Source organism: Phocoena sinus, chromosome X (assembly GCF_008692025.1).
Source record: "Phocoena sinus isolate mPhoSin1 chromosome X, mPhoSin1.pri, whole genome shotgun sequence".
Lineage (NCBI taxonomy): Eukaryota > Metazoa > Chordata > Mammalia > Artiodactyla > Phocoenidae > Phocoena > Phocoena sinus.
In genome coordinates this window covers 103548973-103621061 of record NC_045784.1, presented here as the reverse complement: position 1 = coordinate 103621061, position 72089 = coordinate 103548973, and positions in this window count along the sequence as shown.

Below are 72089 nucleotides of genomic sequence, written 5' to 3'. Positions count from 1 at the left end.
GCTTCCAAAATTTCAGCAACCAGGCTTATACATACTAAGCGGTTATTAGATAATGTATACACAGAAAAATGGAAGGACTTTAGAGAAAAGACATTTGTGTGTTCTCCTAATGAAGGAGCTGGATTACTGTACAGTCACTGTAATTTAAAGTTTGCTATTTGAAAGCCCTGTTCACACATACAGAGCTTCTAAGCAGTTCTTTTATGTTTCCTTCCTAAATGTAAACCAACAGTGAAAGATAATGAGATGTTCAGGAAACTCTCCAACATGAAATAGCCCCCTAAATAAACAAGAGAAAAGGAAGCAAGATGAAAACAGAAAATACAAGAAACAGATAAAACTTCAAAAATGGCAATAATTAATATCTTTGGAGAACATACTTTGTCTTTGAAATAAGAACACAGTGTTACAAAAAGGGGAAGAATCAGGAAAAAATAGAGTCCTTGGAATTTAAAAATAAGCTCACAATTTCTAAAAGAAGAAACACTGGAAGTTAAAACCAAGGAAATTTCCTAGAAATTTAAATAATATTGACAGCAACAAGAAAATCAGACAATGGAAGAGAGGAGATTTTTTAACTGAAGGATTACTTCAGGAATTGATAAAATAACCTGAATTTAAAAATAAGGAAATAGAAAAGAGAAAATTATCAAAGGAATAAAATGGAAAAGTTTCACAGAATTTAAGGATATGAGTCTCCTAATAGAAAGAAGCAACGAAGTATCAACAAAATGATTGGGAAAAAGCCTACACCAAAGCACATTATTGTGAAATTTCAGAACACTGGAAATAAAAGAGATGATCCTACAAGGGCTGGGAAATAGAATAGCATCAAAGTTCTCAAGCATAACATCAGAAGCTAGAAGAAAATGAAGCAATGCCTTTAAAATTCTGAGAGAATATCATTCCTCTAAACCAAGTTTCTGAACAGTATAAGGAGATTTTCAAACATGAAATGGCTCAAAAATTTATAATACATTCTGCATATGTCCTTTCACAGAAGACTATCGGTAAATTTGCTCCAACAAAATGGGTGAGTAAACCAGACACTCATGAGATTTAGAAAACACGGAGTACAACATAGGAGATGAATGAAAATACTCTTGGGATGACAAATCTTCAGTATACCCAGAAAGCAATCATTGTGGAATGGAGGGATTAAGGAAAAAAAAGGTCTCCAGGGAAAAAATAGAAATGCTAGATTAAACAATGCATTTGACTGTTTAGAAAATAATACTGATGGACATTTCACATTTGTATTGCAATTAATTAATAAGAATTTGCTAATGAGAAAACAAGATAATTATTAAATGTATGAAAATTCAGAAGTATAAAAAAGAAACATTCATAGATGGCTTATCAGTTAATGATATAAACACAGTCATAATAATATAAACACTGAAATTTTATTAAAATTATAACTATATTTAAAAGATGGAAGAAGAAAAAGTTTGAATCATAGAGTTTAAATGTTCCTATGCTGTTACTGGAAATAAAAGCATAATTTCTAAAAATCACTAAATAAATAATGGCATGAGCATATTCCTTTGAAACATAGAGGTAACACTAGAAAAACACCTTAAATAGTTTAAAGTTGTTCTGAGGAACAGTGCTAAGGGATGGGGACGTTTCCATCAGGATACTGTTGTTGTCCACTAAATGCCCTCAGTAAATGTGACTTAAAAAACTTATGCACATATATATTATCCTGATAAAAAATTTTATTTAATAAAATTAGAAGAGAAGAATAAAAATTCTCTACTCTGGGGCTTCCCTGGTGGCGCAGTGGTTGAGAGTCCGCCTGCTGATGCAGGGGACGCGGGTTCGTGCCCCAGTCCGGGAAAATCCCACATGCTGCAGAGCGGCTGGGCCCGTGAGCCATGGCCGCTGAGCCTGCGCGTCCAGAGCCTGTGCTCTGCAACAGGAGAGGCCACAATGGTGAGAGGCCCGCATACAGCACAAAAAAAAAAAAAAATTCTCTACTCTGTTCTAATAAAAAAAATTAAAACTGATATAATGGAAAATTCCACCAGGAAGTATCAATATATATGACCAAGTTAACTAAGGAAAAAGTGTAAAAGTATAGCAAAAACCATGAAAGAAGTCTGTAAAGGTTTTAAAACAATTACCCCCAAGAGTGACACTATAATCCAATTGTGTTATGCAGGTTCTTTCAAATCTCAAAGTAAGAGACACTCTTATTTTCTTCAAAATATTTCAGAGTATAGGGCAAAAAGGTTGAAACCCTGGAATTATTTTTATCAAGCTGTTATATCTGATATACAGTGTCACAAAAAGAATGAAAATACTGATAAATTTCACTAATAAGTATAACATGAAACCTCAAATATCTAACAAAACAAGTCCAGTCATACGTTAACTAAAAATCATATATTATGACCAAACTGATTTTATCACAGGAAATGACAGATGAGTTATAATTAGAAATTCTTTAACCTACTCTGTATATTGTTTTACTTTAATAAAGAACCAAATGATTTTTGACAGTTGCTAAAGGGCATTTATTTGATAAACTTCACCAATTTCTGATAAATAAAAAACACTCTAAGTAAAGTCAAAACTTGGAGGAAACTTCTTTAACTTGTTAATACTGTATAAGTGATATTAGTAGTTATTTGTGATGCTTAATGGTGAAATAGAAGAGCAGGTATATAAAATTAGGACATGTATTGCCATTTCCTAGTCCATATTCATGAAATTAATGAATTCAACTATAAAAGTCCTCTTTACAGCTGAATTGAAACAGACCTAAAAACTTTTCTAAATCCAATACTCTAGGTAGACATAAACAGTATATAACATTTGCCACATGAGATTTCATCTATCAGGGCATTAAAAGCATGCCTATCAAATCTGGCACCAAAAATACTGCCTGTGTAACACAACTGTTATTTAACATAAGATGAATTAACCTATACAAAATAACAATAAAATATAAAACTATAAGGATTAATCACAGTAAATACACAAGCTCAATGTAAATATTAGAAGAGTTTATTGGGAGAAATGAAAACAAACTGGATAAACTGACACATGTTATTTTCTAGGAAAGAAAAACCCAATATTGCAAAGATTACATATTATATATTATTCAAATTTCCAAAGGAATTGTGAGGAGTTGGAAGCCTTGATAAAATAATTCTAATTTCCATCTATAGCAGACAAGACATATATTTTAAAAAAACATTGAAAAAACAGTAATGAAATGACACATATTGATCAACATTACCTATAAAAGTGAAATAATTAAGAGTATAGTACTCTTATTAGAAAAGAGCTTTTGAGCACACACAAAAATAGATAGCTTAGGAACATGAATCTATATTTGACTGATTAAACTGGCATTTTAATTCATTGGGAAAACATAACAATATTTTAGGTTTTGAGGCCACATAGTCTGTGTTGCAACCACGCAACTCTGCCATTGTAGAGCAAAAGTAGCCATAGATAATATATCAACAAACAAGTGGTACAGTGTTTCAATAAAATTTTATGTACAAAAAGAGTCATCAGGAATCAAGGGGAGTGAAAATTTCAGACTAGTGAATTCCAAGAACCCATCACTCCTAAGAAACACTGAAAAAATCTGCCAAAACTGTCAGAATCAACTTTGTTTAAACTCTGAAAAATAGTAAAAGATTTATAGCAACAGAGTGAATGCCTAATTAAGAAAAAGGCAATCAAATATTCAACCATGAAAAGCTGAAAGCCTTCCTGCTTTCAGAACAAGACAAGGATACCCACTCTCACCACTTCTATTCAATGTAGTATTGGAAGTTGTAGCCACAGTAATCAGACAAGAAAAAGAGGTAAAAGGCAAAAGAGTCACACAATCTGAAGAGAGACATGAGTATGTCATACTGAGTGAAGTAAGTCAGAGAAAGATAAATATCATATGATATCGCTTATATGTGGAATCTAAAAAATTGGTACAAATGAACTTATTTACAAAACAGAAATAGAGTCACAGATTTAGAAAACAAGCTTATGGTTACCAGGGGGGAAAGTGGGAGAGGGATAAATTGGGAGATTGGGATTGACATATACACACTACGATATATAAAATAGATAACTAATAAGAACCTACTGTATAGCACAGGGAACTAGTCTCAATACTCTCTAATGACCTATATGGAAAAAGAATCTAAAAAAGAGTGAAAAAAAATAAACATTGTTCTCTATCAATGTATGAAGAAAGATCTTTTAAAAAATCATTTAAAAATTGTTTTAAATTTTTTTTAAAACATCTTTATTGGGGTATAATTGCTTTACAATGGTGTGTTAGTTTCTGCTTTATAACAAAGTGAATCAGTTATACATATACATATGTTCCCATATGACTTCCCTCTTGTGTCTCCCTCCCTCCCACCCTCCCTATCCCACCCCTCCAGGCTGTCACAAAGCACCGAGCTAATATCCTGTGCCTTGCGGCTGCTTCCCCCTTGTTTTAAATTTTTAAAAAAAGGAAAGAAAAAGAAGAGGTATGCAGATTTGAAGGGAAGAGGTAAAACTGTCACTATTTGCAAATGACATGATACTCTATATAGAGAACCCTAAAGTCTCCACACAAAAACTATTAGAACTAATGAATTCAGCAAGGTAGCAGGATACAAGATTAATACATAGAAATCTGTTTCATTTCTTTATACTAATAATGAAATATCAGAAAGAGAAAGTTAAAAAAAAAATCCCCTTTAAAATTGCATCAAAAAAGTGCCTAGGAATAAACTTAACCAAGGAGGTGAAAGACATATATGCCAAAAACTATAAAACATTTATAAAGGAAACTGAAGATGATTCAAAGAAATGGAAAGATACCTTGGGCTCCTGAATTGGAAGAATTAATATTGTTAAAATGGCCATACAACCCAAAGAAATTTACAGATTTAATGCAATTCCTATCAAACTATCCATGACATTTTTTCACAGAACTAGAACAAACAATCCTAATATTTATATGGAACCATAGAAAAACCCCAGAATTGCCAAAGAAATCCTGAGGAAAAAGAACAGCAATGGAGGTATTACCCTTCCAGGCTTCAGACTATACTAAAAAGCTACATTAATCAAAACAGCATGGTATTGGCACAAAAGTAAACATATAGATCAGTGGAAGAGAATAGAGACCCTAGAGATAAACTCACATACCTACTGTCAATCTATGACAAAGGAGTCAAGCATATAAAATGGGCAAAAGACAGTCACTTCAACAAGTGGTGTTGGGAAAGCTGGACAGCTACATGTAAATCAATGAAATTAGAACACTCCCTCACATCACATAAAAAAATAAACTCAAAATGGCTTAAAGACCTAAATATAATACAGGACACCATAAAATTCCTAGAAGAGAATATAGGCAAAACATTCTCTGACATAAACTGTAGCAATATTTTCTTAGATCAATCTCCCAAAACAAAAGCAATAAAAGCATAAATAAACAAATGGGACCTAATGAAACTTAAAAGCTTTTGCACAGCAAAGGAAACCATCAACAAAATGAAAAGACAAACTACAGAATGGGAGAAAATATTTGCAAATGATGCAACTGACAAGGGGTTAATATCCAAAATATACAAACAGCCCATACAACTCAATATTGAAAAAAACAAACAACCCAGACAAAAAATGGGCAGAAGATCTATACAGACATTTATCCAAAGAAGAGACACAAATGGCCAACGTGTACATGAAAAGATGCTCAACATCACTAATCATCAGAGAAAGGCAAATCAAACCCACAATGAGGTATCACCTCACACTGGTCAGACTGGCCATCATCAAAATGTCTACAAATAATAAATGCTGGGGAGGGTGTGGAGAAAAGGGAACCCTCCTACACTGTTGGTGGGAATGTAAATTGGTACAGTCACTATGGAAAACAGTATGGAGGTTCCTTAAAAAAATAAAAATAGAGCTATCGTATGATCCAGCAATCCCACTCCTAGGTATATATCTGGAAAAAATGAAAACTAATTGGGAAAGATACATGCACCCTAATGTTCACAGCAGCACTATTTACAATAGCCAAGACATGGAAACAAGCCAAATGCCCATCAACAAACAATGGGCTTAAGATGTGGTACATATATACAATGGAATATTACTCAGCCATAAAACAGAATGAAACGTTGCCATTTGCAGCAACATGGATGGACCTAGAGAACAGTATGTTTAGTAAAGTAAGTCAGACAAAGACAAATACTACATGATATCACTTATACGTAGAATCTAAAAACTGATATAACTGAATCTACATACAAAACAGAAACAGACTCACAGATATAGAAAACAAGCTTATGGTTACCAAAGGGGAGAGGAAAGGGAGAGGGACAAATTAAGAGTATTTAATTAACAGATACAAACTACTATACACAAAGTAGATAAGCAACAAATATTTACTATATAGGACAGGGAATTATATCAAATATTTAATAACCTATAATGAAATACAATCAGGAAAATATAACTGAATCACTATGCTATACACAGGAAACTAATATAGTATTATAAATCAACTATACTTCAATTAACGAAAGTAAAAATAAAAAGGCAATTGTAACACAGTAGGGAGAGTTTTATAATGCTTTAACTTTTCTTGCCTTATCCCCCTCCCCATATTGCAACTGTCTTAAAGAAACAGCTGATGTTCCCAGTGTGAGTTCTTGGTTCTGGAATAGAGCAGACCTTGTTCTCAAAACTGAGTTTATTTTGATCTATTTCAGGCTATGTGAGGGGTTCAATTAAACACAAAAGGAGGCTGTAATAAAAGAATTGAAAAAAAGGTATAAGAAACACAGAAAAAAGACTAGCAAACTAGCAGATGTAAGTCCTTTCTTATCAATAGTTACTGATACAATTACCCCAATCAAAAGGCAGAGATTGGCAGAATGAATAAAAAGTGTGATCCATCTACATGCTGTTGACAAGAGACTCGTTTTAGATCCAAAGAAACAAACAGTTTGAAAGCAAAAGGATAGAAAAGGATATCACGTAATTGTAACCAACAGAAAGCTGGGGTGGCTATACTAAACTATTACAGTAGACAAAGGAGGATATTATACATTGATAAAAGGGTCAATCCTTCAAAAATATACAACAATTATTAACTTATACACACCTAACATAGAGCCTCAAAATACAGGAAGCAAACACTGTCAGAAATGAAGAGAGAAATAGACAGTTTAAGAAGTACAGCTGGACACTTCAATAACCCACTTTCAATTCAGGATAGAACAACTAAAAGAACATAATGAGTATATAGAAGACTTGGCATAATAAAAACCAACTAGACATATCAGACATATACAGAACACTTCACCCAACAGAAGACACATTCTTCTTAAGTGCACATGAAGCAATCTTCAGGATAAACCATTCTAGGTCACAAAACAATCATCAATATTTTTTAAAAGATTAAAATCACACAAAGTATCTTTTCTGGCAATGATGGAACGAAACTAGAAATCAAGAAGAAAAAGGAAAACTAAGAATTTTAAAAATGTGGGGAAATAAACACGACAGAATTAATGGATCAAAGAAAAAATAACGAAGGAAATTAGAAAATACATTTTGCTGAATGAAAATGATAACAGAACATAACAAAACTCATGGGATGAAGAAAAAGCAGTGCTCAAAGGGAAATTTATAGCTTCAACTGGATACATTAAACCAAGACCTCAAATCAATAACCTACATTTATATTTTAAAAACTAGAAAAAGAAAAGCAAACTAAAGGCAAAGCTATCAGAAAAAAGGAAATAACAGACTAGAGTGGAGAAAAATGAAAGTGAGAATACAACTTATAAAAATATAGAATCACTATGTTTTACCTCTGAAACTAAAACATTATAAATCAACTATAATTCATTGAAAAAGAAATAGAGATTATAAAATCAACAGAGAAACAAAAAGTTGGTTCTGGGCTTCGCTGGTGGCGCAGTGGTTGAGAGTCTGCCTGCCGATGCAGGGGACACGGGTTCGTGCCCCAGTCCAGGAGGATCCCACATGCTGCCGAGCGGCTGGACCTATGAGCCATGGCTGCAGAGCCTGCGTGTCCGGAGCCTGTGCTCCGCAACAGGAAAGGCCACAGCAGTGAGAGGCCCACGTACCGCAAAAAAAAAAAAAAAAAAAAAAAAGTTGGCTCTTTGAGAAGACCAACAAAATTGACCTATCTTTAGGTAGACTGACCAAGCAAATAACATAAAACATTTAAACTACTAAAATAATTAATGAGTTTGGCCACTGCTACCAACCCTTCAGAAATAAAAATGATTTTGAGAAAATGTTATGAAAAATTGCATGCTAGCACATCTAGTTAAAAGAGACAAATTGGTAGAAACACACAAACTACCAAAACTTAATTAAGAAATAGAAATCTGAATACACCTATAAGAAGTTAAAAAGACTGAATCAGTAAAGTCTCTAAACAAATAAAAGCCCAGGACCATATGTCCTCAACTGATGAATCTACCAAAAATTTAAAGAATACCAATCCTCCTCAAAAATCTCTAAAAAAATAGAATAAAAAGAAGCACTTCCTAAATGATTCTACATGAGGCCAGGATAATCCAGACACCAGAGCTACACAAAGACATCATAAGAAAAGATTACGACAGGCCCATATCCCTTAGGAATACAGATGTAAAAATCCTCAACAAAATGGCATCAAACCAAATCCAGCAGCACAGTAAAAGGATTATGATCAACTGGGATTTATCTCAGAAATGCAAGGATGTTTCAATAGACAAAAATCAATTAATGTAAGATATCACGCTAACAGAATAAGGGGAAAAACATATCTCAATTGATACAGAAAAATCATTTGCCAAAATTCAACACTCCTTCATGATAAAACACTCAACAAACTAGGAATATGAGAGAACTTCTTAAATACTGTAATAAACCTATCTAAGGAGACAAAAGAACTGTATGCAGAAAACTATAAGACACCGATGAAAGAAATTAAAGATGATACAAAGATATGGAGAGATATACCATGTTCTTGGATTGGAAGAATAAACATTGTGAAAATGACTATACTATCCAAAGCAATCTACAGATTCAATGCAATCCCTATCAAACAACCAATGGCATTTTTCACAGAACTAGAACAAAAAATTTCACAATTTGTATGGAAACACAAAAGACCCCGAAATAGCCAAAGCAATCTTGAGAAAGAAAAATGGAGCTGGAGGAAATAGGGTCCCAGACTTCAGACTATACTACAAAGCTCCAGTCATCAAAACAGTATGCTACTGGCATAAAAACAGAAATATAGATCAATGGAACAGGATAGAAAGCCTAGAGATAAACCCATGCACATATGGTCACCTTATTTTTGATAATGGAGGCAAGAATATACAATGGAGAAAAGACAGCCTCTTCAACAATTGGTGCTGGGAACAGTGGACAGCTACATGTAAAAGAATGAAATTAGAACACTCTCTAACAGCATACACAAAAATAAACTCAAAATGGATTAAACATTTAAATGTAAGGCCAGACACTATAAAAGTCTTAGAGGAAATCATAGGCAGAACAGTCCATGGCATAAATCACAGCAAGATCCTTTTTGACCCACCTCCTAGAGAAATGGAAATAAAACCAAACATAGACAAATGGGGCCTAATGAGACTTAAAAGCTTTTGCACAGCAAAGGAAACCATAAACAAGACGGAAAGACAATCCTCAGAATGGGAGAAAATATTTGCAAACGAAGCAACTGACAAAGGATTAATCTCCAAAATATATAAACAGCTCATGCAGATCAATATTAAAAAAACAAACAACCCAATCCAAAAACGGGCAGAAGACCTAAATAGACATTTCTCCAAAGAAGATATACAGACTGCCAACAAACACATGAAAGGATGCTCAACATCACTAATCATTAGAGAAATGCAAATCAAAACTACAATGAGGTATCACCTCACACCTGTCAGAAGGGCCATCATCAAAAAATCTACAAACAATAAATGCTGGAGAGGGTGTGGAGAAAAAGGAACCCTCCTGCACTGTTGGTGGGAATGTAAATTGATACAGACAGTATGGAGAACAGTATGGAGGTTCCTTAAAAAATTAAAAATAGAACTATCATATGACCCAGCAATCCGACTACTGGGTATATACCCTGAGAAAACCATAATTCAAAAAGAGTCACGTACCACAATGTTCATTGCAGCTGTATTCACAATAGCCAGGACATGGAAGCAACCTAAGTGTCCATCGACAGATGAATGGATAAAGAAGATGTGGTACATATATACAATGGAATATTACTCAGCCATAAAAAGAAACAATATTGAGTTATTTGTAGTGAGACGGATGGACCTAGAGTCTGTAATACTGAGTGAAGGAAGTCAGAAAGAGAAAAACAAATACCGTATGCTAATATATATATATGGAATCTTAAAAAGAAAAAAGGTTCTGAAAAACCTAGGGGCAGAACAGGAATAAAGATGCAGATGTAGAGAATGGACTTGAGGACACAGGGAGGGGGAAGGGTAAGCTGGGATGAAGTGAGAGACTGGCATGGACATATATACACTACCAAATGTAAAATAGATAGCTAGTGGGAAGCAGCCACATAGCACAGGGAGATCAGCTCAGTGCTTTGTGACCACCTAGAGGGGTGGGATAGGGAGGGTGGGAGGGAGACGCAAGAGGGAGGAGATATGGGGATATATGTATATGTATAGCTGGCTCACTTTGTTATAGAGCAGAAACTAACACACCATTGTAAAGCAATTATACTCCAATAAAGATGTTAAAAAATTTTTAATAAAAAATAAATATTATAAAGGGCACCTGTTGAAAAACCCACAGTTAACATAACACTCAAAGGTGAAAGGCTGAAATCTTTACCCTTAAGATCAGGAAAATGACAAGGATGAACACTTTTGTCATTTGTATTTAATACTGTATTGGAAGTTCTAGGCAGAAAAATTCGGCGAGAAAAGGAAATAAAATTCATCCAAAGTGGAAATGAAAGAAGCAAATCTATGTTTCCTGGTGACCTGATCTTATATATATAAAATACACACGCACAGACACACAACTATTAGGGCTAATAAATGAATGCAGCAAAGTTGCAGGGTTCAAGATTAACATACAAAATCAGTTGTAGATGTATACACTAGTAATGAACAATCTGTAAAGGAAAGTCCGAAAAATAATTCCATTTTCAATGGCATCATAAATACAGTTTTAATGAAGAAAGATTGCTTAATAGGTGTTCAGTTCCTTTTTGGGGTTATGAAAAAGTTCTGAGACTAGAGACAGATGATGGTTGCACATTATTGTGACCATACTTAATGCCAGTGAATTGCATATTTTAAAATGGTTAAAATTGTAAACTTTGTTATGTGTATTTTACCACAATAAAAAGATGTCAGGGGCTTCCCTGGTGGCGCAGTGGTTGAGTCCGCCTGCCGATGCAGGGGACACGGCTTCGTGCCCCAGTCCGGGAAGATCCCACATGCCGCGGAGTGGCTGCGCCCGTGAGCCATGGCCGCTGAGCCTGCGCGTCCGGAGCCTGTTGCTCCACAACGGGAGAGGCCACAACAGTGAGAGGCCCGTGTACCGCAAAACAACAAAAAAAAAAACCCAAAAAACCACCAGAACAACAAAAAGATGTGAATACATGTCATGTGTAAATATCAGCCATCACTGTCCACAGGATGAGCACTTTTTCAAAGGAAATAAAATGGAAAAAGTAAGTTTTTGAAATTTGGGGTGTTTTTCTGCTTTTCAGGCATTTAAGAAAATGGGATATTTAAGACTTTGATTTTAGTCAAATGTTTAGAGCTATGTTAATGTTTCAAACTATTAATGCTTTTGCACATTTAATTTGCTAAATACACAATCAAAATTAGGCAGCAGATCAGATGCAGCCTATTAGCCTTACTAAGTTGAACCCTGATTAATGACATATGCCTGATCTATCTTCAGAAAACAATAAAACTTTATTGAAAAACATGGAATATGTAGACTGTTAATATATTCAAGCACAGGGAGCTTTATTAATTTGAAAATTTCTATTTCTTCCCTAAAGGTGACAACTTAGTGAAGGTCACATAGCTAAAACAGTGTGGATCTAGGATCAAACTGACAATGCATAAATGTAATTCAATTTTTTAAAAACCCTAAAGGATGGTAATTAAAGCCTGGGCAAATATCAGATATTAAAATATAAATATATAATGATAAAAGCTATTATAATTTAAGAACTTCAGTTTCAAACAATATGGAAAACTAAAAAGTCTCACATTATTTAAAAGCAAATAAAATTCTGGATAAGACACTGAAATGATTTATATTAACATAGTTGAGATTACAAGGAGGTATGCTTTCCAATGTATAAAAGGAGAGAGTAATATGAAAAGTTGATTTAAAAAATCGTCTGAGTAAATCCAAGGCATTAAGTGCTGTGGGAATTATAAAATTGGAAAATCAACATTTTGCAACCCCTAATAAAAATCACAATTGGACAATTATCATCATTAGGAATTTTACAATAAAAGGATCAGAATGTCATCACCTGAACTTATGAATAAATCTTAGTACACTAGTAAAAGTGAGACACTCAGATATGTGCCTCTTGATGTGATACAGTATGTAAGATAAGGCATTGAACCAAATGTAGAACATGGACCATTCTACAGGATAAATACATGTAGAATATGGACCATTCTACAGGATAAATAAATATCTACAGGATAAATAATCTAGTTTCATCAACAAATACATAGCAACAAATGGGAAGAGGATCTGATTTGGTTCGATTTAAAGGAGATCTAAAGAGACATAAGACAATAAAAATCATTTTCAATGAAATGATCTTGCATAGATCCTGATGAAAACAAGTTAACTGTAAAACAACAAAAAGGTAAACAATTAGGAAAGTTTGGATATGAACATGGGTTTAGATAGTATTAAGGAATTAGTGTTAACTATGTTGTCACTTTGTCTATGTCATTTTGTCCTTTCTTGTTTTTTGTTTGAAGATACATACTGAAGTACTTGGGTGGTGGGGATAAATGACATCTGAGATTTGCTTAAAAATAGTCTAGCAAAAAATGTCAGAGGGGAGATAGACAAAATAAGTACAGCAAAATGTTATTTGTTGTTAAAGGTGTGTGATGTTACCTAGGGATTTGTCAGACTCTGCTTTTGTGTATATGTGAAAATTTTTCTCATAAAAAGTACTTATGTAAAAATAAATAAATAAAAAGAGGAAATGAAAGCAAAAATAACAAACTCTTTATTTTTAAGGTACTCAGCAAGTTTGCAATAAAAAATAATGTTCCTTGAAAGGAAAAATACAGTTAGATATCAGATAATACACTACTAAAGACAAAAGTCATGAACTAGAGAATAATTGAACAAAATGAAACAAAAGGCAACACAGAGACAAGGGGGCATGGGAATGTGAGAGTGATGTGGAAGACTGAGACAATCCAAAAGGCAATGCAAAAGAACAAAAGAGAAAAAATGAGGGAAAGGAAATAATAAAAGCGATATTGTTTGAGAATCTTTGAAAATTAAAGCCTCAAATATGTTTATCAAAATGATTCTAACTGCAATTTAAGAAAAATCTAAATCTATCCCTCACACATCATAGAACTTCAGAACATCAAACACAAAGAAAATATTTTTAAATGCAAACAAAAATCAAAGATATAGTTCCACCAAGGAATAACAATAAAACTGAGAGTATACACACACACACACACACACACACACATACACACATACACACATACACACACACATTAGCACTAGGCAAAGATATGTTATTGTCAATGTGCTGAAAAAAAAGTAATTCTCAGCCTAGAATTTTGTAACTTGTTAAATTACTGATCAAGAACAAAAACAACATAGAAATCTTTTCTAACGGAACCAAAAATTGAAGGAAGAATACTGAATTGAGAACATAATAATGGAATATAAGACTTGTAAAAAAAATAAACAGGTGAGTAAATTAAGAGCTCTGGTTAATTTTGAGAGTATACTACTAAAACACAGGGATTTCTAATGATTGAAGGTAAACAATAAAATATCAGGATAGTACTTAGCAAAAGAAAGCAGATGTAGCTATGTTAATATCAACAAAATAGATTTTCAGGGAAAAGGCAATATTAAAGGTAAAGATGATCAATGTAGAATAAAAGAGAAAAAATTCGAAAGGTGATGTAAACATTATAAACTTGTATTCCACTAATAACAGGGACTCAGAACATGTAATGTGAAAATTAAATAAACTTTAAAAAGAAATTAGTAAATATACAATCATTGTGGGAGAGTCTAACACTCTCCTCTCAGGTTTGATAGATTAAAAAATTTAAAAAAAGAATAAAATATAAAACTGACATGCCAAATTTAGTGAAGGCTATTATTCTTAAGCAGATAAGGAACATTTTAGTAATTGTTTACATTCTAGCCAAGCTCTGTTCAATAGAACTTGCTGCCATAAGGGAAATAGTGTTCTGTCCAATTCAGTAGCTACTAGCCAAATGTGGCTCTACAGCACTTATAAAATGGCCAGTGCAACTGATTAACTGAATTTTAAATTTTATTTAATTTTATTTAATGCAAATTTAAATAGCAGCATTTAACTTTACTTTTCATTTAAATTTAAATTTAAATAGCATAATGTGGACAGCAGAGTTCATCACCACAACTAAAAATATAGCAAATAGCAAAGAATGGATATGAAACAGATGATATTTTCTAACTAGGGTAAAACTATGCTAGGAATCAATAACAAAAAGATAATTTATAAAGCCCATGTATTTAGAAATATAAAGTGATATTTACAAACGAAATCAGTTGAAGGAGGAAGCATGAAGGGAATTACAATCCAGTTTGAAATTAATAAAAGAAAATACATATCACATTTTGAATTCTGAGCTTTATCAGCACTGGATGAAAAGTTTATGACATAAGGGATTATATTAACCAAATATGAGGATTAAATATTAATGTGTTAAGCCTAAAGGTCAATAAGTTAGAAGTGGAACAACAGAGAACAATGAAAAGAAGTAGAAAGAAGGAAATAATATTGGTGAAATGAGCAATAAATATAATAAGTAAAAGGATAAAACAATACAAAAAACAATCTCATTCTTTGTAAAGAGTAACAGATAAAAATATGTTAATAACTATCAACAAAAAAGAGAGAAACGTGTACTTAAATAATAGTAGAAATAAAAATGAGACATATATAAACACAGCAGAAATCTTTAAAAATATGGTAATATTTTAAGCATTTTTATTTCATTTGAAAACTTAGACAAAAAGTTTTTAATTCCTAGAAAAAGTTGGCATATCAAAATATAGTCAAGAGAGAACAGAAAATCTGAACTTAATTATAACTAATAAAATTTTGACCCCACTTGCCATCTTGCCTACAGACCTAGATAGCCAGTTGGCCCAACCGTGAACCCTACCGTCATCTGGGCCACTTGTGGACTCTGCCAATTGACCCTCCCACAAACTCTCACAGCCAGGCCATGTACACCACCATAACTGATTATATATATAAAATCCTAAAGACTCAACCATCTGTTGGAATTAATCAACAAATTCAATAAATTTGTAGGATATAAAATCAGCACACAGAAATCAATTATATTTCTCTAATAATGAAATAAGTGTAAAACAAACAAAAGAAAACTAACCCATACATAGTAGCATCAAAAAAACAAAATAAAGACTTAGGAATAAATTTAACCAAGGAAGTAAAAGACCCATATACTGAAAATTAGAAAGAAAGTGAAAAAGCAGCAAACAACTGGAAAAACATTCTGTGTTCACGGGTCAAAAGAATTAATATTGTTAAATGTCCTATTACCCAAAGCCATCTATAGATTTAATGCAAACCCTATAAAAATTCCAATGACATTTTTCACAGAAATAGAAAAAAGAATACTAAAATTTGTATGGAACCACAAAAGATCCTGAATAGCCAAAGCAATCCTATGAAAGACGAACAAAGCTGAAATCATATCCTAATTTCAAACTATACTATAAAGCTATAGCAATCAAATAGCACCGTACTGGCATAAAAATAGACACACAGACCAATGCAACAGACTTGAGAGCACAGAAATAAACCTACCCATATATAGCCAACATATTTTACAAGGGAGCCAAGAATAATCAATGGAAAAATTAGTCTCTTCAATAAATTATGCAACGAAAATTGGATAACTACATGCAGAAAAATGAAATTAGACCACTATCTTATACCACTTATAAAAATTAACATAAAATAAAGACTTAAACATAAAACCTGAAACCATAAAACTCCTGGGGAAAAAGCTCCTTGATACTGGCCTTGACAACAATTTTTTGGATATTACACAAAAGCACAATCAAGAAAAACATAAATCAGCAAGTGCTAATATATCAAAATAAAAGGCTTCTGCACATCAAAGGAAACTATCAACAAAATGATAAGGCAACCAACAGAATGGGAGAAAATATTTGCAAACCATATGTCTGATAAGAGGTTAATATCCAAAATATATAAAGAACTCTTCCAACTCAATAACAAAAAAACCCACAAACAATGCAATTAAAAAATGGGCAGAGAAAAAAATAATGGGCAGAGGAACTAAATAGATATTTTTCCAAAGAAGACATAGAAATGGCCAACAGGTACATGAAAACATGTTCAACAATGTGAATCATTATGGAAATGCAAGTCAAAACCACAATGAGATTATTTCCTCACATCTGTTTGAATGACAGTCAGCTAAAAGAAAAGAGATAAAAAGTGTTGGAAAGAATGTAGAGAAAAGGGAACTCTTGTGCACTGTTAGTGGGAATGTAAACAGGTGTAGCTGCTATTGAAAACAGTATGGAGATTCTTCAAAAAAACTAAAAATAGAACTACCATATGATCCAGTAATACCACTTCTGGGTATTTATCCAAAGGAAATAACAGGATATCAAAAAGATATCTGCACTCCCATGTGTATTGCAGCATTATTTTCAACAACCAAGATATGGAAACAATCTAAGTGTCCATTAATGAATGAATGGATAAAGAAGATGTGGCATATATATACAATGGAATATTAGTCAGCCATGAGAAAGAAGGAAATTCCAACATTCATGACAACATGTGTGGCTCTTTAGGGCGATATGATAAGTGAGGTAAGTCAGAAAGAGAAAGACAAATACTGTATGATACAACTTCGATGTGAAATCTAAATTAGCCAAACTTGTAAAATGGAAAAAAGAATAGTGGTTACCAGGAATTGTGGGGTGGAGAGATGTTATCAAAGGATAGAAACTTGCAGTTAGAAAATGAATACCTTCTGGGGACCTATTGCACAGCATTTTTATTATAGTTTAAAATACTGTATTATATACTTGAAAGTTGCTGATTGAGTAGATCTTAAATGTTCTAAACACAGTAAAGAAATATGTGACATGACAGAGATGTTAACTAATACTATAGTGGTAATCATACAGAACTATATAAGTGTAAAACACTAATTCAAAAAGATATGTACATCCCGATGTTCAGAGCAGCACTATTTACAATAGCCAAGACATGGAAACAACCTAAATAAATGTCCACCGACAGATGAATGAATAAAGAAAAAGTGGTATATATACACAATGGAATATTACTCACCATACAAAAGAATGAAATAATGCCATTTGCAGCAACATGGATGGACCTAGAGATTATTATACTAAGTGAAGTAAGCCAGACAAAGACAAATATGATATGGCTTATATGTGGAATCTAAAAAAAGGATGCAGATAAACGTATTTACAAAACAGAAATAGACTCATAGATACAGTAAACAAACTTAGAATTACCAAAGGGGAAAGGGGGGTGGAGGGATAAGTTAGGAGTTTGGGATTAACATATACATACTACTAAATAAAAAACAGATAACCAACAAGGACCTACTATATAGCACAGGTAACCTTACTCAGTATCTTGTAATAATCTATAAGGGAAAAGAATCTGAAAAAGAAAGAAGAATATATATATATATATATATATATATATATATATATATATATATATTCAGGTATACAGCAAAATGATTCAGTTTTATAAATATATAAAATATATATAAAACTGAATCACTTTGCTGTATACCTGAAACTAACACAACATTGTAAATGAACTATACTTCAATAAAATACAGAATAAAATAAAATAAAATAACTGTATAATTTAATAAGAGGCTGGATAAAAGATCCACCTACCAAAGCCAAATGCGTATCTGTACACTACCGACAATTAGCAAAGCACAGTTTAAGATAAGATATAATGTATATTAGTCACAAAACTATGAAGTACTAAAGTAAATCTAACAAATTGTGCAAGATGTGTGAATAAGAAATTATAAAGTTTTATTGAATGACATTAAAGAAGATCCAAATAAAAGGAGACAGAAAACTTACCATAATAAAGATATCAATTATCCTAAATTAACTTACATATTTACTTAAATTACAATTATAATACCAAGTGGGTTGTTCGAAGAGCTTGATAGGCTGGTTAGAAAAATTTACATGGTAAAGTATAGATCTAAGACTAATCAACTTCTTCTGGAGAAAAATATTGTAGAGAAATGTGTTTTGCTGGATATCAGGATACATTGTGAAGATATAATAATAAAGCAGAGTGAGGGTGGCATAGGTATAGACAAACTAATCAGTAGAATATAAGAGATATCTCAGAAACAAACTCGCATTAAAAATATTTTTATTATATTAAGAAGATGACATAGCAGGTCAGTAGGAAAAAATTACAGTTCGCTTAATGGAAGTGTGAAAAAATAGTTATCCCTAAACACGAAATAAATTCCAGTTAGACTTAAATGTCAGAGGAAAAACTATAGAAATCTTAGTAGAAAATACAGGTGAAAATATTTCTGTACTCAGGATGTTGAAGGATAGTTTATACAAATTATAAAAAGTGCTCACTTTCAGAGAAATGATTTATAAAATTTATTATACTAAAATTAAGAATTTTGGGTCAGCAAAGAACAACTTAAAGAAAGAAAAAAATACAAGCCTGAAACTGGGAAAAAATATTTACAATATACATAGCCAAAAGGGACCATCAGGAAAATATATGATTACTACAAAAGACAATGAGACTATTTTTCAAATGCAAAAGATATAAAGAGGAATTCCACAGAGGAAGAAACGTATACATTGATAAATATATGAGGAGATGAATGACCTTATTAACACTGATGAAAATACAAACCAAAATCACAATAAGAAGCCATTTTATATGCATTCAATTTACAAAAACTAAGGTTTCTTACAATATCCAGTATGGATCAACAGGATCTCTTATATGTTGCCAGTGGAAATGTAAAGCTGCAATCCCTTTAGAAAAGAGTATGGGATGAAAAGGCAATTCCAAGTAGATTACATACAGCATGCTATCTTTTTCATAATATTCAAAAATGACTAAAACTAAACATTTTATTTAGACATAGAAATATGTAATTTTAACAAACAAGAGATTAATGACCACAATATTCAAGATAGTACTTACTTTGGGTAGGGTGGCAGAAAGTGAGAAAAGTGGAGGAGCATGAGGACAGATGTAAGTATTGTCAATTTTCTATTTCTCCGTTTGGGTGGGTTTAAAAGATTTGATTTAATTTTAAATGACTGGATGACTAACTGAATGAATAGAACCATGCATTCACACTGAAGATGGTCTGTCCTGAGGTCTATTTTTCAAATGTATTATGGGTATTGATAATGTAGTGTCACAAAGGGTTGGATTGACAAAAGTAGACTCACATGAATCATGCACACTACTCAACAGCAAACTTTACTGACTGGCAAAGAACACAAACACAAAGCAAGCACAAAGCAGGAATATCTGTCTCTGAAACGGCTCCATAGTATCAGGCATAATTTCTACAATATTCCCGTTTTCAACAGTGAGATACATTTTGTTTCAAAGTAACAAATGTATGTTAACTATGTTTATGGTACATGTTAACTTCCCAGGTTGTACACTCCATTTGTTACATAAACAAGGAACCTCTGTGACTATCTTCCATTCTTCAGCTATCAGCAACCTAGAAATCTATAAATTTCATTTTTTTTTTTACAATAAGCAATCTTAAAAGACCAGGTATTGGACTTCCCTGGTGGCGCAGTGGGTAAGAATCCGCCTGCCAATGCAGGGGAGACGGGTTCGAGCCCTGGTCTGGGAAGATCCCACATGCTGCAGAGCAACTAAGCCCGTGCACCACAACTACTGAGCCTGGACTCTAGAGCCTGCGAGTCACAACTACTGAGCCCGCGTGCCACAGCTACTGAAGCCCACACGCCTAGAGCTCGTGTTCCACAACAAGAGAAGCTACCGTAATAAGAAGCCCGCACAGTGCAATGAAGAGTAGCCCCCGCTCGCCACAACTAGAGAAAGCCCGCGTGCAGCAACGAGGACCCAACACAGCCAAAAAAAAAAAAGACTAGGTATGTCCTATTGAAGAGTTCTTAGATAAGAATTTTTAAAGTTATCTTTCTGTTAGTAAATTCCATAAGCATGTTTATAAGTAGGTTTGGTGGAGGTGAACATTATCTTCTTGAGAAGGGAAGACAGAGTTACGGACATCCTGTTAATTTTTTCCTTCCCTGATAGAAATACTTCTGTAGGATAGACTGGAATAATAATTAGGGTAGGGATCGGGGTGAGAGACAGTGGGGAGAGGAATCAGAAAGGCTTTATAGAGAAGGTGACAAAATGGGGAGAAGTCACAGAGGTGTGGAGTTTTATGACATGTTACAGAAATTATTAATTCCTCATTAGAAAATGGTAGGACATGAGGGTGAATTAGGTTTGCTATGATTATGAATGATCCCAAACTCTTGGTGGCTTACACTACTCATTATGTATCCATATTATCAGTCAGCATGAAAACATGCCACTCTCATAGCAAAAGAGAAAAAAGCAAGAGAACTGGAAGGAATAGGTGTTTAAAGTTCTGCTTGGAAGTATCACAACGCTGTTTCCATTTATATCTCATTGGCCAACTAAGTCACATAGTCAAAGCTCACAATGGGGTATCATATTTGTCTCATAGGGTGGCATTATACCACATAGCAAGGGGGAGGGATGCATAATGTTTTACAAAAGATAGGGGAGCAAGTGATGCAGTTGTAAAATCTTTAGTGCTATGCCATTTATGTGACATTACAGTGTTTGAATATTATCTTATAAGCAATTTAGTTAAGAAGGCTAGATTGGACTTTAGAAATATTCCTCTTGCAACTGTGTAGAGGATGACTTGAAGGGGAGGTATACGCTACAAGCAGAGATACTGATTTAAAAACTATTAACCTAGGCAGTTGTAGTAGAGATAGATAGGTGAAAAGAGATATAAGAGATATTAGGGAGGGGTAGCTATAATCTATGAGGTATAATGACCAATTGGTTTGACGAGCAAAAGACAATGATTTGAAGACAAAAACTCCAAGATTTCTGAGGTATATGTCATGTTGGATGGTGAAGCCATTTGATAAAGCAGGACATAGGTTTAGGTGGAAAAATACAAGGTCACTTTTTGCTATGTCTATAGGATATCTGGGAAAAGTTGTCAACTAAACAGATATGATCCTGACCTTAGGAAAAATGTTTGGTTTGCAGATATTTATTTTGGATATAGCCATATAGGTAGTTATTCAATTTATGTGACTGAACTAGACTGGCCTCTGCTTTTCTCCCCTTATATACAGAGGAGAGAATATATAGTAACATCAATATGGAGAGGGCAAACAAAAAAGAAAATCTCATAAAAGCAACTGAGGAATGAAACTATTAAAGAGTAGAAAAACTGGGTACAGTAATGTCATAGAAACCAAAGAAGGAAAATTTTCAAGGATGCAGTGAGAAGTAACATAAAATGCTGCAAAGAGGTTTACACAAGACAAGAACTTTTAAGTGTCCACTGGATTGGTGACCTTTTCCAGTTTCAGTGAAGTGGAAGAACAGAAACCAGGATGTGGTATGTTGAGGAATATGGGTTGGTAGTAAGTGAAAAGAAGGAGCATCTCAGAAAAAGAAAAGCACACAGAGCAAGAGCTAGGAAGGGTGGGGTTTTTTTGCTGTTGTTTGTTTTTTTAAGTTAGGAGAGACTACAGTATATATTATAGGCTCTGGGAAACTCAATAGAGAGGAGAAGGTTGAAAACACAGGAGAAAGAGAGGATGACACACTGGATAAAGTCCAAAGAGAGATGGGAGGGAATCAGATAAAGAACACAGATGGAGGAATTACCAACCATTAAAAAAAAAAAAAAAGATTGACTTGGTTGCTCCATGCTGTTTTAAAAGTATATTATACCACAGGCATTCAAACTTTTTCTGTAAAGGGACAGATAGTAAATACTTTAGACTTTGGGGCCATACAGTCTCTGTTGCAACTCCTCAGCTCTGCCATTGTAGAGCAAAAGCTGTCATAGACAATATATACATAAATGGGTGTGCTTTTTTATTTACAAAAACAAATGACTGTCCATAGTTTGCTGGCCCCTATACTGTACTACCAAATCTCTCCAAGAAATGAGAAGCAAACGTCTCTAGGGCCACAGATTTGTAATACGGGAAACAGAGCCCAGAGATCCTGATCTCAAAGACAAACTGCATATACATTTTTAATCATAGTCATGTGTATATTATGTTAAAACAACTGGTTAATTAAGGTAACTTAAGTCAATAAGTTAAATCATGCAGTATAAAGGAGAATGTATGCATTTATTTCTCACAGAGGAAGCTTTCTTCCTGCTGACATAAACTTGTTTCCCTTAGAATGAGTAATCGAGAAGTTAAAATCCTTCCCAACAATTATTAAGCACTCTATCTTTCATAAATAAATAAGTTTAGTTTTGAATCTTAATGGAAAGTGTCAGAACTTTGACTGAAAAGCCCTGACTTCTAATTAAATCAGCATGCTTGCCAATTCTGAGTAGTGCATCAACTCTCACCTCGCTTACAAAGCTTTGGTAATGGCCATTTCCAAAAAAGTCACAGGAAGTACAAAGGCTATGTCTGCCCCCAGTAGACCTTACATACATATTTGTTGCTTTGATATGGAGCGGTCCTCTTATGGGGTATAAGAGACCAATTTTCTTACCATGTCACAGGTGTGACAAGGTTCATTTGAACACTGCTTTCTGACACCTTAAAGAGTTTGGATTTGCTTGTGAAAGCTGCAGGACCTCTCAGCAACAAACAGATCACACTTTTAAATCTACTAGAGTGAAGCACCTATTTTGGACTTAGTCCAAAGGGAAAAATAATGTACCATTACAAAGTATTCTCCCAAATATTCAAAAATCCAAAAAGAATTTTACTTTCCAGCTTCCAAATCAATTTGCCAATGATTTCGTTAAAACTGGGTTTGGTACTGGCACAAAAACAGAAAGATAGATCAGTGGAACAGGATAGAAAGCCCAGAGATAAACCCACGCACATATGGACACCTTATCTTTGATAAAGGAGGCAGGAATGTACAGTGGAGAAAGGACAGCCTCTTCAATAAATGGTGCTGGGAAAACTGGACAGGTACATGTAAAAGTATGAGATTAGATCACTCCCTAACACCATACACAAAAATAAGCTCAAAATGGATTAAAGACCTAAATGTAAGGCCAGAAACTATCAAACTCTTAGAGGAAAACATAGGAAGAACACTCTATGACATAAATCACAGCAAGATCCTTTCTGACCCACCTCTTAGAGTAATGGAAATAAAAACAAAAGTAAACAAATGGGACCTAATGAAACTTCAAAGCTTTTGCACAGCAAAGGAAACCATAATCAAGACCAAAAGACAACCCTCAGAATGGGAGAAAACATTTGCAAATGAAGCAACTGACAAAGGATTAATCTCCAAAATTTACAAGCAGCTCATGCAGCTCAATAACAAAAAAACAAACAACCCCATCCAAAAATGGGCAGAAGACCTAAACAGATATTTCTCCAAAGAAGATATAAAGAATGCCAACAAACACATGAAAGAATGCTCAACATCATTAATCATTAGAGAAATGCAAATCAAAACTACAATGAGATATCATCTCACACCAGTCAGAATGGCCATCATCAAAAAATCTAGAAACAATAAATGCTGGAGAGAGTGTGGAGAAAAGGGGACACTCTTGCACTGCTGGTGGGAATGTGAATTGGCTCAGCCACTATGGAGAACAGTATGGAGGTTCCTTAAAAAACTACAAATAGAATTACCATATGACCCAGCAATCCCACTACTGGGTATATACCCTGAGAAAACCAAAATTCAAAAAGAGTCATGTACCAAAATGTTCATTGCGGCTCTATTTACAATAGCCCAGAGATGGAAAGAACCTAAGCACCCATCATCGGACGAATGGATAAAGAAGATGTGGCACATATACACAACGGAATATTACTCAGCCTTGAAGAGAAATGAAATTGAGTTATTTGTGGTGAGATGGATGGACCTAGAGTCTGTCGTACGGAGTGAAGTAAGTCAGAAAGAAAAAGACAAATACCGTATGCTAACACATATATATGGAATTTAAGGGAAAAAAATGTCATGAGGAGCCTGGGGATAAGACAGGAATAGAGGCGCAGACCTACTGGAAAGCGGACTTGAGGATATGGGGAGGGGGAAGGGTGAGTTTTGACAGGGCGAGAGAGAGTCATGGACATATACACACTAACAAACGTAGTAAGGTAGATAGCTAGGGGGAAGCAGCCGCAGGGCACAGGGATATTAGCTCAGGGCTTTGGGACGGCCTGGAGGGGTGGGAGGGGGAGAGTGGGAGGGAGGGAGATGCAAGAGGGAAGACACATGGGAGCATATGTGTATGTATAGCTGATTCACTTTGTTATAAAGCAGAAACTAACACACCATTGTAAAGCAATTATACCCCAATAAAGATGTTAAAAAAAAAAAAAGTAACCCAGATGGGATCAATAGCAGAATAACTGAGGCAGAAGAACGGATAAGTGAGCTGGAAGATAAAATAGTGGAAATAACTACTGCAGAGCATAATAAAGAAAAAAGAATGAAAAGAACTGAGGACAGTCTCAGAGACCTCTGGGACAACATTAAATGTACCAACATTCGAATTATAGGGGTTCCAGAAGAAGAAGAGAAAAAGAAAGGGACTGAGAAAATATTTGAAGAGATTATAGTTGAAAACTTCCCTAATATGGGAAAGGAAATAGTTAATCAAGTCCAGGAAGCACAGAGAGTCCCATACAGGATAAATACAAGGAGAAATACACCAAGACACATATTAATCAAACTGTCAAAAATTAAATACAAAGAAAGCATATTAAAAGCAGCAAGGGAAAAACAACAAATAACACACAAGGGAATCCCCATAAGGTTAACAGCTGATCTCTCAGCAGAAACCCTACAAGCCAGAAGGGAGTGGCAGGACATACTGAAAGTGATGAAGGAGAAAAACCTGCAAGCAAGACTACTCTACCCAGCAAGGATCTCATTCACATTTGATGGAGAAATTAAAACCTTTACAGACAAGCAAAAGCTGAGAGAGTTCAGCACCACCAAACCAGCTTTACAACAAATGCTAAAGGAACTTCTCTAGACAAGAAACACAAGAGAAGGAAACGACCTACAATAACGAACCCAAAACAATATAGAAAATGGGAATAGGAACATACATATCGATAATTACCTTAAATGTAAATGGACTAAATGCTCCCACCAAAAGACACAGATTGGCTGAATGGATACAAAAACAAGACCCTTATATATGCTGTCTACAAGAGACCCACTTCAGACCTAGAGACACATACAGACTAAAAGTAAGGGGATGGAAAAAGATATTCCATGCAAATGGAAACCAAAAGAAAGCTGGAGTAGGAATTCTCATATCAGACAAAATAGACTTTAAAATAAGGACTATTAAAAGAGATAAAGAAGGACACTACATAATGATCAAGGGATCGATCCAAGAAGAAGATATAACAATTGTAAATATTTATGCACCCAACATAGGAGCACCTCAATACATAAGGCAAATACTAACAGCCATAAAAGGGGAGATGGACAGTCACACATTCATAGTAGGGGACTTTAACACCCCACTTTCACCCATGGACAGATCATCCAAAATGAAAATAAATAAGGAAACACAAGCTTTAAATGATACATTAAACAAGATGGACTTAATTGATATTTATAGGACATTCCATCCAAAAACAACAGAATACACATTTTTCTCAAGTGCTCATGGAACATTCTCCAGGATAGATCGTATCTTGGGTCACAAATCAAGCCTTGGTAAATTTAAGAAAACTGAAATTGTATCAAGTATCTTTTCTGACCACAACGCCACGAGACTAGATATCAATTACAGGAAAAGATCTGTAAAAAATACAAACACATGGAGGCTGAACAATACACTACTTAATAATGAAGTGATCACTGAAGAAATCAAAGAGGAAATCAAAAAATACCTAGAAACAAATGACAACGGAGACACAAAGACCCAAAACCTATGGGATGCAGCAAAAGAAGTTCTAAGGGGGAAGTTTATAGCAATACAAGGCCACCTTAAGAAGCAGGAAACATCTCGAATAAACAACCTAACCTTGCACCTCAAGCAATTAGAGAAAGAAGAACAAAAAAACCCCAAAGCTAGCAGAAGGAAAGAAATCATAAAAATCAGATCAGAAATAAATGAAAAAGAAATGAAGGAAACAATAGGAAAGATCAATAAAACTAAAAGCTGGTTCTTCGAGAAGATAAACAAAATAGATAAACCACTAGCCAGACTCATCAAGAAAAAAAGGGAGAAGACTCAAATCAATAGAATTAGAAATGAAAAAGGAGAAGTAACAACTGACACTGCAGAAATACAAAAAATCATGAGAGATTACTACAAGCAACTCTATGCCAATAAAATGGACAATCTGGAAGAAATGGACAAATTCTTAGAAATGCACAACCTGCCAAGACTGAATCAGGAAGAAATAGAAAATATGAACAGACCAATCACAAGCACTGAAATTGAAACTGTGATTAAAAATCTTCCAACAAACAAAAGCCCAGGACCAGATGGCTTCACAGGTGAATTCTATCAAACGTTTAGAGAAGAGCTATCACCTATCCTTCTGGAACTCTTCCAAAATATAGCAGAGGGAGGAACACTCCCAAATTCCTTCTACGAGGCCACCATCACCTTGATACCAAAACCAGACAAGGATGTCACAAAGAAAGAAAACTACAGGCCAATATCACTGATGAACATAGATGCAAAAATCCTCAACAAAATACTAGCAAACAGAATCCAACAGCACATTAAAAGGATCATACACCATGATCAAGTGGGGTTTATTCCAGGAATGCAAGGATTCTTCAATATACGCAAATCTATCAATGTGATAAACCATATTAACAAATTGAAGGAGAAAAACCATATATCATCTCAATAGATGCAGAGAAAGCTTTCGACAAAATTCAACACCCATTTATGATAAAAACCCTCCAGAAAGTAGGCATAGAGGGAACTTTCCTCAACATAATAAAGGCCATATATGACAAGCCCACAGCAAACATCATCCTCAATGGTGAAAAACTGAAAGCATTTCCACTAAGATCAGGAACAAGACAAGGCTGTCCACTCTCACCACTCTTATTCAACATAGTTTTGGAAGTTTTAGCCACAGCAATCAGAGAAGAAAAGGAAATAAAAGGAATCCAAATCGGAAAAGAAGAAGTAAAGCTGTCACTGTTTGCAGATGACATGATACTATACATAAAGAATCCTAAAGATGCTACCAGAAAACTACTAGAGCTAATCAATGAATTTGGTAAAGTAGCAGGATACAAAATTAATGCACAGAAATCTCTGGCATTCCTATATACTAATGATGAAAAATCTGAAAGTGAAATCAAGAAAACACTCCCATTTACCATTGCAACAAAAAGAATAAAATATCTAGGAATAAACCTACCTAAGGAGACGAAAGACGTGTATGCAGAAAATTATAAGACACTGATGAAAGAAATTCAAGATGATACAAATAGATGGAGAGATATACCATGTTCTTGGATGGGAAGAATCAACATTGTGAAAATGACTCTACTACCCAAAGCAATCTACAGATTCAATGCAATCCCTATCAAACTACCACTGGCATTTTTCACAGAACTAGAACAAAAAATTTCACAATTTGTATGGAAACACAAAAGACCCCGAATAGCCAAAGCAATCTTGAGAACGAAAAAAGGAGCTGGAGGAATCAGGCTCCCTGACTTCAGACTATACTACAAAGCTACAGTAATCAAGACAGTATGGTACTGGCACAAAAACAGAAAGATAGATCAATGGAACAGGATAGAAAGCCCAGATATAAACCCACGCACATATGGACACCTTATCTTTGATAAAGGAGGCAGGAATGTACAGTGGAGAAAGGACGGCCTCTTCAATAAATGGTGCTGGGAAAACTGGACAGGTACATGTAAAAGTATGAGATTAGATCACTCCCTAACACCATACACGAAAATAAGCTCAAAATGGATTAAAGACCTAAATGTAAGGCCAGAAACTATCAAACTCTTAGAGGAAAACATAGGAAGAACACTCTATGACATAAATCACAGCAAGATCCTTTCTGACCCACCTCTTAGAGTAATGGAAATAAAAACAAAAATAAACAAATGGGACCTAATGAAACTTCAAAGCTTTTGCACAGCAAAGGAAACCATAATCAAGACCAAAAGACAACCCTCAGAATGGGAGAAAACATTTGCAAATGAAGCAACTGACAAAGGATTAATCTCCAAAATTTACAAGCAGCTCATGCAGCTCAATAACAAAAAAACAAACAACCCCATCCAAAAATGGGCAGAAGACCTAAACAGATATTTCTCCAAAGAAGATATAAAGAATGCCAACAAACACATGAAAGAATGCTCAACATCATTAATCATTAGAGAAATGCAAATCAAAACTACAATGAGATATCATCTCACACCAGTCAGAATGGCCATCATCAAAAAATCTAGAAACAATAAATGCTGGAGAGGGTGTGGAGAAAAGGGGACACTCTTGCACTGCTGGTGGGAATGTGAATTGGTTCAGCCACTATGGAGAACAGTATGGAGGTTCCTTAAAAAAACTACAAATAGAATTACCATATGACCCAGCAATCCCACTACTGGGCATATACCCTGAGAAAACCAAAATTCAAAAAGAGTCATGTACCAAAATGTTCATTGCAGCTCTATTTACAATAGCCCGGAGATGGAAAGAACCTAAGCACCCATCATCGGACGAATGGATAAAGAAGATGTGGCACATATACACAATGGAATATTACTCAGCCTTGAAGAGAAATGAAATTGAGTTATTTGTGGTGAGATGGATGGACCTAGAGTCTGTCGTACGGAGTGAAGTAAGTCAGAAAGAAAAAGACAAATACCGTATGCTAACACATATATATGGAATTTAAGGGAAAAAAATGTCATGAAGAACCTAGGGATAAGACAGGAGTAGAGGCGCAGACCTACTGGAGAACGGACTTGAGGATATGGGGAGGGGGAAGGGTGAGTTTTGACAGGGCGAGAGAGAGTCATGGACATATACACACTAACAAACGTAGTAAGGTAGATAGCTAGGGGGAAGCAGCCGCAAGGCACAGGGATATTAGCTCGGGGCTTTGGGACGGCCTGGAGGGGTGGGATGGGGAGAGTGGGAGGGAGGGAGATGCAAGAGGGAAGACACATGGGAGCATATGTGTATGTATAGCTGATTCACTTTGTTATAAAGCAGAAACTAACACACCATTGTAAAGCAATTATACCCCAATAAAGATGTTAAAAAAAAAAAAACTGGGTTTGTATTAAATGCTTAAAAACAAGTTCCTCTCCACTTAGGGGAGATTTCTGAATTCCTCTGCTCTGCAGACTAAATCCATTCCGTATTAACATTTACTTTGCATTTGTTTGCCAAGTCTGGAATGCTCTGGACCACACTACTATGCACTCTGAATTAAATAATCTCCAAATTCTTTTCTACATCTGACATTGTGATTATGTGATTCTATCTCCAGTCTTTTAAAAACTGATAAGAAAAGTGATATTCAGAGACAGTCAGCTAGTGCCTTAAACTGTGATCTAAATTCAGGAGTCCTTGCAGCTTGGATTTGTAAAGCAGAGTTCTATGAGCTCAGATACTGTTATTTTTGCCAGCATATTTGCTCACTATATTTTCTTAGTCCCCCACCTATCTGGCACAGTACTCAGGCAACACATAGGTAGAAAATTCACTACTTGCAATAGACAAATGAGAATCACAAAATCTTACATAGACTTACCATGTATCTCTTATCATCATCATAACAATCCCCTGAAAGAAGCGACACAAAATCACAGATTCTACCAGAAATAGACCTTCTAAGTCATTTATAATACAGTTGAGGAAGTTGAGACATAGGGAAGGGATGTGACTTGCTGAAGTGCTATTTTCATTTTCTCACACTCCCTCTTCTACATGTAGAAAATATAGGAAACACAGAAGATTACCTTTCTTTGTTGTCGGATTTTAAACTGTTATCAATGTAGGGCCTAGTTTTCTTCACAGGGATTGAAAATTGATTTTTTAATTAAGAAAACAAGTAAATGATAAATACACGCAAAAGAAAGAATTTATGGTCAAACTGTTAATGGACTAGATCAATGTTTTTCATTTGTGGATAGCAACCTATTAGTAGGTTTTAAAATCAAGTGTGTGGGTCACAAGCAGATTTTTAATAGAATAGGATATAATAGAAAATAGCAGAGAGACTCACATTAAATGTTTCATGAATTTTTTGTTTGTTACATATACATTTATGTATGTGTGCACTGTTGTAAACTGTATCGCTCACCATGCACCAGGTAAAAACTATTTGAAAATCACCAGACTACCTGACATCAAGGAGATGCAGAGATTCTCCAGCTCTATACAGCAAAAAAGGAGGAATTGCTATGAGAGCCAAGAAAGAAACTTTCATGCTACAGTTGTCACCGGAGTGGAAGTTTTTGATCTAGCCTCTATTGAAGGAGAGTTTTGTCTGGTCTTGTACTTCTTTGGCAGAGCATTCAAATAATGCTCAGCCACCTCACAAACCCCTGCAACTAGCACCCTTGTAAGTATACAGAATGACATCACCACTGCTCTAATAGGCAGCTCTGCTCTATTTGACAAGTTTCAAAGAAAGAGCTGACAAAAGTAAGATGCCTTCCCAGCTGCTGGGAAGAAGCAGCACCCAAGGAACAGAAGCAAATATTGTGCCGGGCAATGTGGCCTAGCCTTCTGGTGATGGCAAAGAACATGAGAGGTGAGCCATTCAATCAAAGGGGAGATGACATCCCCAGGAGCACAAAAAAACCCTGAGGGGAAAAAGGCAGAGATGCCATCTACTTGTTTCAACCCTGCTACAGTGATTTACGGAAACGTTTTCAGTTTTTCCTCATGGAATATATGTGTGATTTTCACCCTGATCCCCCCATTTTAACTGTAAAATTTCTGCAAAAGCCTAGAGATACGGAGAAAAATAAAAGCAATCTTCCCAAAAGATTGGGAAGATACTTAAGACTCACTTGCAGGAATTCTTAGCAGATGTAAAACTGATAGAGTAACTGGTAAATTTTGCTGTGAGTGCTCACAAATTCTACATCAATCACGCAGAGATCTCATGTCTGAGAGACTTGCAAGAAACTGAAGTTGACACCAGAGATTACTGAACTTAAATAGCGCATCTTAATATTAAATTTTCTTCTCTAGTTTATATTATCCCTCATCTACAATTCTATGGGAGGAGACGGGTGGATATTGTGTCTACTAAAATCTCCCCTCCCAATCCCAGCACGCAGCAAATGGAAAGGCAGTTTCTTCCATACTAAAAATGAGGATGGGTATTGGGGTCAAATGCAAATTCAGAGATGCAAATATAGGAAGAATAAGAGATCATAGTAAGCCAGACTCTTGGCTGGGACATAACCTGAGTTCGTCTTACTGCGCTCTCACTTAGTACTGTTAGGCAGGGAGGAGGGCAAAAGTTAGTTAGCAATGAGGAAAACCCCTTGACTGAGCAACCGAAGGCAGTCTCAGTCACAGAAATGTCAAATGGCCCTCTCTACTCTGCTTCCTACTGCTCTTAGACAGCCTCTCTGCTTCGTGGGCCTTATTCTTTCCTTTCAGGTTTCATTTATGAGTAACACAGACTGTTCCAGAGTCATGAGATATCTATCTCCACATAAAATTTTTCAGCTAGGGAATATTTCTGCTATCAATTTATGTGCCTTCTCACTCACTTTGGAAAGTACAGGTCTTTGGAAGTATCAAAGGACATTTTCCATTTTTCTCAGTTCAAGTTTAATTATTCTCCTCCTATTTCTGCAATACTTGGGAGGATATATGTTAGTTTTATAAACTAATTCCAGCTGAGAAAAAAAATTTGGACATAGACTCAAAAATATGTATTCCAAAGGTTTCATTTAAAGTTCTCTATCATACTTTAACAATCCCTTCATTGCTTTAACTCAATACTGAATATATAACACTATACAAAAGTAAACATTGTAAACTGTATCTCTCCTACCAAAATCTTAAAATTCATGTTCCCTAGATCCAATGTTCTCTTACTGTAGTTCCCTCACCATCCATGGCAAAGATACTTTCCCTCCCCTCCCAACTCCTTCAAGGTGACTTGGAACTCAATCTGACAAAGATCTACTCCAAAAGCATAAGTACCCTGGACTTAACAGAAATGTGTCTCCATGTTCTATAGATTTTTATTAGTTCTAACAAGGATCTAGATATATATTTTTTATGGTGGTTAAACTTGTGATGATTTTAGTGCTAAAACCAAGGAGTGGTAGGGAATAGGTGGTTAAAGTACTTCAAAATCTCCATCACTGCATTCTCAAGCTATCTCAAGTACATAGACTAGGTAAAAATCGTGTACATTCTATGTAAATGCAGCTATAAGACAAGCCCTTTAGTCTACCTTCCAACCAGATGACTGCCTCTTAAGCCTGCCCCCCCCCCCCCAAATAGTAAGTCTGGAAAACCCATGTGTTTAGGCAGAAACTTTCTAGGTTCTCAGTACATTTCTGGGGTGGAGAAGGACACCAGAATAGATGGAATGGAGGCTGGGAACCTCACTGATGACGGTTGCTCAGACACTTTCATTCGATCCATGGTCCAGTGCTAAAGGGCTTAGCAAGAGCATACATACTTGAAGCAAGTGTTGTAGCCAGACGAACCAAGGCAAAGAGAGATTATGTAACTATCTGCATGTATATTGTAAGGTTCTTTCCCACAGTATTTTTGTCTATTCCTGGAAGATGTCTGCAGGAAAATGAACTCTGGAGGGTGGGCAATAATGGAGACTGGTACAAAGGTGATTACTTTCTTATGTATTTTAAAATTCTATTTGGTAAAGGAATTCTATCATTTTATGTATGTAACCAAACTAAGTTCTTATAATAAGACTATTGCTAAGGTAGAAATATGTTAATTTACATATGGAGTGTGAGACTGCTTGATTAAATCAAAACTTTTCATTCCTAAAAAGATCTAGGGAATACTTTCTTTTTTTTTTTTAACATCTTTATTGGAGTATAATTGCTTTACAATGGTGTGTTAGTTTCTGCTTTATAACAAAGTGAATCAGTTATACATATACATATGTTCCCATATCTCTTACCTCTTGCATCTCCCTCCGTCCCACCCTCCCTATCTCACCCCTCTAGGTGGTCACAAAGCACCGAGCTGATCTCCCTGTGCTATGCAACTGCTTCCCACTAGCTATCTATTTTACGTTTGGTAGTGTATATATATATACACTGTATACACTACACTTGAGATCTGAGTGCAGTATACAGTCTGAAGGCTGAAGGATAGATAGGACAGAAAGGTCATTATACTTCACATATATTCAGTGAATATCTGCAAAGGGCATTCTATGAGCAAGGCACTGTGCTACCTATCATAGAAGCTTTTGCTTCCAAGTTAAGATTTGGCATCAGTTGCAAAGTTAGCTTCAGACAGGGATGAAGTTAGGATATACGGTTATAAGAAATATGCCCCCAAGTAAATGATGTATTTTCTCCATATGTATCTAAAGAAGTGACATTCACTTCAGACTAGTCATATCAAAGGTAATTTACTTATTACAACAGCATAGCTACTGCTCAAAAATACATTTGTAAAGCTTTCTTGACATTTTAGCTTCTTTTTATATATCCTTAATTGTAACACAATCGTAACAAATCTTCACTCTTTAAAAATGAATTTCATTGCTGAAAAAAATAAAGAATCATATAAAACAATAATTTGGTAAAGGAAATGGATCATGAATCTGAATAACATCAGTTTTGGTCAAAAACATTTCAAAGAAGACATCCTATGAGCCAGAGAATCATCATACTGAAGAATCCAATCACAAAACTAAAAATTCTTCCAAATTTTTACACAAGAAGATTGATAGGATGCTTGACCTCATTAAACAAAATTTTAATTGACCTAACATTGGTTTATGGCATGTTTCTAATACACAACATTATACTTCAACTTCTCTATACACTATAGTAGGCTCACAACCAAACATTTAGTTTCCATCCATCACCATACAGTTGATCTCGTTTATTGATTTCACCCTCACCACTCCCACCCCATGCCATGTCCCCTCTGGTAACCACTACTCTTTTCTGTATATCTACATTGTTTTTTTGTTTGGTATTGTTTGTTCATTTATTTTGTGGGTTTTAAGGTTTGTTTTTTGTATTCCACATATGAGTGAAATCAACAAATTTTGGTGAAATACTGCCATTGATGTGACGTTAAAACAAATTTAAAGTTCTTCATGTTGACTTGTGGTTCATGTTGACTTGTGGTTCAGCCATGAAAAATTCCTTGAGTAATGTAAGACTTGGCCACCTTACACACTTGCATTATTATCATGTCATTCTGAAGACATGTTACAGAATCTATTTTTCCCTAATTAAAGTTGTGTAGCTTCACTTAAAATTAGTAGAACTCATATCAAATGTTGAATATCTGTTGTTTCTATGTATTTCTTTTATATGTGTCCTTCTCTCCACAGAAACCTTCATAATGTTTCTGGCTTCTTTCATGGTGAGAGTCACCTGCTTCTTTATCTGATTGTAAATCCTTGGCCTCATTCTCACAATTAATTATCTTCAGGAATAAGCTAAAACTTGATGTCTCATCAGGACTATCTTCTCTGATTTCTGTAAACCTGGTGATATTTAAATCCCCTTATTCAGAGACTTGAAATATATAACACTTAATCCAGAAATTCTATTTTGATAATATACTTTAAGGAATTCATCTCAAATGCAGACCATATTCTATCCTCAAAGATGTCCAACACAGTGTTTAAAATAGGCTTCTTTGGTTGTAAGTTTTAGAAACTCAACTAAAATTACCTTTAAAAATGAGTAGTCTATTAGTTCATCGATCCAAAGGGGGATTGAACAACCAAGCTGTGGAAAGGACAGGGGAACAACTTTGCCTCAGGAGCAACTGGACCAAGAATTCAAATGCTGTCCTTCAGGTCTATTTTCTCTGAATATCTGTTTCACTGTCTTTCTCCACAAATCAGGTCTTGCCATATAATCCTATTTGCAGCTGCCAATAACTGCCAAGGCTTTTAACTTATACTTTTAGCTATAAGAGGGAGAATGTTCTCCGGGGTTATAAATTCAAAACCTCTAAGGAAGAAAATGATTAGCCAAGCTTGAGGTCAGGTACTAACACCATGACCTTCCAACCATGGCCCAGAGGGTAAGTTACGACATGAAAGAATATGACAGAACCTTTGGTAATAAGGTGGCTAGAGTAGGGGTAGGTAGGAGTTGTTCCCAGAAGGTGAGGTATACTGCACAGGACCATAATAGGTAACTGGTAAAAGTGAAAACACTGTAAACAACTCTAATGCCTTAAAATCCTTGGTTTGTTAAATAAATTAGGATACATATATTCAATGGAATCTCTGACACCATTAAAAATAACGTTTCAAAAAAAACTTTAACAATGTGAATGCCTTCAATTTTTATAAATTCAAAAATAAATAGCAGGATGCAGAAATGCATATAGAAGATTATCTTAGTTATATAAAACAACTCAGGAAAACTTGTAAGAGTATGTAAAATACTAACATATGTAACTACTGGTATTCTTTCTTATTCCTTTATGAATATTTCTAACTTCCAACTTTCCAAAACTTCTTAGATTTATTACTTTTAAAAAACAAAAACAAAAAATGCCACTAAATGAAACCCTTTTACACTTGACATTATACATCCCCATAAGCTTCTTTTAAAGTAGTAGATTCTCATTTTGACATTTAACTGCACACACAATTTGATAACACTAGTTACTCAAAATAATGGTCATTCATTTTTTAAACTTGTCATGGAACAATATGCATTTTTAGTTATCACAGCTGACAGCACAACCCAGGATGAATGACTTAAAACACTGCTGTAGTGTGATGGAATCTGTCACAATAAGTACATGAAATATGTAAATGCATTATTCCTTTCTCCACAAGTCCCAAATTAAATTCCGTAACAGTGGATTATTTGTGCTTTGTGTCTTAGCATTTACTTTTAAATTTTCTGTAAAGAATAATGTGTTTTGATATATATATTTCTAAGTTGCTTATATTTAACTTTCTTAATAAAGAGGTTTACTTATAATAAAAACCATACTCATGAAATGACAACCACATGACAATAGGGGAAAAGGAATAAATGAATGAGAGAGTCGCTTTTCATTTTACAATATGGTTCATAATAGAATTCCATTAAATTATCATCTCTGATATATTTGAAAATTATTTTTATTTAGGAAAAATGCACATTATATTTTATAAAATGCACACAATTTTATGAAATGAAGTCCACCAGTGTATAGGAAGTAAGATATCAAGAATCACAGTATTATTGCCCTATAAGTTAGAAGTTAAAATTGTCCTACTATCTTATTAGCTAGATCTCATCTATGGAGGCAAGAAGATCAGAGAAGAGATAGACTGCAAACATATGTTCAATGTCAAACATGTGTTATGGTCAAATTCTCATTTAATCCTCACAAGAGTTCTATGAAATACATACTACTGTACTGATTTTACAGATAAGAAAACAAAAACTCAGAAAAGTTGAATAATTTTTCTAAGTTCAAGAAGCTAGAAAATGGAAGATCTGGGATTCAAACTTGGAAATTTCTAATTTAATACCCATAAGATTTCCACTATATTAGTTGTTCAGATGTAGAAACCAAAGATCAGGTATGAGCAATACTACACAGAAATTAATAAAGGAGGAACAATACAATACCATGTTTATAACTTTGATTTAGAGTTTTCAAGGGCGTATGAATCTACAATCTCACATGTGTTCTATTTGCCTAGGTGTGGTATACACAGAGTCCTCACCCTGACTTAAAAATAAGCAGTCCATGTGCCATGTGTGATTTTCCCTCTATTAACCCTGGCCCATGCAAAGCTGCTCCCTACTCAGTAACAGCACCACACATTCACCACGTTGCCCAAGCTGGAAATTTGTGTACTCTTTGTTCGTCGTAATTCCCTCACCTATATAAATTCCTAGAAAGTTATTCTGTCTCCACCATCAAAATATCTCTTGAATCTGTCTTTTTATTTCCATTTCCACTGCCACAACATTAGCCCAAGGCACTAATCATTATCACTTTCCAAGACTATTACAAGTAACTCCTTAGGTGTTTCCCACTTCCACTCTTACTCCTACAATCTATTCCTGCTACAGCTCAAAGAATAGCTTTCAAAAGTATTAATAATTTTGATATATAGTTGACCCTTTGAACAACATGCATTTGAACTGCAGGGGTCTACTTACACACAGTTTTTTCAATAAATATACAGTCAGCCCTCAGTATCCTTGGTTTCCGGATCTGCAGATTCAACCAAAGAGGATTATGTACTATGTTTACAATCTAAGGTTGGTTGAATCTGCGGATGTGAAGGACTGACTATGGGACTTGAGCATCTGTGGATTTTGGAACCTGTGGTACATACTGGAACCAGTCTCTGACCCATACCAAGAGACAACCGCATTTACTGTTGACCCTTGAACAACACAGGTTTGAACTTTGCGGGTCCACCTATACATTGATTTTTAAAAAAATAACTATATAGTTGGCCCTCTATATTGATGGGTTTCACAACCACAGATAGATATTTCCATCCCCACTTGGTTGAATCTGCGGATGCAAAACCTACAGATACAAAGGGCCAATTATACTACATATTTTACCTAAGGGACTTGAGTATCTGCAGATTTTGGTATATGTGGGGGGTTCCTGGAACCAATCCCTAATGGATACTGAAGGATGACTGTACTTTAAGGAAAGCCTTGAAAAAAAGAAAGAGAGATTTACTCTGGTCATAAGACACAGCAACATAGAAATGTTGACTATCCATATATTAATATATAAACAATGCAATTCTAATAAAATTCAAGCAATATTTTATTAGAAGGCTGTTACCTGATCTAAAGTTTACATGAAATAAGAAAAGTCTACAAGTAAGAAAATTTACAAAAACAATACCTAAAAGGAGGGTGGGAATTTTACCGTCATAGGTATTAAGAAATCATAAAGACAATGTGATAAAAACAATTTTTTTAGGAACTGAAAAAGACCAACAGAACAGAGGTGGTATACCAAATCAATGAGAACAACTATTTACTAAATGGCTTGGTAAAAGACGTTCACTCTATGGAGAAGAATAAAGGTTGATCTATACTCCATGAGGCTAAAAAAGAACATCTCTAAATGGATGAAATAACTACTAGAGAAAAAGACAAAACTATAAAGCTAAAAATAATTATAGGAGAGTACCTCTGTGATATTGACACTGGATTAAGACTTCTTAAACAAGATTTTTAAAAGCACACACAATGATAGAAGACTAGAAGAAAAGATTTTCCACAACTAAGAGAGGATTTTCCACAAGGAAAGTAGGAGGGGCAGAAATGCAATATAGTAAAAACTCACACCCCTAGGTAGTCAAACCACAAATGGAAGATAATCACAATTGCAGAGATTCCTCCCAGGGAGCAAAGGGTCAAAGCCCCACATTGGACTCCCCAGACCCAGGGTCCTATACTGGGAAGATGAGCCCCAAGAACATCTGGCTTTATAGGCCAGAGGGGATTTCATATGGGAGAGCCTGAAGGTTGCTGGAAACAGAGACTCCACTCTTAAAGGGTGCACACAAAATCTCACACAATCCAAGATCCAGTGCAGACAGTAACTTTTAAAAATCCTGGGTCAGACCCATTTGCTGATCTTGGAGAAGCCTCCCAGAGAGAAGATTACTGGGACTTCCCCTGGGGACATAGATGCTGGCAGCAGCCTTTTTATGGGAGTTTGTTCTACCATGAGGACACTGGTGCCAGGAAGCACCATTTTGGAGTCCTCCTGTAGACTATGAGCTTTGAGAACCAGCCCCACCCACCAGTTGGTCGGCATCAATCCCAGGACACACCAGGCTGAGCAGCTAGGCATATGGGGACCCAGCCTCAGCAAACTGGGGGCTGGCATCCACCTCAGCCTCCCCAGAAAGCTAACCCATGAACCGCCACTGCCCACCAGCCTGGAGACCCTCCAGGACCATTATAATGCTAATGAAGGTTAAAAAACAACAATAGTAAAATTACGTATATCCATAATGAGTAGTTAGATGATACGCAAAACAAAAAGATGTATAATATGATGTCTAAAACATTAAACATGTGGTGGGGGAGTAAAAATGCAGGGTTGCTGGAATGATTTTTAACATAAGGGATCATCAATCTAAAATAGTCATATACATACAAGATAAACACACACACACACACACACACACACACACACACACATATATATAAAATACTTATTACTATATATAGCCCTCATGGTAACCACAAAACAAAAGTTTCAAATAGATACACACACACACACACAAAAGAAAGAAATCCAAACATAACACACAGTGGAAGAGAGCTAAAGAAGAAATGAACAAAAACAACAACAACAAAACTACAAAAACACTTCAAAACAATTAACCAAATGGAAATAAGTGCACACCTATAAATAATTATTTAAATGTAAATGAACTAAATGCTCCAATCAAAAGACAGAGAATGATAAATGGATAAAAAAAAAGACCCATCTATATGCTGCCTACACGAGACTCACTTTAGATCTAAAGACAAAGACTGAAACTGAGGGGAAGAAAAAGTACTTCATGCAAATAGAAAGAAGAATAAAGCTGGGGTAGCAATACTTTTGCCAGACAAAATAGACTTTAAAACAAAGACTATAAAAAGAGACAAAGAAGGTCATTACATAATGATAAAGGGATCAATCCAACTAAAAGATATAACAATTTTAAATATGCATGCATCCAATAAAGGAGCACCTAAATACATAAAGCAAATATTAACCAACGTAAAGAAAGAGCCTGACAGTAACACAATAATAGCAGGGGACTTTAATGTCTCACTTACATCAATGGACAGGTCATCTAGAAAGAAAATCAACAAGGAAACACTGGCCTTAAACAACACATTAGATTAGATGGACTTAACAGATATATATTCAAAGAATATATATTTAAAGAATCATAAGAGATTACTAGGAAAAATTATATGCCCATAAACGGACAACCTAGAGAAATGGATAAATTCCTATAAATGTACAATCTCCCAAGACTGAACCAGGAAGAAAGAGAAAATATGAATAGACCAATGACCAGTAATGAAATTGAATCAGTAGTAAAAATAACTCCAAACAAACAAAACTCCAGGACCAGATGGCTTCTCAGATAACTTCTATCAAACACCTTAAGAAAAAATAATGCATTCTCAAACTATGCCAACAAATTGAAGAGAAAGGAACACTTCAGAACTCATGCTATGAGGCCAGCATGACCCTGATACCAAAACCAGATAATTACACCACAAAACAAAGAAAATTATAGGCCAATATCACTGATGAACATAGATGCAAATATCCTCAACAAAATATTAGTAAATTGAATCCAACAATACATTAAAAAGGCCATACACCATGATCAAGTGGGATTTGTCCTTGGGATGCAAGGATGGTTCCATATCAACAAATAAATCAGTGTGATATACCACATTAACAAATTGAAGAATCAAAATTATATGTTCATCTCAAGATGCAAAACAGCCTTTGACAAAATTTAACATCCATTTATGACAAAAACTCCCCACAAAGTAGGTAAAGAGGGAACCTATTTCAACTACTATAAAGGCTATATATGACAAACCTACAACCAACATCATACTCAATGGTGAAAAGCTGAAATAATTTCTTTTAAAATCAGGAACAAGACAAGGATGCCCACTCTCCCTACTTTCATTCAACATAGTATTGGAAGCCCTAGCCACACCAATCAGATAAGAAAAAGAAATTTAAAAATCCAAATTAGGGACTTCCTTGGTGGTCCAGCGGTTAAGAATATGCCTTCCAATGCAGGAGACACGGGTTCAATCTCTGGTCAGGGCACTAAGATCCCACATGCCACAGGGCAACTAAGCCCACATGCTGCAACTAGAGAACCTGCGCACCACAACTAGAGAACCCACACACCAAAACTACTGAGCCCACATGCTCTGGAGCCCATGCACCACAGCTAGACAGAAGCCTGTGAACCACAACCAGACAGAAGCCCACACACTGCAACAGCCCTTGTGCCACAATGAAAGACCTTGCATGCCATAACTAAGACCCAACTCAGCCAAAAATAAATAGATAGTTAAAAAAAAAAACAGAGATCCAAATTGGAAAGGTAGAAGTAAAACTGTCACTGTTTGAAGATGACATGTTACTGTATACACAAAAATTCTAAAGATGCCACCAAAAAACTACTGGAAAACATCAATGAATTCAGTAATGTTGCAGGATACAAAATCCTTGTACAGAAATCTGTTGCAGTTTTATACACTGACAACAAACTATCAGAAAGAGAAATTAAGAAAACAATCCTATTTAGAATCACATTAAAAAGAATAAAATATCCAGAAATATAACTAAGGAAATAAAAGACCTATACTAGAAAAACTATGACACTGATGAAAGAAATTAAAGATGACAGAAACAAATGGAAAGAAACAGTGTGTTCATGGATTGGAAGAATTACTATTGCTAAAATGACCATACTACTCAAGGCAATCTACAGATTCAATGCAGTCCCTATCAAAATACTGGCATTTTCCAGAGAACTAGAGCAAATAATTCTAAAATTTATAGGGAAACACAAAAGACCTCAAATAGCCCAAACAATCTTGATACGGAATTACAAAGCTGGAGGTATCATGAGCCCTGATTTCAAACTATACTACAAAGCTACAATAATCAAAACAGTATGGCACTGTCACAAAAACAGACACACAGATTAATGGAACAGAATACAAGGCCCAGAAATAAACCCATAGGTATATGGTCAATTAATTTCTGACAAAAGAGTCAAGAATATATAATGGGGAAAAGTCCAACTATTCAATAAATGGTGTTTGCCTGGGAAAACTGGGCAGCTATATGTAAATGAATCAAACTGGACTACTTTCTCATAACATATACAAAAATAATCTCAAAATGAATTAAAGACCTCAATGTAAGACCTGAAACCATAAAATGCTTAGGAAAAAAAAAAGAAGCAAGCATACACTCTTTGACATTGGCCTTAGCAATATATATATGTTTTTGGATCTGTCTCCTCAGGCTAGGAAAAAAAAAGCAAATATAAACAAACGTGACTACATCAAACTGAAAAGCTTTTGCACACTGAAAGAAACTGTCAACAAAATAAAAAGGCTCATACTCAATGGGAGAAGATATTTGCAAATGCTGTACCTGATAAGGGGTTAATATTCAAAATATACCAAGAACTCGTACAAATCAACAACAAAAAAATCCGATTAATAAAATGAGCAGAGGATCTGAATAGACATTTTCCAAAGAAGACATATGGATGGCCAACAGGCACATAAAAATGTGCTCAATGATAATGATAGTTTTAATTATCATCAGGGTAATGCAAATCAAAAGCACAATGAGATACTACCTTACACCTATCAGAATGGCTATTATCAAAAAAAAAGAAACAAGTGTTCATGAGGATCATGAGAAAAGGAAACACTCGTGTACTGTTAGTGGGAATGTAAATTAGTAAAGCTACTATAGTAAACAGTATGGAGGTTCCTTAAAAGTTTTAAATAGAACAAACATGTATCCAGCAATTCCACTTCTTGGTATTTATCAAAAGAAAACTAAAACACTAATTCAAAAAGATATGTATACTGTTATGTTCATTGCAGCACTATTTACAGTAGCCCAGATATGAAAGCAACCCTAAGTGTCCATTGATAAATGGTAAAGAAAATGTGATATATATGTATGTGTGTATATATATATGTATATGTGTTTATATATGTGTATATATGTATGTGTATATATATATGTGTGTATATATATGTGTATATATGTATGTGTATATATATACATACACACACAATATAATATTACTCAGCCATTAAAAAAAAGAATGAAATCTTTGCTGCAACATGAACAGACTAGAGGGTATTATGCTAAGTTTAATAAGTCAGATGGAGAAAGACAAATACTACATAATTTCACTTATATGTGGAATCTAAAAAGGAAAACAAATGAATAAACATAACAAAACAGAGAGTCATAGATACAGAGAAAAAAAGGTGAATGTCAGAGGGGAGAGGGGTATGGGGATGAGTGGAAGAGGTGACGGGAATTAAGAGGTACAACCTTTCAGTTACAAATAAATGAGTCATAGGGATGAAATGTAGAGAGTGGGGAACATAATCAATAGTAATGTAATATGGTGACAAATAGTAACTATTTTTATCATAGTGATCATTTTGTAATATATAGAAATATTAAATCAATATGTTGTGCACCACAAACTAAATAGGGTTATAGGTCAATTATACTTCAACAAACAAACTCATAGCAAAAGCAATCGGATTTGTGGTGACCGGAGGAAGGGTGTGGGGGCAGGGGGAATTGGATGAAGGTGGTCAAAAGGTACAAATTTCTAGTTAGAGGATAAATAAGTACTATGGATGTAATGTACAACATGATTAATATAGTTAGTGCTGTTGCATGTTACATATGAAAGTTAAGAGAGTAAATCCTAAGTGTTCTCATCACAAGGAAGAAATATTTTTCTCTTTTTATTTTCTATCTATAGGAGATGATGGATGTTCACTAACCTTACTGTGCTAGTAACTTAATGATGTATGTAAGTCAAATCATTATGCTGTACAACTAAACTTACACAGGTGGTATGTCAATTATATCTCAATAAAATGGAAGAAAAAATAAATAATTAAAAAATAAGGACAAAAAAAGGCAAATCAAAATCACAATGAGATATCACCTCACACCTGTTATAATGGCTATCATCAAAAAGATAAAAGATAAAAAGTGGTGATGAGGATGTGGAGAAAAGGGGATCCTCGTGTACTATTGGTGGGAATGTAAATTGGTGCTGCCACTATAGAAAACAACATGGAAGTTCCTCAAAAAATTAAAAATAGAACTACCATATGACCCAGCAGTCTCACTTTTGGGTATATATCCAAAAGAAATGAAAATGGGATCTTAAAGGGATATCTGCAATCTCATGTTTTTTGCAGTATTGTTCACTATAACCAAGACATGGAAACAACCTAAGTGACCATCAACGGATGAATGGATAAAAAAGATATGATACACACACACACACACACACACACACACAGAGGAATCTTATTCAGCCACAAGAAAGAAGGAAATCCTGCAGTTTGAGAAGACATGGATGACACCTGAGCACATTATGCTAAATGAAGTAAGCCACATGCAGAAAGACAAATACTGCATGCTATCACTTATATGTGGAATCTTAAAAAAAGAAAAAAAATCAAACTCATAGAAACGAGTAGAAACATGATTGCCAGGGTCTCGGGGGTAGGAGGAAAGGGAGAGGTTGGTAAAAGGGTATAAACTTTCAGCTATAAATTGAATAATGTCTGAGGATCTAATGTATAACATGGAGACTATAGTTGAAAACACTGTATTGTATAATTGAAATTTGCTAAGAGAGTGGAATTTAAATGTTCTCACATACATACAAAACTATGTGAGGTGATGGATGTGTCAATTAAGTAGATGGGAGGAATTTTTTCACAATGTATATGTACATCAAATAATCATGATATACATTTTAAATACCTTACCATTTTGTCAATTATACCTTAATAAAGCTGGAAATGCAAAACAAATAAACAACAGATTATCTCATTAATTCGGAGGCACTATTAAGGAATTTCTAAATATGAGGATATGGGCTGCAGTGATATTTACCTATAGTATTTACTTAAAAAGAAAGTGATTTGTACGTAGGTAAGTAGTACATTCAAAATTCCTGGAAGGTGAGGAAGGATATTCCTTTAAGAGTCACTGTATTTCATCTATTATACCAAACATAAGAATTATTCTATAGTTTACTTCATTAGTTTCAGCTGCTTTCTTCCTCCACTAAATTATTCTGATTGTTAGTGAAAAACAAAATTTTATAATGCACGACTATAAACTGATGAAGAGGAACAAAAGGAAATCATCCCTTTGCAAGGGGCTGAATCTCATCATGTTCCATGACAGGATTTAATGAAAGGCTAAATTAATGAGGACTCCACTGACTAACTTAAATCCTAAACTTCCATCATGATCAAGGTCATGAGGAAATTCAAGGTGACGACACTCTGCTAATTTCCAAAAAAACTAAGAATGTTCAGAGGCTCCACAGCCTGAAGAAGAGGGTGACATTTAGAATTCAGCATTTCTTCAATAAAAACCGTAAAGAAATTCAAATGTTATCCAGAACATTCATTATATATAACTTGGTTCTCCCCTTCAAGTCATTATTCTAAATTTGCATGCCTTAAGATGATTGGAAAATCTGGTCCTTTCAGTTAAAACATAAGAAAATGAGTAAAGATTAGGGGATAAAACAGAAATGGAAAATATTTCACTTAAATGTTTTTGAATGAGACTATAAGCAAATGAAATAGAAGTAACCAACAAACATATTTAAATCCATTTTTAAACAGTATCTATTCAACAAAAAAGGAATGATTAAACAATGCCTACTCACCCCCACAAAAAACCCACAGCACCAAATGCAGTTCTTTAAGTCTTAATTTTTATTATGGGCAAACGAGTAGATAAATGAATGTACTCAACTATTAAGCCAGTTCATCCACTAGTAGAAAAGTAAGTTTGTGGGTCAGTTTGCAAATTCATTTATATGAAACCAAACAACTAATCTGAATGATTCTTTCCCTTATTAGCCAAAAGTATACCCTGAATCTCAAATTATTTTTCAATGTTTTGATTGAAATATTTGACTCCTTTGTTGCAGTCTTCTAGTGAACCTATATCACTAAATTAGTGGTCATCAAACCGGAGTACACATAAGCCTGGTGGTACCCTGATATTTTCCAAGGGATATAAAATGGGAGATTTTTTTTTTAAAGATTCAATTTCTAGATACTCGACTGCCATAAGATCTCTTCCCTAAAAATGAATCTCTTCCCTGAGCATGTGTCTGTAGTTATCCTCCACATACTTTATAAAGAAAGCCATATTTCTCATGTATCACAAATCTTAACTATGCCACATGTAAAGATCTCCAGGCTGACAAAGTAACAATTTCAAATGCTGCTTTTAAAGCCTCCATTAAAAAAGGCCCAATAACCCCACAATAGGTTTTATACATATTTGTGTTAGTAAAGAATCATTGGATAGAAAAAGGGAATGTTGACCTCTGTGGGATGAAAATGAAATATACTAAAGAGTAGGACAGAAAATGAAATATATTAAAGAGTGGGGCAATGGGAATAATAACTTTTGTTTAATGACTTTCCCTCTTCAACTTCTCAAGAATTTTCAATGTATTGCTTCTAAAGGAGAGCCCTAGAAAAGCAGGAACAATAAGAAATATTAAAGGTGGCAGTTCCTTTTTATATCCAGGTAACAAACACATGCAAAGCTTTGTTAACTATCTATTTTATAATTAAAATATTTAAGACTTATAAGAGCATCACAGGAAATACCAATCTGCCATAAAGCATGCTTTTCCTACATTTTCACCATTCTCATTAATAAGGGCCTAGTGATTACTCCCATAACTCTGTCTCAGATTGTTTCTAAATGTTGCATTTACTCTTGACAGAACATCTTTAGCAAATGGAATGTATCAAAAAATGTAGCATTTTATATTTTAAACACTTATTAAGACTGAGGAAAAACAATCTCAATTGGTTGAAAGTTACTCAACCAATGTGTACCCATTTTTTATTTTTTATTTTATTTTTTTTCGGTACGCGGGCCTCTCACTGCTGTGGCTTATCCCACTGTGGAGCACAGGCTCTGGAAGCGCAGGCTCAACGGCCATGGCTCATGGGCCCAGCCGCTCCGCGGCACGTGGGATCTTCTCGGACTGGGGCATGAACCCGTGTCTCCTGCATCGGCAGGCGGACTCCCAATCACTGCACCACCAGGGAAGCCCTGTACCCATTTTTTAAACGTTGGCAAGGGTCTTGTGTTTGCTGTCTTTCTCAATGAATATTCTACTCATTTATTCATTCTCATCATGTATTTAATTGGATTTAAATGAAATTTTATTGCAAATTCTCTGTAAATTCAAAACACTAACAACGATCAATATTAATTGTTTTGTAAGCTGCACACTTACTAGTGTAAACTGCACCCTTACCTCTGTTTACAATGCTGTAAATTTCCATTGGATCCTCTTTCTTTCTATTCATAAATATTATAAATCCATAAGCACATGAGCTAATCAAGATAAAAATTCCTATCACCTCATTAATAGATGCATTTTCAACAAAAATTTTACTTTATATGTTTAATAATTATTTACTAAAAGTAATATACTTACATTCGTAGAGCAATTGCATAATAATTATAACTATGAAGATAACTCTAAAAATTAAGCACTTAGAATCTTATGCTCATGGGAATTTCTTAAAATACTATTTCTACAAGGAGAGGAATGGGGTTGGCTGCATGAACACAGCCTGAAGAGGGCTAGCGCGCCAAAGCTTGATGTGAGGGAGTCCGGAAAAAAGTCTGGACCTGCCTAAGAGTCAAGAGACCATTGTTTCAGGGTGCGTGAGGAGAGGGGATTCAGAGCACTGCCTAAACGAGCTCCAGAAATGGGCGCGAGCCGTGGCTATCGGCGCAGACCCCAGAGACGGGCATGAAATGCTAAGGCTGCTGTTACAGACACCAAGAAGCCTGTGTGCGAGGGGAGGTATGGATAGGTCACTATCCATACCTCCCCTCCTGGGAGCCTGTGCAGCCCGCCAGAGCCAGGGTCCCATGATCTAGGGACAACTTCCCTGGGAGAACACATTGCGCACCTCAGGCTATTGCAACGTCATGCTGGCCTCTGCTGCTTCAGGCTCGTCCTGCATTCCATACTCCTCCCTCTCCCCAGCCCCCAAGTGAGTAAGAGCCCCCTAATCAGCTGCTACTTTAACCCCATCCTGTCTGAGCAAAGAACAGCCACCCTCAGGCAACCTATATGCAAAGGCAGGGCCAAATCAAAAGCTGAACCCCGGGAGCTGTGCGAACAAAGAAGGGAAAGGGAAATTCCTCCCAGCAGCCTCATGAGCAGTGGATTAAATCTTCACAATCAACTTCATGTACCTGAACAGACAACAAATAGACAACAATAGACAACAATAGAATACCTGAATAGACAACAAATAATCCCAAATTTGAGGCGGTGGACTTTGGGAGCAACTGTAGACTTGGGGTTTGCTTTCTGTATCTAATTTGTTTCTGGATTTATGCTTATCTTAGTTTAGTATTTAGAGCTTATTATCACTGGTAGATTTGTTCACTGATTTGGTTGTTCTCTTCCTTTTGTTTTTATATATATATATTTTTTCATTTTTCTCTTTTTTGTGGGTGTGTATGCTTCTTTGTGATTCTACCTGTGTACATTTGCTTTTACCATTTGGCCCAGGGTTCTGTCTGTCTGTCTTTTTTTTTTTTTAGTATAGTTTTTAGCACTTGTTACCACTGGTGGAGTTGTTTACTGGCTTGGTTGCTCTCGTCTTTCTTTCTCTCTTTCTGTTTTTTTTTAACTTTTTAATAATAAACTTAAAAATTTTTAATAATAAACATTTTAATAATTTTTAATAATTTTAAAATTTTAATTTTTAATATTTTAAAATTTTTTGAGTTAAATAACTTTATTTTTTTTGCTTTCTTTTTTCCCTTTTCTTCTGAGCCATGTGGCTCACAGGATTGTGGTGCTCCAGCCACGTATCAGGCCTGAGCCTCTTAGATGGGAGAGCCAAGTTCAGAATATTGGACTATCAGAGACCTCCCAGCCCCATGCAATATCAAACAGTGAAAGTTCTGCCAGAGATCTCCAACTCAACACTAAGACCCAGCTCCACTCAACAACCAGCAAGCTACAGTGCTGGACACCCCATACCAAACAATGAGAAAGATAGGAACACAACCCTACCCATTAGCAGAGAGGCTGCCTAAAATCATAATAAGTTCACAGACACCCCAAAACACACCACTGGACGTGGTCCTGCCTACCAGAAACACAGAATCCAGCCGCATCCACCAGAACATAGGCACCAGTCCCCTCCACAAGGAAGCCTACACAACCCACTGAACCACCCTTAGCCACTGGGGGCAGATGCCAAAAACAATGGGAACTACAAACCTGCAGCTGGCGAAAAGGAAACCCCAAACACAGTAAGTTAAGCAAAATGAGAAGAGAGAGAACTACACAGCACAGGAAGGAGAAATGTAAAAACCCACCAGACCAAACAAATGAAGATGAAATAGGCAGTCTACCTGAAAAAGAATTCATAATAATGATAGTAAAAATGACCCAAAATCTTGGAAAATCCAAAATCTTGGAAAGCCTTGGAAATAGAATGGTGAAAATAAAAGAAACGTTTAAGAAGGACTCAGAAGAACTAAAGAACAAACAAACAATGATGAACAACAAAATAAATGAAATTTAAAATTCTCTAGAAAGAATTAACAACAGAATAAGCTGAGGCAGAAGAAAGGATAAATGACCTGGAAGATAAAAAGGCAGAAGAACGTATAACTGACCTGGAAGTAACTACTGCAGAGCAGAATAAACAAAAAAGAATGAAAAGAATTGAGGGAAATCTCTGAGACCTCTGGGACAACATTAAACATTATAAGGGTCCAGGAAGAAGAAGAGAAAATGAAAGGGTCTGAGAAAATATTTGAAGAGATTGTAGTTGAAAACTTACCTAATATGGGAAAGGAAATAGTCAATCAAGTCCAGGAAGCACAGAGAGTCCCATACAGGATAAATCGAAGGAGAAACATGCCAAGACACATATTAATCAAAATATCAAAAGTTAAACACAAAGAAAAAATATTAAAAGCAGAAGGGAAAAGCGACAAATAACATACAAGGGAATCTCCGTTAAGATTAACAGCTGATCTTTCAGCAGAAACTCTGCAAGCCAGAAGGGAGTGGCAGGGTATATTTAAAGTGATGAAAGGGAAAAACCTACAACCAAGTTTACTTTACCCAGCAAGTATCTCATTCAGATTCGACAGTGAAATTAAAAACTTTACAGACAAGTAAAAGCTAAGACAATTCAGCACCACTAAACCAGCTTCACAACAAATGCAAAAGGAAATTCTCTAGGCAGGAAACACAAGTGAAGGAAAAGACCTACAATAAAAAACCCAAAACAATTAAAATGCTAATAGGAACATACATATCAATAATTACCTTAAATGTAAACAGATTAAATGCTCCAACCAAAACACATAGACTGGCTGAATTGATATAAAAAGAAGACACATATATATGCTGTCTACAAGAGACCCACTTCAGACCTAGGGACAGACTGAAAGTGAGGGGATGGAAAAAGATATTCCATGCAAATGGAAATCAAAAGAAAGCTGGAGTAGCAATTCTCATATCAGAAAAAATAGATTTTAAAATAAAGACTATTACAAGAGACAAGGAAGGACACTACATAATGATCAAAGGGTCAATCCAAGTAGAAGATATTTAAATTGTTAATATTTATGCACCCAACACAGGAGCACCTCAATACATAAGGCAAATGCTAACAGCCATAAAAGGGGAAATCGACAGTAACACAATCATAGTAGGGGACTTTAACACCCCACTTTCACCAATGGACAGATCATCCAAAATGAAAATAAATAAGGAAGTAAAGCTTTAAATGATACATTAAACAAGATGGACTTAATTGATATAAATAGGAAATTCCATCCAAAAACAACAGAATACACTTTCTTCTCAAGTACTCATGGAACATTCTCCAGGATAGATCATATACTGAGTCACAAATCAAGCCTTGGTAAATTTAAGAAAATTGAAATCATATCAAGTACCTTTACCGACCATAATGCTATGAGACTAGATATAAATTACAGGAAAAAATCTCTAAAAAATACAACACATGGAGGCTAAAAAATACACTACTTAATGATCAAGAGATCACTGAGAAATCAAAGAGGAAATCAAAAAATACCTAGAAACAAATGACAATGAAAACATGACGGCGCAAAACCTATGGGATGCAGTAAAAGCAGTTCTAAGAGGGAAGTTTATAGCAATACCATCCTAGCTCAAGAAACAAGAAACATCTCAAATAAACAACCTAACTTTACACCCAATGAAATTAGAAAAATAAGAACAAATCCCCCCCCCCCAAAGTTAGCAGAAGGAAAGAAATCACAAAGATCAGATCGGAAATAAACGAAAAAGAAATGAAGGAAATGATAGCAAAGATCAAAAAAACTATAAGCTGGTTCTTTGAGAAGAAAAACAAAATTGATAAAGCATTAGCCAGACTCATCAAGAAAAAAAGGGAGAAGACTCAAATCAATAGAATTAGAAATGAAAAAGGAGAAGTAACAACTGACACTGCAGAAATATGAAGGATCATGAGAGATTACTACAAGCAACTATATGCCAATAAAAAGGAAAACCTGGAAGAAATGGAAAAATTCTTAGAAAAGCACAACCTTTTGAGACTGAACCAGGAAGAAACAGAATATATAAACAGACCAATCAGAAGCACTGAAATTGAAACTGTGATTAAATCTTCCAACAGAAGCTGAGGACCAGATGGCTTCACAGGCGAATTCCATCAAATATTTAGAGAAAAGCTAACACCCATCCTTCCCAAATTCTTCGAAAATATAGCAGAGGGAGGAATGCTCCCAAACACATTCTTTGAGGCCACCATAACCCTGATACCAAAACCAAAGATGTCACAAAAAGAGAAAACTACAGGCCAATATCTCTGATGAACAGAGATGCAAAAATCCTGAACAAAGTACTAGCAAACAGAATCAAACAGCATATTAAAAGGATCATACACCATGATCAAGTGGGGTCTATCCCAGGAATGCAAAGATTCTTCAATATACAAAACTCAATCACTGTGATACACCATTTTAACAATCTGAAGGATAAAAACCATATGATCACCTCAAGAGATGCAGAAAAAGCTTACAACAATATTCAACACCCATTTATGATAAAAACCCTGCAGAAAGTAGGCATAGAGGGAATTTACCTCAACATAATAAAGGTCATATATGACAAACCCACAGCCAACATCATTCTCAATGGTGAAAAACTGAAAGCATTTCCACTAAGATCAGTAACAAAACAAGGTTGCCCAATCTCACCACTATTATTCAACATAATTTTGGAAGTTTTAGCCACAGCAATCAGAGAAGAAAAAGTAACAAAAGGAATCCAAATCAGAAAAGAAGAAGTAAAACTGTCACTGCTTGCAGACGACATGATACTATACATAGAGAATACTAGAGATGCTACCAGAAAACTACTAGACTAATCAATGAATTTGGTAAAGCAGCAGGATACAAAATTAGTGCACAGAAATCTCCTGCATTCCTATACACTAATGATGAAAACTCTGAAAGAGAAATTAGGGAAACAATACCATTTACCATTGCAACAAAAAGAATAAAATACCTAGAAATAAACCTACCTAAGGAGACAAAAGCCTGTATGCAGAAAACTATAAGACACTGAGGAAAGAAATTAAAGATAATACAAACAGATGGAGAGATATACCATGTTCTTGAATTGGAAGAATCAACATTGTGAAAATGACTATACTACCCAAAGCAAGCTACAGATTCAATGCAATCCCTATCAAATCACCAATGGCATTTTTTACGGAACTAGAACAAATCATCTTAAAATTTGTATGGAGACACAAAAGACTCCGAATAGCCAAAGAAACCTTGAGGAAGAAAAACAGAGCTGGAGGAAGCAGGCTCCTGGACTTCAGACTATACTATAAAGCTACAGCAATCAAGACAGTATGGTACAGACACAAAAACAGAAATATACATCAGTGGAATAGGATAGAAAGCCCAGAGATAAACCCATGCACCTATGGTCAACTAAACTATGACAAAGGAGGCAAGGATATACAATGGAGAAATGATACTCTGTTCAATAAGCGGTGTTGGGAAAACTGGACAGCTACACGTAAAAGAATGAAATTAGAACACTCCCTAACACCATACACAAAAATAAACTCGAAATGGATTAAACACTTCAATGTAAGGCCAGACACTATAAAACTCTTAGAGGAAAACATAGGCAGAACACTCTATGACATAAATCACAGCAAGATCCTTTTTGACCCACCTCCTAGAGAAATGGAAATAAAAACAAAAATAAACAAATGGGACCTAATGAAACTTAAAAGCTTTTGCACAGCAAAGGAAACCATAAACAAGACGAAAAGGCAACCTCCAGAATGGGAGAAAATATTAGCAAATGAAGCAACTGACAAAGGATTAATCTCCAAAATACACAAGCAGTTCAATATCAAAAACACAAACAACCCAATCCAAAAATGGGCAGAAGCCCTAAATAGACATTTCTCCAAAGAAGATATACAGATCACCAACAAACACATGAAAGGATGCTCAACATCACTAATCCTTAAAGAAATGCAAATCAAAACTACAATGAGGTATCACCTCACACCAGTCAGAATGGCCATCATCAAAATATATACAAACAATAAATGCTGGAGAGGATGTGGAGAAAAGGGAACCCTCTTGCACTGTTGGTGGGAATGTGAATTGGTACAGCCACTATGGAGAACAGTATGGAGGTTCCTTAAAAAATTAAAAATAGAACTACCATATGACCCAGCAATCCCACTCCTGGGCATATACCCTGAGAAAACCATAATTCAAAAAGAGTCATGTACCAAAATGTTCATTGCAGCTCTATTTACAATAGCCAGGACATGGAAGCAACGTAAGTGTCCTTCAACAGATGAATGGACAAAGAAGATGTGGCACATATATACAATGGAATATTACTCAGCCATAAAAAGAAATGAAATTGAGTTATTTGTAGTGAGGTGGATGGACCTAGAGACTGTCATACAGAGTGAAGTAAGTCAGAAAGAGAAAAACAAATACTGTATGCTAACACATATACATGGAAAATTTTTAAAAAAGGTTCTGAAGAACCTAGGGGCAGGAGTGGAATAAAGATGCATACGTAGATAATGTACTTCAGGACACAGGGAAGGGGAAGCTGAGACGATGTGAGAGAGTGGCATGGACATATATACACTACCAAATGTAAAATAGATAGCTAGTGGGAAGCAGCTGCATAGCACAGGGAGATCACCTCAGTGCTTTATGACCACCTAGAGGGGTGGGATAGGGAGGGTGGGAGGGAGTTGCAAGGCGGAGGAGGTATGGGGATATATGTACACTTATAGCTGATGCACTTTGTTATAAAGAAAAAACTAACACACCACTGTAAAGCAATTATACTCCAATAAAGATGTTAAACGAATTAAAAACAAAACCAAAAACAAAATAAAACAAAAATACTATTTATATACTTATTTTTGGCAGATGAGGTCACCAGTAAATTACTGTTTTTTAATTTAAGTGTTTTATCTTTTACAGCAGCTTTAGGTTCAGAAAAAAAGGGCAGGAAGGTACATAGATTTCCCATAAACTTTCTGTTCCCACACATAGCCTCCCCATTATCAACATTTCCCACCAGAGTGGTACATTTTCTACAACTGATGAGCCTATATTGACACATCATAATCACCCAATGTTCATAGTTTACATTATGGTTCACTCTTGGTGTTGTAATTCTCTGGGTTTGGACACAAGTATACAACATGTTTCCATAATTATGGCATCCTCACTGCCCTAAAAATCCTGTGTTCCACCCAACCATCCCTCCCCATTCCCTATGCCCTCCATCCCCTGGCATCCACTGATCTTCTTATTGTCTCCACAGTTTTGCCTTTTACAGAATGTCTTATAGCTGGAATCATATAGTTTTAGCAATTATAAAAAAAATCCGCTGTAAGTATTCGAGTGCAGGATCTTATGTGGATGCAAGTTTTCTCTTTTGTTTGGATATACAGCAAAGAGTGTGATTTCTGAATCACATGGGAAAAGTATGGTGAGTTGTGTAAGAAAATTCTCAGCTGTTTTCCAAAGTGGCTATACCATCTTGCATCCCCACCAACAATGTAGGAGAGTCCCTGTTGCCTCACATCCTCACCAGCATTTGGTATTGTGAGTGTTCTGGATTTTGGCCATTCTAATACGTGTGTAGTAGTATCTCATTGTTGTTTAATTTGCAATTCCCTGATGATCTATGATGTGGAGCATCTTTTCATATGTGTATTGGACATCTGTATACCCGCTTTGGTGTGATGTCTTTTAAGGTCTTTGACCTATTTTTTAGTTGGGTTGTATTCTTAATGTTGAGTTTTAAGAGTTCTTTGTATATTTTGAATGAGAAGTCTACAACCTGGAAGAGGGCCCTCACATGACCTTGTCAGCACCCTGATCTTGGACTTCCAGCCTCCAGAACGGTGAGATATAAAGTTTTTGTTGTTCATAAGCCAAGAAAATAATTGTTTTAAAAGAATTCTTTGATATTTTGGATACCAGTTCTCTTGGCTGCACTGTGTAGCTTGCAGGATCTTAGTTCCCTGACCAGGGATCAAACCCATGCCTCCCATGCCTCCTGCAGTGGAAACATGAAGTCCTAAGCACTGGACCACCAGGGAATTCGCTGGGTACCAGTTCTTTATCAGATGTATCCTTCACAAATATTTATCCAAGTCTGTGGCCTGTCTTCTTATTCTCTTTACACTGTCTTTTGCAGAGTAGAAGTTTTTAATTTTAATGTAGTTTGTCTTATCAATTATTTCTTCAATGGATCATGCTTTTGGTTTTGTATCTAAAAAAGTCATCACCATACCCAAGTTCATTTTGATTTTCCCCAATGTTATCTTCCAGAATTTTCATAATTTTGTGCTTTATATTTAGGTCTATGATCCATTTTGAGTTAATTTTTGTGAAGGGTATAGGTCTGTGTCTAGAGTCATTTTTTTTTCATATGGATGTATAGTTGTTCCAGCACCACTTGTTGAAAACCAATAAAATTTTTTCATGCAAACATATATTAAATTAGAATAAAAATCTCTTGAGAGTAGTTAAATGGAAACATGAGTTCAAGGAGAAATTTGCTACCTATATAGAAATTTTGAACGAAAAGTTTGCATATTTTTAAAATAGATAATAGCAGGTATCAAATTTCCATGGTATTTAGATTTCATAAATGTATTTAAAATGGTGATATAAAAGTTTTATTTCAAAATATCAATGATTCCAATGTCTTGAAATCATAGCTACTGTAAACTGCACTTGATTAGAATTTTAGCTATCAAAAGTATGTTTTCTTTGGTATGGTAGTATACTTCCTCTACAGTGTTAGGTCTCATAATATTTGGGAAAAATAATTCAAATAGAGTTCTTCATGGTTTAGAAGTTTGGGGCGCTGGACTAATAACAAACATATTGCGAGTATCATACGGTTACAGAGATTTCTCTCACTTTCACATATGTATTTGCAGTAAGAACATCTCTGTGTTTTCTAAACAATTAGCAAATGAAGTCTATCAAATCTTATTATATTGCCTTGAAATGACTGATATGCCAACTCAGAAACAGAAAGACATGGACTTGTCTCTTTCTCTCTTTCACTGAATGACTGAAGGGTGGAATGAACAACATCAAACTCGACCCTATACCTGGCTTAATCTGTATTTCATGTAATTTTTTTCTTTATTAATTGTTCTGCTGTTTCATGTCATTTCAAGTCAAAATGATTAAATAATTCAGCCATCTCAGACTAAATGTGGGAAAATCAGAGATTGAGTGAAAGAGAGAGACTTGCTCAAGTCATATAAGTCACTAAATTTATCAACTTTCTATTATGTGTCAGGCACTGCCTTAGTGTGGTAGGCTAAACAAATCATCCTCCAAAGATATATTCACTTCCTAATCCTCAGAGCCTGTAAATATTATCTTTTATGTAAAATAGAGAGAATTACCTTATGTGGCAAAGAATGTAAGTTAAGCATCTTGAGAGGAGGAGTTTTATCCTGGATTATCTGGCATGTATGTATGTAATGGTATGTATGATTACAAGAGAGAAGCAGAGGAAGTTTTGAGAGACAGACACACATAGAGGAAAAGGCAATGTGAAGAGGGAAGCAGAGACTGTATTTAAGTAACCACAGGCCAAGGCTCACCAAAGAATGCTGGGCAAACATCAGAAATAGGAAGAAGCAAGGGAGGATTCTTTCCCAGAGCCTCCAGAGAGCGTGCACTCCTACAGACACTTTGATTTCAGACTTCTGGCCTCCAGAATTGTGAAAGAATAAATTTCTACTGTTTTAAGCCATCAAGTTTATTGTAACTTGTTACAGTAGCCTGAGAAAATGAATACACCTAGGTATAAAATGATGAACAAGATCCCTGTCTTCATGAAGTTTAGTCTCTCAATAAATAAAGTTAGTGGCACTACAATAGGTTAGGCTAAAATACTTTTCATAGCATGAAAACCTCTCAAAAGACAATTTCCATAAGATATATTCTTTTGCCACATTTTGTGGATGTATATGTAAGCCATTGTTAATTACATATTCCTAGATGTCTAGGTTGAGAAGTAGGGTATGTCAGGAATGTTTAATGCCAGGCTTGTTACTTCCAATGTTGATAGGACCTACTAAAAGTTTTCCTTGCAGTAGTTAACACAGAATATATGGCCTGCAATTCATTTATATTTCATATGTAATTAGTAACTGGCAAGTAAAAACAAATGACGTACTTGATAAACATGAACATTTATATTTTTGAAGCAGTTGAATTTATGTTCAAAAGAAGGGACAGTTTTATGAATTTGTAATCAAGGATGTAAAATTGGAAAGACAACAGAATTGAGCAGACTTAATTTGGAGATGGTAACAAATTCACACATTACCAAGGCCCCCTGCTTCCATGTGGTGCATGTACTGCCCTGATAAATGTCGCTCTTGGCAAAGCATCATATAAAAATGAGTCTAAAGATCTTTCTTCTCTTGCTGTCATCCGTTATTAATCCTCTGAGGAATTAGTGGCTGTAAAATAAAGATCTGCATCAGTACAGATAAGACTCCTGTTTCCTACCTGATCTATTTTAAAACATATGTGGGAAGATGCTTCCAAATCTTTCCATTTCCTTTACAAATTGGCACACAGGTATGGCATACAGCTGTGGTCATTACTAGACTTGTGACCTTTTTTCAGAATGGACAGGCAATATGCTCACAGAAGTTATGACACTAGGCATGCTCCTCCAAAAAACATGGTTGAATTTCTGCAAAGCAATAGCATAAACAAGTGTGTGCTTGACAAAATAGGGAAGCAGGTGAATTTTAAAGTCTTCACTGTCATTCAAGAAATATGTATTAAGCACCGACTACGTGGCCAGCACTGTTCTAGGTACGATGGAAACAGTAGTAGATACAAGAGGCAATTATTAACTTCGTAGAGGCTTACATTCTAGTGAACTGCAACAGAAAATTAATAAAATAAAATAGGGAAAAGGGATGGAGAGTACCAGAGATGCAAGTGATTTGCAATTGTACATAAAGTAATTTGGCAGGTTTCATGGGGAAGGAGACTTTGAGAAAAAAAGTAAAAAAAAAAAAAAAAAATGAGGGCGCAAAACCCATAGATATTGGCAGAAAGAACACACCAAGAAGAGGGAACAAAGAGTGCAAAGGCCCTGAGGTCTAGGCAGGTCTGGTATGTTTGAAGAACAGAAAAGGGGCAGTATTGCTGGAGGCGAACGAATGATAAGGCGATAGTAGGAGATAGGGTTAGAGAAGCAATGAGATACAAGTAGGGAGTTGGAGGCAGGAGACAACCAGACAGGTAGGGTCTTATAAAGATGATTGAAAGGACTCTGAATTTTACTCTGAGTGATAGAGAAAGTCATTGGAAGAACTGAGCAGAAAAGTGATATGATTTAACTTATATTTTAAAACGATCACTCTGGCAGTCATGATGACTGACTGGAAATAAGGACAGAGAAGGGAGGTCTTTTAGAAAGCTATTGGATTAATGCAAATGAAGAGTAATGGTAGCCTGAACCAGCGTGTCTTTACTGACCATTATGAATCCGAGGTAAGCATAGGTGTACTGGGCTACAGTGGGTGAGTACAGGTATGTCAAGGGAGATTCAGTTGGGGCTAGTGTGATCATGTAACCTAGTTAACCAGATAGTCCCTTATTAAGACCTGTTTTATGGGTGTAATTACAAAGTGCTCTATTCCTCTCTCAAAAAGTACCCTGGATTGGATGATAAATTATATAGTCATCCTAGTTATAGCTAAAGGCATGTGGAAATAAGTTTTGCTGAAATCTAGGACTTGGCCTTAGATACATTTGTATGGTGAGTTGGAGATGACACATCTTGATTTGCTTTGATATCAAGCATATATTACTTGCAATAAGCTTTTGATTTTCATCAGAATAAATAATATATATTCATTTTCTAAATTATGAAAAATAAGAGAAACTGCCACAATCCTATGTTCAAGATAAAACACTGATAAATATTATGTACATAAAAACTGGATTTACCTGTTTATATACTTCTTTTAAAATACCATGTCTTAATAAATGAGATATCCATATAAATCCTATCATTATACAGTAGCAGCTAACATTTACTGAATGGTTACTTTATAACAGGAAATATTCTAAGCATCGAACATATTAATTCATGTAATCCTCATAACCACTTGATTCAGCAGGTATTATTATTGCCGTATTTTACAAGGAAACTGAAGCACTGAGCAATTTACTAAACTTGCCAGAGATAACACATATTTAAGTAAAGGAGCTAGGATTCAAACCCATATAGTTATGGTACAGGCCCTGTGCTCTTAACAGCTATGCTATACTGGCTCTCTACTGTCACAAGATAGAAGAAGCAATCACTATCACTCCCATCCAGTGGAAACCAGTTTAGGTGTATCCTCCTCACTACCACGCCTTTCTCTATAATCATACAAGCAATTACATTTTCAACCTCTTTAAAAGATTCTGACTTTTTAGTTCATTTGTTTAAATAAGCAAACAAACCCCCTCCTATGGTAAACATCCCAATCTCTCATGCCTTTCTTTGTAATATTACAAACATATACCAAAAGAAATGTTTTTAGGTTTTCTATTCCTTATGTGAATATGTTAGCTCATATCCATTGTTCTTCAACATTTTTTCCACAGAACAATACATGGAGACCCTTCTAGGCCAATAGAAATAGAATCTAAATTTTTCTCTTTAAAATCTAGAATGACTACACCATAATTTAGTCATCCATTCCCTTACAAAAGAAAAATATTTACAATTAATTTTAATTAAAACAATGATGCATTATGCATCTTACCTACATTTTAGGTAGGATAGATTTCTAATAGTTAAAATAATTCTGGATCTACAACCCACAGAATGGGAGAAAATATTTGCAAATGAAGCAACTGACAAGGGATTAATCTCCAAAATATACAAACAGCTCATGCAGCTCAATATGAAAAAAACCAAACAACCCAATCAAAAGATGGGCAGAAGTTCTAGATAGACATTTCACCAAACAAGACATACAGATGGCCAAAAAGCACATGAAAAGATGCTCAACATCACTAATTACTAGAGAAATGCAGATCAAAACTACAATGAGGTATCACTTTACATTGGTCAGAATGGCCATCATCAAAATATCTACAAACAATAAATGCTGGAGAGGGTATGGAGGAAAGGGAACCTTCCTACACTGTTGGTGGGCATATAAATTGGTACAGCCACTATGGAGAACAGTATGGAGATTCCTTAAAAAAGTAAATATAGAACTACCATATGATCCAGCAATCCCACTCCTGGGCATATATCCACAGAAAACCATAATTCAAAAAGATACATGCACCCCAATGTTCATTGCAGCACTATTTAGAATAGCCAAGACATGGAAACAACCTAAATACCCATCAACAGAGGAGTAAATAAAGAAGATATGGTACATATATACAATGGGATATTACTCAGCCATAAAAAAGAACAAAATAATCTTATTTGCAGCAACATGGATGGACCTAGAGATTGTCATACTGAGTGAAGTCAGACAGAAAAAGACAACTATCATATGATATTGCTTATATGTGGAATCTTAAAAAATGGTACAAACGAACTTATTTACAAAACAGAAATAGAGTTAACAGATGTAGAAAACAAACTTATGGTTACTAGTGGGGGAAAGGAGTGGGGGAGGGATAAATTGGGAAGTTGGGACTGACATATACACACTACAATATATAAAATAGGTAACTAATAAGGACCTATTGTATAGCACAGTGAACTCTACTCAATACTCCGTAATGATCTATATGGGAAAAGTATCTAAAGAAGAATGGATATATGTATATGTATAACTGATTCACTTTACTGTACACCTGAAACTAACATAACATTGTAAATCAACTATCCTCCAATAAAAAGTTTAAAAACTTTTTATACTCATATGCAAAAAAAATTACTTTACCAAAAAATTATAGCAATTTACACTCCCAGGAATCTGCTTGATAATGCCCATTTCCTCATAACTTGTTAAAACTAGATATCAGTTTTTTATATTAATTTTTTTCTAAACTCAAGGGTGAAAGTGGTATCATAATATTTATTTAATTTGCAATTATTTGAAGTTCAGGTTTTTTGAGCTGGCTACAGTGTTTCTAATACTTATAGTCTGGTTGACTGGTGTATCATATTTACATATGCCACTCTGTAAATCTTGAATTCATACCTTCACTCATTTGATGATTATTAGTGGATAAGAAAGAGTAAGGTTACTTAGGAGAAAGAGACAATATGCAGAAAGCTATTTGCATAAGCCAGGACAAAAGTGTTTTGGACAAAGGGAATGGGAATGGAGTAAAGGTAACAAATAAAAAAGGGATCTAGGAGGCAGAATGCATAAAAGTTACTGAAGAATTGTTGATCTGGTTACAGGAGACACGATGGAAAATGATGGCAACCCAAATTTAGAGTGGCCCAAGGAAATATGACTAGGCTGTTACCGTAACTTACAAGACAGCATCTGCCACTGTTGCATTTAGATGGCAAACATATCTTCATTTTCCTTCAGGGAGAATAATTAAGAGGTAAGAAACTAAACTGCAATCTCATGACTTAATATTTTAAAATATTATCTTGCTAAAATGATAAAAAAAGGAACAATTCAGAAGAATTAGTGATGATTCTATATAAGTAATAATCTTTTTTATTTGTTTATTTTTTTGTGGTACGCGGGCCTCTCACTGTTGTGGCCTCTCCCGTTGCGGAGCACAGGCTCTGGACGTGCAGGCTCAGTGGCCGTGGCTCACGGGCCTAGCCGCTCCGCGGCATGTGGGATCTTCCGAGACCGGGGCGTGAACCCGTGTCCCCTGCATCGGCAGGCTGACTCTCAACCACTGCGCCACCAGGGAAGCTCAATAATCTTATGTTAATAGCACTTAAATTGTAGCTGAGGAAGACACAAGAATCCTCGAAACTTTAAATCCAGTTAATGACAAAAACAAACATTACATACAATGCAAATTGATGCCTAAAATTCAGTCCAGTACATGACATGCTCTCAATGATTTCTCATACTTAGAAATGTTACACTTTGCTTTACCTCTCATTAAATCCTTGGTATTGTTTTTAAAAACCTTACTATTTTCTATGAAAACTGGCTGGATGAATAAAAAGTGTTAAAATTGCATATGCCTCATGCACTGAGGAGAAAACTCCCAGTTCGGGCTTTTCTCACAGATATGTCTAAGCTGACCTCTGCTCCAAGCAGGTAAACTGTCAGAGGGAGAAGGAAGTTTTAGTTCAAAGAAGACCCTGTTGTGTGAATATAACTTTTGTTTTTGAATTTACATTCAGTAAAATTCACTTTTTTGCTATACAGTTCTGCAAGTTCTGACATATACATAGAGTCATGTAAACATCTCCATGATGCAGATACAAAACAGGTCCTTATTCCCTTGTGTAATACTTTTGTAGTAAAAACTTACCCCTACCCCAATTCCTGGCAACAATCTGTTCTCTATCCCTACAGTTTCATCTTTTCTAAAATGACATGTAAGTGAAATCATACAATATGTAAACTATTCATTCCAGCTCCTATAGCTTAGATTTATGTATTTGAGATCCATCCATGTTGTTCTGTGTATCAATAGTTTGATCCTTTTTATTACTGAGCAGTATTCCATTGTATGCTTGTGGCACAGTTTATTCACCCCCACTTGAGAGACATTTGGGTTGTTTCCAGTTTGGGACTACTATGAATAAAGCTGCAATAAACATGCATGTACAGATTTCTGTATGAACATAAGTTTTCATTTCTCTGGTGGGGGGGGGAACATCCAGGTGTCAGATTGTTGGGTCATATGTTAACTGCATGTTTAACTTTACAACAAACGTCCAATATGTTCTCCAGACTGGCTGTACTACCATTTTGGATTTCTACCAGTAATATAGGAGAGTTCCAGTAGCATTGGGTCCTTGCCAATACTTACCATTGTCAGTTTTGTTTGTTTTTAGGATATAAGGTTTTCAGATGTCTTATCTCAAATATTCCTCTCTTCCTTTTGATAATATATCTTAGCAGAGTGAAAATGTGCTCTCAAATGTATGACATGACTTTGACCACTAAAAGCAAACGAAAGAATTTTCTCCAGAAATTCCCTTTCAAGATAAAACATTTGAAAATAAAAGCAGAATAAATAGATGAAAATGGTGGGATCAATGCACTGGTAAGAAGGCAGATTGAATACAAGTGTCTAGTTGCCCCTTTCCTCACCCCACTAACCATGAAAATCATGAGCAAGGTAACACTTTCTGCTCTAATTATTAGTATTAATGTTTCTAGTACTTCCACCAAAAACATCATTCAGAAAATAGAACAAAGTAAAAGTTATAAATATTTTAGAAATAAAGAAGCAAGATTGTAGTTATTTGCACACAATATGATTATCTCTCTGAAAAACCCAATAGATTCAAATGTAAATCCATTAGAGAAAACAAGAGTTCAGTATGGTAAACTGTTTGGGAAAAAATTACAAAACTAATAGCTTTCCTGTATTCTGACAGTAAACCAATGAATAACATTGTGGAACAAAATGATAACCCAATGGAGCAGCAAAAAGCTCATAAAAAAACAACAAAATCACAGCCTCTACATAAAAATGCTAAAACCATATATTGGAACTTTATAACCTTGGAAAAACATGAGGCAAACATGATAACCACTACACTATGGAAACACGTTATAAGCCTGGAAAAATAAAAGGCAATATTTATTCTTGGATTGAGGCGATCAAGTAGTAAATTTCAGATCTGTATATTTTTCTATTTAAATCGCTATGGAATATAATTTGGAATTTAACAAAGAAGGTCTAAAGTTGATATTTACTCTTTTATAATATTTTACAATTCATAATGTCTACTAGGAAAATGCTCCTTCTTATTACTGTGCTTGGAAGCATATCCCTGCCTATTCTTAAAAAAAAAAAGACAATAAGAAGAGTAGAAAATGACTTGTCTTGCCAGACATCAAAGTTTACTACCTAGTGACATTATTTGAAACAAAATGGTATTCGGATGACATAACAGAATAGAATAAGGTCTTTAAATAAACCTAAGGATATATGGGAGTTTATACATGCTAAATGTGACATCTCAAATCAACAAAGAAAAATAAATTTATTCAACAAATGATATTGATGGAAGAAAAGGAGTCATGTAGTAACAAACCAAAAATACTGCTTCTGTCGTAATTATCAAAACAACCTATAAGTGGTTCCAAGTTTTAAATATAAAATAAATCGTAAAAGCACTAGAAAAATTGAGGTTATAATTTTTATAGATGGTTTGAGAGACTCATTGCTAAATATGAAAAATATTAAAATCAGAAATAACATCGTAATTGATAAATTGGACTAAATAGAAATGTTAAAATACGTAGCTAAAACAACAAATACATATATATACAAATAAACACACATATATAAAATATAGCTAACAAATTAGGAAAACTTGCAGTGCATACATGAAAAAACAAGCTTTATCTCTAAGACAAATATAAATATTATTTTAGTAAATATGGCAAGATACAAAAGAAGAAATACAAGTGGGGAATAAATACATTAAAAAGTAAAAGACACCAGTTGTAATTGAAAAAAATTTTTTTTTCTCCTATAAGAATGACAGAGATGGGCTTCCCTAGTGGCGCAGTGGTTGAGAGTCCGCCTGCCGATGCAGGGGACACGGGTTCGTGCCCCGGTCTGGGAAGATCCCACATGCCGCGGAGTGACTGGGCCCGTGAGCCATGGCCGCTGAGCCTGCGCGTCCTGAGACTGTGCTCTGCAACGGGAGAGGCCACAACAGTGAGAGGCCCGCGTACCAAAAAAAAAAAAAAAAAAAAAAAAGAATGACAGAGAAAAACCACAAACATGGACGAGGTGAAGATGGCGGAAGAGTAAGACGCAGAGATCACCTTCCTCCCCACAGATACACCAGAAATACATCTACACGTGGAACAACTCCTACAGAACACCTACTGAACGCTGGCAGAAGACCTCAGACCTCCCAAAAGGCAAGAAACCCACCATGTACCTGGGTAGGGCAAAAGCAAAAAAAGAATAAACAGAGACAAAAGGATAGGGACGGGACCTGCAGCAGTGGGAGGGAGCCGTGAAGGAGGAAAGTTTTCCACACACTAGGAAGCCCCTTCGCGGGCGGAGACTGCGGGTGGCGAAGGAGAGCACAGCAACAGGGGTGCGGAGAGCAAAGCGGAGAGATTCCCACACAGAGGATCAGGGCCGACTGGCACTCACCAGGCCAAGAGGCTTGTCTGCTCACTCGCCGGGGTGGGTGGGGCTGGGAGCTGAGGCGAGGGCTTCGGTCGGAGCACAGGGAGAGGACCGGGCTTGGCGGCGTGAACACAGCCTGCAGGGGGTTAGTGCGCCACGGCTAGCCGGGAGGGAGTCTGGGGAAAAGTCTGGACCTGCCGAAGAGGCAAGAAACTTTTTCTTCCCTCTTTGTTTCCTGGTGCGCGGGGGGAGGAGATTAAGAGCGCTGCTTAAAGGAGCTCCAGAGATAGGAGCGAGCCGCGGCTAAGAGCGCGGACCCCAGAGACGGGCATGAGACGCTAGGGCTGCTGCTGCCGCCACGAAGAAGCCTGTGTGCGAGCACAGGTCACTATCCACACCTCCCTTCCAGGGAGCCTGCGCAGCCCACCACTGCACAACTTCCCCCGGGAACGCACGGCGCGCCTCACCCTGGTGCGACGTCACGCTGCCCTCTGCTGCCGCAGGCTCGCTCGCCCTGCACTCCATGCCCCTCCCTCCCCCCGCCTGAGTGAGCCAGAGCCCCCGAATCAGCGGCTCCTTTAACCCCATCCTGTCTGAGCGAAGAACAGACACCCTCGGCGACCTACACGCAGAGGCGGGGCCAAATCCAAAGCTGAGCCCCTGGGAGCTGTGAGAACAAAAAAGAGAAAGGGAAATATCTCCCAGCAACCTCAGAAGCAGTGGATTAAAGCTCCACAATCAACTTGATGTACCCTGCATCTATGGGTGGAATACATGAATAGACAACGAATTATCCCAAATTGAGAAGGAGAACTTTCAGAGCAAGATTTATGATTTTTTTCCCCTTTTCTTCTTTTTGTGAGTGTGTATGTGTATGTTTCTGTGAGAGATTTTGTCTGTATAGCTTTGCTTCCACTATTTGTCCTAGGGTTCTATCCGTCCGTTTTTTTTAAAAATTTTTTTCTTAATAATTAATTTTTAATTTAATAACTTTAATATATTTTATTTTATTTTACTTTATCTTCTTTCTTTCTTTCTTTCTTTTTTCCTTCCTTCCCTCCTCCCACTGTCCCTCCCTCCCTCCCTCCTTTCTTTCTTTCTTTCCTTTCCTTCTTTTCTTTCTTTCTTTCTTTCTTCCTTCCTTCCTCCTTTCCTTCCTTCCTCTTTCTTTCTCTTTCTTCCTTCCTTTCTTTCTTTCTTTCTTCCTACTTCTATTAATTCTTTCCTTCTACTTTTTCTCCCTTTTATTCTGAGCCGTGTGGATGAAAGGCTCTTGGTGCTGCAGCCAGGAGTCAGTGCTGTGCCTCTGACATGGGAGAGCCAACTTAAGGACACTAGTCAACAAGAGGCCTCCCAGCTCCACGTAATATCAAATGGTGAAAATCTCCCAGAGATCTCCATCTCAACACCAGCACCCAGCTTCACTCAACGACCAGCAAGCTACAGTGCTGGACACCTTATACCAAACAACTAGCAAAACAGGAACACAACCCCACCCATTAGCAGAGAGGCTGCCTAAAATCATAATAAGTCCACAAACACCCCAAAACACACCACCAGACGTGGACCTGCCCACCAGAAAGAATATCCAGCCTCATCCACCAGAACATAGGCACTAGTCCCCTCCACCAGGAAGTCTACACAACCCACTGAACCAACCTTAGCCACTGGGGACAGACACCAAACACAACGGGAACTACGAACCTGCAGCCTGCAAAAAGGAGACCCCAAACACAGTAAGATAAGCAAAATGAGAAGACAGAAAAACACACAGCAGATGAAGGAGCAAGATAAAAACCCACCAGACCTAACAAATGAAGAGGAATTAGGCAGTCTACCTGAAAAAGAATTCAGAATAATGATAGTAAAGATGATCCAAAATCTTGGAAATAGAATAGGCAAAATGCAAGAAACATTTAACAAGGACCTAGAAGAACTAAAGATGAAACAAACAATGATGAACAACACAATAAATGAAATTAAAAATACTCTAGATGGGATCAATAGCAGAATAACTGAGACAGAAGAATGGATAAGTGACCGGGAAGATAAAATAGTGGAAATAACTACTGCAGAGCAGAATAAAGAAAAAGGAATGAAGAGAACTGAGGACAGTCTCAGAGACCTCTGGGACATTAAACGCACCAATATTCGAATTATAGGGGTTCCAGAAGAAGAAGAGAAAAAGAAAGGAACTGAGAAAATATTTGAAGAGATTATAGTTGAAAACTTCCCTAATATGGGAAAGGAAATACTTGATCAAGCCCAGGAAGCACAGAGAGTCCCATACAGGATAAATCCAAGGAGAAATACGCCAAGACACATATTAATCAAACTGTCAAAAATTAAATACAAAGAAAACATATTAAAAGCAGCAAGGGAAAAACAACAAATAACACAGAAGGGAATCACCATAAGGTTAACAGCTGATCTTTCAGCAGAAACTCTGCAAGCCAGAAGGGACTGGCAGGACATATTTAAAGTGATAAAGGAGAAAAACCTGCAACCAAGATTACTGTACCCAGCAAGGATCTCATTCAGATTTGATGGAGAAATTAAAACCTTTACAGACAAGCAAAAGCTGAGAGAGTTCAGCACCACCAAACCAGCTTTACAACAGCTGCTAAAGGAACTTCTCTAGGCAAGAAACACAAGAGAAGGAAAAGACCTACAATAACGAACCCAAAACGATTAAGAAAATGGGAATGGGAACATACATATTGATAATTACCTTAAATGTAAATGGACTAAATGCTCCCACCAAAAGACACAGATTGGCTGAATGGATACAAAAACAAGACCCATATATTTGCTGTCTACAAGAGACCCACTTCAGACCTAGAGAAACATACAGACTGAAAGTAAGGGGATGGAAAAAGATATTTCATGCAAATGGAAACCAAAAGAAAGCTGGAGTAGCAATTCTCATATCAGACAAAATAGACTTTAAAATAAACACTATTAGAAGCGACAGGGATTCCCTGGTGGCGCAGTGGTTGAGAGTCCGCCTGCCGATGCAGGGGTCACGGGTTTGTGCCCCAGTCTGGGAAGATCTCACATGCCGCAGAGCGGCTAGGCCCGTGAGCCATGGCCGCTGAGCCTATGCGTCTGGAGCCTGTGCTCCGCTACGGGAGAGGCCACAACAGTGAGAGGCCCGTGTACCGCAAAAAAAAAAGAAGAAGAAGAGACAAAGAAGGACACTACATAATGATCAAGGGATCAATCTAAGAAGAAGATATAACAATTGTAAATATTTACGCACCAAACATAGGAGCACCTCAATACATAAGGCAAATACTAACAGCCATAAAAGGGGAAATCGACAGTAACACATTCATAGTAGGGGACTTTAACACCCCACTTTCACCAATGGACAGGTCATCCAAAATGAAAATAAATAAGGAAACACAAGCTTTAAATGATACATTAAACAAGATGGACTTAATTGATGTTTATAGGACATTCAATCTGAAAACAACAGAATACACATTTTTCTCAAGTGCTCATGGAACATTCTCCCGGATAGATCATATCTTGGGTCACAAATCAAGCCTTGGTAAGTTTAAGAAAATTAAAATTGTATCAAGCGTCTTTTCTGACCACAACGCTATGAGACTAGATATCAATTACAGGAAAAGATCTGTAAGGAATACAAACACATGGAGGCTAAACAATACACTACTTAATAACGAAGTGATCACTGAAGAAATCAAAGAGGACTTCTGTGCTTCTGGAGCCTGTGCTCTGCAACGGGAGAGGCCACAACAGTGAGAGGCCCGTGTACCGCAAAAAAAAAAAAAAAAAAAAAAAAAAAAAGAGTCACGTACCAAAATGTTCATTGCAGCTCTATTTACAATAGCCCAGAGATGGAAACAACCTAAGTGTCCATCATCGGATGAATGGATAAAGAATATGTGGCACATGTATACAATGGAATATTACTCAGCCATAAAAAGAAATGAAATTGAGCTATTTGTAATGAGGTAGAGTCTGTCATACAGAGTGAAATAAGTCAGAAAGAGAAAGACAAATACCGTATGCTAACACATATATATGGAATTTAAGAAAAAAAAATATCATGAAGAACGTAGGGGTAAGACAGGAATAAAGACACAGACCTACTAGAGAATGGACTTGAAGATATGGGAGGGGGAAGGGTAAGCTGTGACAAAGTGAGAGAGAGGCACGGACATGTATACACTACCAAACATAACGTAGATAGCTAGTGGGAAGCAGCCGCATAGCACAGGGAGATCAGCTCGGTGCTTTGTGACCACCTAGAGGGGTGGGATAGGGAGGGTGGGAGGGAGGGAGACGCACGAGGGAAGAGATATGGGAACATATGTATGTGTATAACTGATTCACTTTGTTATAAAGCAGAAACTAACACACCATTGTAAAAAAAAAAAATGACAGAGATTAAAAAGTATGCCAAAACTCCAGGTAGGGAAGAGTGTGCAAAAGAGGGCCTTTACTGTTGGCAAATTTTAAAACCTGTATCCCTTTGACGAACCAATTTTATTCATATGGATTTATCCTAAGGAAACAGACTAATGTTCCCAGCATTATCCTGGTCACTGATTTTTTTTTCTTAGAAAATAGGGTGCATTATAAAGTTGGGCCAAAGTCACTGTGCCCCTTTCCTGTAACATTTGCATTTCCGAAATCAGTGACAAGTAATATGAGATTAAAATGCCCTGGGATCAAGGCTCTTTCTTAAAAAACCCTTCCTCACTTAACCTCTTAGGGGAAATTCTGCTTTTTTACTCAAATAAAGCAAGGGCTATTCACAATGGGTTTCCTCCAGAGACAGACATTATAATTAAATATCACCATGGTCTCACAGTGTCTGGTCTGGGGAGAGTATAAATATACAACCAGATTCAGAATAAATGTCCCCCCTCTTTTCCATTCAAACCTGTAGAGATTGTTCTAATAAGTGTTTGAGAATTAAAACTAGGTGAAACCAGTTGGCTATTCCTTGCCTTTTGCGATCTAAAATCCTCATTTCATTGTAGCTCAAGGAGTATCTGTCCACAGAGTTGTCATCATCCACCTACCTATCTACTTACTAGTCCTCTGAATTCAAACAGACTTTCTACATGGCCTGAAAAATACTCCAAAATACTGTGTATCTCCTTAGGATAAACTCCCATAAATGAAAATAGTGATTTAAAGGGGACCTTAATTTTTAAACTATCCTTATAAAGAAAAAACTTGTCGAGTGACTAAGTGGACAAAATATTTTAGCTATAAAGAAATAAAAATCAGGCTGTCTTCAAACTTTTCTAACAGTTAATTTCATAATAAACTTGAAGGAGTATCTATCCTATGTCTCATTTAATCAACTTTCATGTGTGATGGCAAGTGGCAGACCATCTTAGATATCAAGATGTCTAAAGACATACTACTCATGAATTTTTTTAAGAGAAATGTTTGAATGTATATTGCAACTGACAAAGAGATTAGCAAAGTAAAGATTCCAAAAATAGTATAGTCAAGGTAAAAAATAAAGACTGGTGAGCACTGAAATTAGTTAAAATTGAGACAGTTTTAAGTAACTTTTAAAAA